Source organism: Salvia miltiorrhiza, chromosome 6 (assembly GCF_028751815.1).
Source record: "Salvia miltiorrhiza cultivar Shanhuang (shh) chromosome 6, IMPLAD_Smil_shh, whole genome shotgun sequence".
Lineage (NCBI taxonomy): Eukaryota > Viridiplantae > Streptophyta > Magnoliopsida > Lamiales > Lamiaceae > Salvia > Salvia miltiorrhiza.
Genome location: NC_080392.1, coordinates 23,519,891 through 23,591,979, shown reverse-complemented (window position 1 = coordinate 23,591,979; position 72,089 = coordinate 23,519,891). Strand labels below are relative to the sequence as shown.

At 37.6% G+C, this 72,089-nt stretch overlaps 5 protein-coding genes across 6 annotated transcripts; 1 reads left to right on the top strand and 4 right to left on the bottom strand.

Annotated features, from left to right (window-relative positions):
* Positions 1 to 31,416: 31,416 nt before the first annotated feature.
* Positions 31,417 to 34,482, bottom strand: LOC130988914 (subtilisin-like protease SBT1.7). Its single transcript, XM_057912901.1, has 2 exons — positions 34,271 to 34,482; positions 31,417 to 34,043 (listed from the first exon to the last, which is right to left on the bottom strand). Exon 2 carries the CDS (start codon positions 33,977 to 33,979, stop codon positions 31,697 to 31,699), a length of 2,283 nt encoding a protein of 760 aa, XP_057768884.1. The 5' UTR covers positions 33,980 to 34,043; positions 34,271 to 34,482; the 3' UTR covers positions 31,417 to 31,696.
* Positions 34,483 to 41,285: 6,803 nt separating this feature from the next.
* On the top strand, positions 41,286 to 46,524 carry LOC130988911 (casein kinase II subunit alpha-2-like). The gene is made up of 10 exons (XM_057912896.1): positions 41,286 to 41,583; positions 42,346 to 42,475; positions 42,951 to 43,145; positions 44,081 to 44,238; positions 44,976 to 45,066; positions 45,174 to 45,239; positions 45,749 to 45,831; positions 45,988 to 46,051; positions 46,153 to 46,221; positions 46,303 to 46,524. Exons 1-10 carry the CDS (start codon positions 41,498 to 41,500, stop codon positions 46,363 to 46,365), a joined length of 1,005 nt encoding a protein of 334 aa, XP_057768879.1. The 5' UTR covers positions 41,286 to 41,497; the 3' UTR covers positions 46,366 to 46,524.
* Positions 46,525 to 46,735: 211 nt separating this feature from the next.
* Positions 46,736 to 49,942, bottom strand: LOC130988913 (uncharacterized protein At2g23090). The gene is made up of 3 exons (XM_057912899.1): positions 49,587 to 49,942; positions 49,449 to 49,489; positions 46,736 to 47,077 (listed from the first exon to the last, which is right to left on the bottom strand). The coding sequence occupies exons 1-3, from the start codon at positions 49,657 to 49,659 to the stop codon at positions 46,958 to 46,960; spliced, it is 234 nt and encodes a 77-aa protein (XP_057768882.1). The 5' UTR covers positions 49,660 to 49,942; the 3' UTR covers positions 46,736 to 46,957.
* A 484-nt stretch (positions 49,943 to 50,426) lies between these two features.
* LOC130988912 (probable prolyl 4-hydroxylase 9) lies at positions 50,427 to 54,678 on the bottom strand. 2 transcript variants are annotated; one of them, XM_057912898.1, is made up of 8 exons: positions 54,329 to 54,677; positions 54,068 to 54,187; positions 53,227 to 53,384; positions 52,973 to 53,075; positions 51,966 to 52,061; positions 51,388 to 51,453; positions 51,161 to 51,280; positions 50,427 to 50,686 (listed from the first exon to the last, which is right to left on the bottom strand). In XM_057912898.1, the coding sequence occupies exons 1-8, from the start codon at positions 54,452 to 54,454 to the stop codon at positions 50,594 to 50,596; spliced, it is 882 nt and encodes a 293-aa protein (XP_057768881.1). In that variant the 5' UTR covers positions 54,455 to 54,677; the 3' UTR covers positions 50,427 to 50,593. The 2 variants fall into 2 exon arrangements, with proteins under 2 accessions (XP_057768881.1, XP_057768880.1); XM_057912897.1 differs by having other exon boundaries at positions 50,427 to 51,280; positions 54,329 to 54,678.
* An 11,986-nt stretch (positions 54,679 to 66,664) lies between these two features.
* Positions 66,665 to 67,478, bottom strand: LOC130990107 (oleosin H1-like). The gene has a single exon (XM_057914312.1). It carries the CDS (start codon positions 67,421 to 67,423, stop codon positions 66,878 to 66,880), a length of 546 nt encoding a protein of 181 aa, XP_057770295.1. The 5' UTR covers positions 67,424 to 67,478; the 3' UTR covers positions 66,665 to 66,877.
* Between the last annotated feature and the right edge of the window lie 4,611 nt (positions 67,479 to 72,089).

The window sequence follows — 72,089 nt, the reverse complement described above, 5'->3', positions numbered from 1 at the left end:
CAAGATTGAAGATTCAAGCTGCTACAATTGTTCTTATTCAGTTTTTATATAATTCAGTTCTTTCAATTGTGTTCTTTTTATTTATGCTTTTGATTTATTTTACGATGTCTGGCTAGTTCTTTTATCTGAACCTAGGGTTTGTACATAGCTGATTAATTATGTGTGTATGATTTATTGATATCAATTTTCCCTCCAACTTGTGATTCATGATTCCTGGTGCTTAATTTCTTGTGAATTATTTGGCCAATAATTTACATGTTTAGCTGTTCAGTTTGAGTCTTGAATGCGATAATTGTTCAGCCGATTCAGGAATGCATGTTATAGTAGTAGCCTTGACACTTGAATGGGATAGGTGAAACTATAGGGAGCTATTCTTTGTATACGCTTGGGAGTTCATTTATTCCTTGGAGTCTTGAATGTGAAGGGGGGTAAATTAATCTACTTTCATAGGTGTTCGTTAGAGAAGCTTATGAAAAGTTCTGTGTTCTCTCATCAGGGTTGGATTAAATTGGTAATTGAATCAATAGATTAAATACATGTAATTAATTAGTAAAAGTATATCCCTAGGGTCAGAGTCTTTTATTATTTGAGTTTTTATCCTATTTTATTTGCTTTGTTTTGATTTTAGTTTTATTCTTCATTCTTATTTGAGTTTGCCTGAATATTACTAGAGTTTATTTAGGATTACTTAGAGTGATTCGTTATAATAGTCCTTGTGGATACGATACTCTGCTTGTTGTTTTCGTGCTACAATTATATTGTTTAGTTGCAGTTATTGTTGTTAAGAAATTAGCGATCAACTTTTTGGCGCCGTTGCCGGGGACTATTTAGAATTTACTTTAATATTTCTGACTAGACTTAAGCATTATTTCAGGCGTTATAAGTTTTAATTTTATTTTTAGCTTTTAATTTATGTTTCTGATTTTTGTTTGAAGAATGATGATGTGTTTGAAGAACTCAACTGCAGTCATGATGACTGTTGCTCAGCCAACTGGTGCTCTTCAACTGCTGACGTGGTAGTCAAAGAAGATGAGTCTTCATCTGAAGGGGAACTTATTCTGATAAGTCAACCAGAAACAGTGGTATCGACTGACTACAATGTTGAGTCGATCAGTAAGTATCCTCAACTTACCTTGTGAAAATCAGTTAATTCAGTTATGAGTTTTTGTTTGTCTTCAAAAATCTTTCTCTAACTGATCAGTTTGTTTCAAATTCTTTAACTGATTGTTGGAAAATGAAATATCCGTGAAGGACAAGTACTTTTAAAAGGATTTAAAAATTGATTTAACTTGTCCTGCTTCTTTACTCAAAATCTTTCCAACCTTTTTGCCTCTGAAATGAAAATCTTGAGAATCTCATTGATTTGACAAAATGCAATGATCTTTCTTATCTTTTGAAGCTTCCGTCCTCTGCAGTGACGGCGGACGCAAAAATTTTCTTCAAAAAGATTTTAGGCACAATTTTCGAAAAACTTTTTCATCTTCTTTCTTGGTAATATAGTCTTTATTTGCCTCGATGTCTTCACTTGTTTTCTTCATCAACTAACAACTCTCCACAGCCTTCATTAATTGTGAGAAATTTTCAATCTTTTCAAAAGTTACAGAAGAATTGTGTTCCGACAAAGGAGAATTCGATGACAACGAAGTCATGGAGTGGGAGAATGACGCTCACACACTTGGTCTTCACAGCACCCTTCCGCTGGATCTCAACATCTCTCCGACGTCAAGCTTGTTTCTACTCTCACTTATATCCAGCAACGCGAGTGTCTTCCATCCTCATGCCTGGCGCCAAGAAGCTTCTAAGCTTCCGGAGATTATCAAGCTTATTTTACAAATCTTGCACACCTCCATGGCATGCAACAACAACGAGCTATCTCTCGTTGTCTGCCGGCATCATCAGCCGCACATGGTCCTTTCTTCAAAGACCTCGTGCCGGTAAATCGACAGTGTTAGTCCTCACGACTGTCACTGATTCAATTTTTCCTTCTCACACCCTTCACCCGTACTCTTCCTCTTTCTCTATCCATGTCTCATCTCTCTTCTTTTTAAGCCTCTCTTTCTCCCTCTAAAGCAGCCTCCTTTATCTCAAAGGCAGCCTCATTCATCTTTCCGTCTCCCTCATCCTCTCGCTCTTCTTCACTTCTCCGTCTCCCTTCTCATCTCCCTCCTCTCCCCACTGGCGTCTTCCTCTTCTACATATCTGGACTCATCCTCTTCTCAAATCCTCTCATGAGTTTATGAGAATAGGAGTTGAGTATTGTCTGATCATAGGTTTCATCATCAGCTCTCTTTTTTATGTTGCCAAAAAGGGGGATAGTAGAAGTCAGAGAAAAACCTTCTCAAAGGTAGTTCCCTGCATCTTCTCGAAAGACTGGAGATGGTAAAGCAAAAGGATCACCAGAAGTTTTAAGGATGATGTTCCAGTAAGACCTCAAGTCAATGGAAAATAAGTGTGAAAGGAACAAGCTTAGGAACATGAAGACGAAGATGAAGATCAAGAAGTTCAAGGCGCAGACAAGCAGACTGCTGGAGTCCATGGGTTTTCCATGTGTTTTTCTTTGTGTTTTTACTCCCTTGTATGCCTTGCTCTGTACCTCAACTAATTTCTCATCAGTTATTTTAAATGAAAAGAACTTCTCTTTGATCTCAACCTGAAGACAATAACTTTTTGTCCAGTCTCTGATTAATGTTTTTCAGTTTTGTCTTCGTTCAGTTTCTTTGAACTGTTGTGTTCTTCCTTCAAAGTGCAAGTTTTAGGTTCTGTTGTTAAGGGGGAATAGTATTATCCATGTTTAATAACTTGTGCTTTGAGTTCAGTCTTTTTCTTGCTTAGAACTGTTGTGTGGTTTTGGCATCATCAAAAAGGGGGAAATTGTTGGAAACTTAATGAAATATCCTAATCCTAGTTTTGATGATACCAAAATCAATAGGTCTCAATTGTAATAGACTAGAACTGTTCGAACTCAAGTGTTAGAGTTATTTTTCTAGTTTAGTTGTTGCTCTATAGACTGAAGACTGAAGAACGAAGAACTGAAGACTAAAGACTGAAGTATCAGTCGAAGGATCAATTTCGACTGATTACTTAATGCATGCCACATGGATTCACCGGACTGATACTAAAGTCAAGTATCAGTTAAACATTCTTCCTCGGACTGAACCTCCAACGTTCAAAGGAAGCCACGCACTCCAAAAGTACAGCCGTATTAAATACAGAGATATCAAGGTCGTCCTTTCTCTGCAGAGGCCATTCCTTTTGGTGATTACCTTTTCAGAGATGTCACATCTCCTACTCTTCAAAGTAGTCATTCTCACCAAACAAGGAACCTCGAAGATTGAAGCCTCAGCCCAAGTTCAAATTACTCTCTACCGGAAGAAATCTTGAAGACCATCTTCGCCAATGGATCTACTCAAGATGTCTCCAATAAATAGTGCTCGAGGATCACTTCAATCTTCACCGATTTAATAATATAAGCTGAAACACTGCCAAATTTATTACTCAGCTAAACCAAGCCTCGCCAAAGTTTGAATCGAATAAGAGAATCACAAAGCCAAAAATCAGTCACTGCTGATTACATACACTCATAGACCTTAGGCAAATATTGTATATCCAAAGCCTAGATTAAACTGACTGCAAAGAACTTGTTCTTTGTGGTTTAGTTGGCAAGTTTTCAAACCTCTCTTCAACCAACCGAATTGAGTGTTTGTGCCGAAAAGGAGTTCAGACAAGTGTTCTGTCTCCGTGAGGTCTTAGTGCCCAGTGTGCCCTAGAAGTGAGAAATCCAACAAGGTGTGTTGGTACTGAAGATAGGATCTTCAATCGTCTCGGTTGTGTGCACCCGCAAGCACACGTTCAAGTTTGTTGTGCACCCGTAAGCACGAGCATCGGTTTGCAGTGTACTCGTAAGCACTTGCCCAATGAAGTTGTTGGTCTGATCAAGCGACCGTGGATGTAGGAAGTGTTTTCCTAACCACGTAAAAATCTCTTTGTTAATTACAGCTTTCAGTTCTTACTTTCTTACTTGTGCACTTATCTCCTTGAACTGAAAACTGATTAATTGCAAAGAGAAACCTAACGACTGACAACGTGTTTAACTCACAGGCTATTACGAAACAAAAGTTTTTCGCTGCGTGTGTTATCAGTCTAACTGATCTATCCTCTGATAGTCAGTAAGATTCATAACATATCTATGTTTATCAAACTCGACTGAAGCTTTACGTGCATTAGTTAAAGTCTTTGACTTAACTGATAACTCCTTACTGAAGAGTATTCGGTATCAGTCGTCAACCCTATTTTGGTCAAAACTCTTTTCAGTAAACAGGTTAAGTCAGTTTGTGTTTGAAGTTTCGATTTGATTCATTCGACAAAAATAGCCTATAGGTGTTTCCCCCTCCCCCCCATACACCTATTCGAGACCCTCTGAACCTAACATAACCCTAATCTAATTCACTAAAGGCTATTTCTTAAATCGTTTCCACTCAAGTGTTATCAGTCCAACTGATCAGTCTAAGGACAATCAGTAGGATTTCAAACACTTCTTTGATTTCAAAAACTGATCTTACTCGCACTGATCAGTCTAAGGACAGTAAATATCAGTCTTAATCCATTCTCAAACTGATCTTACTCGCATTGATCACTTCAGTTTCTAAAAACCGATTTCAGTTTTCAATTTTGAAAATAGCCTACTGGTCCCCCCCCATACACCAGTTCAGTACCCCTCCGGGATCCAACAAAGTATTTACTAATATTCCATCTGTTTCCCAAATGAGTATTCATATGGATTTTAGGAAATTAATAGAGTATTTATGAATCGAATAAGGGTCCTATTTTTGTTGTGAGCGGTTTGTGTGAGTTACACTTACCAAGAAGAAAAATGGGTATTCATTTGAGAAACGAAGAAAAAAGGATATATGAGTACTCATTTGTGGGACTTTGATTAAAGAATCTAGGATCAACTAATGACTTTGATTAATGAATTCGTAATTCAAGATTTGAATCTCGTAAATGGTGAAAATTCTATCTTATGAATTCATGTTCTTTCATAGAGAATTCATAATATTTCACACTCCCTCCGTCCACGATATCATTTTCACTTTTGTCATTTTGGTACGTCCACAATATCATTTCCACTTCTATTTATAGTAATAAGGACCCACAAACTTCACTTACAACAACAGTGGGACCCAAACTCCACTCACCAATACACACTACTATCCATCACTTTCTTAAAACTCGTGCCGTCCAAAAAGTGTACATGATATCATGGACGGGGGAGTAGTAAATTTGTAGTGAAATCATTTTATACGACTAGTGTGGTTTGTATAGTAACCATCCACACACACACATTCACTGTCAAGTTTAGTTCAAGAGTTGATAATTCGGATGAATTTTTCTTGCGCTGGAATATTTTCTTTGGGCTTTTCGATGAGATTTGGATTGCTAGTTTCCCTTTAGGTCATGTGATGTCTCGTTGGCTCAAGTTCACTTGTTTTTTTTTTTTTTTGGATATTGTCTTGTGGCGTTGGATGTGCTGCCAGTTGGTGCTTCGCTTTAACCTTTTAGGAAATATATGAGGTGCATTATCTTTTGCTACTGCTACTTGCTTGGTTCTTGTTGAGGACTAGGTTGTTTTGGGTTGGTTTACGACTGTTTTCTTCTCTTCATGGTTTACGGTTTCCTTATTACATTTGTGGGCGTGATAATGTAGGGGACCAATTTTGGGTACAGTTAGTTCGAAGCTTAGATTCGTGCCTTTACATAGTCACAACCTTTCATGGTCTGGTGATGGCAAATGCTGGTTGATGGCTAGTCCGAAGCTCACTTTTTTGCTTTCATCTTTATCCGGTTTGAGTAGTTGGACTGTTATTGTTTTCTTCCTTTTGTTTGTTTTTTGAACTTTTGTTAGGCAAACACTTTTTTTCTCATTAAGGTTTTTCCCATTGGATTTTTATCTAAGGAGGTGATGAGGAGTAAAATATGCATATCGTTGTGCACAATTGGACCGAAATATCTCTATTATTCTTATTATTATTAATACTGCTAATATGTTTATTTTAGGTATTTGGTGCAGCTCTGAACTTGACAGAGCTGATTTGGCATTGCTCGGCCCCATATTCCAGATATGATATACACCAGCTCTGACCACTTAAGGCTCTCATCCTGGCTAAGCTCGTCTCTGCATCAGCTCTGTATTACTCTCCGTGGCTCAGCTCTGTCATAATGATCTAGGCTTAATTATATGGGCTAATGGGCCCTAGATATTAAATAAGCCAAGGCCACTTAGATGTTTACAAATAGAACTTCCATTGTTAGATTTAGGGACCTCTCTCTCTCATTCATGAACAATGTACAATGTTATCACCCACAAAGATAGTGAAATCTCGAGCAACTCCGTGGACGTAGATCATTTAGTGATCAAACCACGTATATTCGGTGTCGTTTATCGCTTTTATCTATTTTCTAGTATATGAATTATTTCTAGTTTCATCAACTGGCGCCGTCTGTGGGAAACCTAATCGAGCTAAGATGTGAGGTCCTGTTTTCGAAAAAAAAGAGGAAGATCCAATCTGAAAAGTTTTTTGGCGAGGGTTGGGAGCTCGTGAATTTTCTTCCGATCTGAATCCAATCAGCACCATCTCGAAAATCCAAAACTGAAATGTGGCATCTCAAGTTTCTAATAAAAACTTCCGTGTATGTAGGGCTGTAAACGAGCCGAGCCGAGCCGAATACAAGCAGGCTCGAGCTCGGCTCGTTTAAACATTCGAGTGTTCGAGCTCGGCTCGAGCTCGATTCGAGCTTTTATCTTGGTGATCGAGCTCGGCTCGTCATCCACTTACTAAGCTCGGGCTCGGTTCGAGTTCGGCTCGGGTGATGCTCGATAATATCGAATTCGAGCTTGAGCTCGAGCTCGAGCTCGGCTCGTTAGATGTTTGTATATATGGTGTTCAAGCTCGAATTTGTTATAAATTTGAGAAAATCTTCTTAATTAATATGTTACACGAGTTCGAGTTCGAGTCGTTTAAGGCTCGTGTACTAGCTCAATTGAAGGCTCGACTGAAAGTTCGTGAACAAGCTCGCGAACAATCGAATTCGAATATGTTCGCGAGCTCAACGAGCCGAGCACTGTCAGGCTCGAGCTCGGCTCGATAAAAATTTCGAGCTCGAAATTAGGCTCGAGCTCGGCTCGTTTATTATCGAATCAAGCTCCGAACGAGCTTTTTTCGAGCCGAATCTCGAATAGCTCGCAAGTAGCTCTGTTCATTTACAGCCCTACGTGTATGAGAACAAGACTTCTCCACGGATCTGCCTACTCACAAGCTGTCATCCCCGCTCCTTTAATGCCGAAAACACAGTTAAAATCCCCCGGAAAATTCGATCCAGAATCTAAAATCTGAGATTCGCAAATAAAACCCCTAAATCAGACAAGTATTCGAATATCCAATGCCCTAAGCCACCTCTTCATCAGACATCGTCAGGGAATCGCACGCTGCCGTCGCACACGCCGCCGGCTACTCTGCTAATGTGTCGCAGCTTCACCGGAATTGTGTTGATCTCTCCTGAATCACGCCGAGGGATTTCTCTAACTGAATAGAGAAGATTTTCATTTATTAGCAGTTTGCCTGACTCATTTCATGCTGGAATAAATTCCCCCAATTTAATTTGCTTACAATCTTTGACGATTTCGTCATGTCAATTCTAAATTACTGAGAAAACGTCGGTTACTCAAGGGGATGTCCAGGTCAAGTGGCATAGCCGAGTGTTAATGCACAATAACAGACCCTCCCATAGACAATCGATTATCCCTGTGTTGAAGCATAGATCGATGAGGAGTGTCCCACTCCCGTGGAACCACTATTGACACCGGATTTTAGAGCCGCGGCGGTGGGAATCTTGGCGAGAAAATGATGAGGTGACGCGTCGGCGTCCTCCAACCGGCGGGAAGATCAAAACAGATCAGTGTGGGGAAAAATCAAGGCACGATCCCACTCCGATTTCTTTCGATATCCATAAGAGATTCACCGATCCTCATAGGAGATGGCGATTGTTGATGGAGAATTGTTGTGATGCCGAGAATCGGCTTGTTGGCCGCGATCCAAATGTGGTGGGAGGACGACTCTTCATCATTTAAGAACTTAGAAATTTTCCAGAAGTTGGCTGTTTTTGTTTTCTAGATCTGAACTGATAGACGTATTTTAAGAATCGGTGTTTCCCCCTTTCACTGATTCGGATGATGGATTTTTGTGAGGTGACCTGAGATTTGGGAGCAGCCGCGGTTTCAGAAAATCTGAGAAATGGAGATTGTTACCAAGAATTGAGAAATAATTTAGAAATTGTTTGGATCTGTAGAGATTAGGAATCGAGGACCCACTGGGACTCCCTAAATTTCCCACAATTTTACCAAATCTCTTCAGCGAAGCTAATGTGAGGTATGAGACAACACAGCACAATTCCCCAAAAAATTGCGGATGAACCTGAAATTGGGATGAAGAATAATCCTCTCTTGCGACCGTGTGCATGGGGATGATACATGTAAAGCTCTTTCTTTTGAACCTGCGGTGGTCGCTCTGTGGGAGTCATACCAGGCGGTGAAACCCACCTTCACGTCGGAAATGTTGATGGGAGTTAAGGTGGGTGAGAAGAAATGGAGGCAACCAAGGAATGGGCTCTTCCGGGTTGATGTTGATGCTTTGTTTGACAGCGCGGCAAACAAATTCGGAGTCGGCGTTATCATTCGCGACAGAAAAGGTGAGATCAAAGTGGCTGTTTCCAAGCCGATGGTTTCTAGCTCGAATGTGATTTTTGCTGAACTTGTGGCTGTTATCCAAGGGCTGGCTGTGAGCATTGAACATGATCTTCTTCCTATCGAGATTCATACAGACTCACTCTTGGCTGCGAGAGTTTTGGCGAACCCTGATGAGGAAAAGTTTTTGGTTGAGATGCTGCAGTGCTCCAGGGAATGCATCTTGGTGGGTGTTTCCCATGTTTCTAGATCGGCTAATAGGGCCGCCCATTGTCTCGCGCAATTTTCGCGTTGTCTTAGCCAACCCAAGGTGTGGGAATGTGATTTTCCCGGGTGGTTAGATGCTATTGTAACCGATGATTTCTCTTGAATGAAATTCTGGTTACTGTCAAAAAAAAAAAAAGAACCTAGATAGGAGAATAAATTTGTTGTACTAGAAACGAAGAAAATTTTCGAATTGGTAATTGAAAAATCATCAGGAATTGGGTATTCTTTCAAGAAACTTTAATCTCCCCAATTTCCATAAAAATCACCCAATAAAATCGATAGATTCATCTTGCAAAACAAAGAAACCTCACGTCTTCAACTCGATTCTTTTCCCACAGACGGCGCAGTTGATGTGTTCAAATATAATTCTAACAATAAAAGATAAGCAGAAATGTAAAAGACACAAGATATACGTGGTTCGATCATAAATAATCTACATCCACGGACGTTACTCGAGTTTTTCACTATGTTTCATGAGAAGCTTACAATTTACAAAGTGAAGTAGTGAGAATGAATCCCCCTCTTTCCGTGTATAAGAGCTCCATTTATAGGTGACTAATTGGGCCTAACCCTAAAGCCCATGAAACAGAGAAAGAAGGCCCAAGTCGGTGATATGGCTGAACTCGACAAGGCTGGAGTCCGGCAAAGCTGAATCTGGCAAGGCTAAACTCGGCAAGGCTGGAGGCCATAGTTGGAATCCAGCAAAGCTGGAACTGGCAAAGCTGGAAGCCAAAGATGGCGTTTCCACGGGTGATCCGGCCAAAGGTGGGATTTCCATGGTGTATAGCGCTGATGCATATTTTACTCCTCATCAACTTCTTCATAGTTCTCAACCATATATACATATACATATATATATATATATATATATATATATATATATATAGGGTTGCATTCTATGACAACCACTCCTTAGATAAAGAATAAAGATCAAATCAAGGTCATTCATCTAATCTCAATCAACGAATGAGATTAAATCTGGAAATGATTTTTAAGCTAATTAAATATTGCTTAAGAATTATTACTTTATTGCCAAAGGTCAAATATGTAAAATATATATTCATCGATTTGATACTGTATATCATATCCCGCTAATTCCGCAATTCCCATTCTAGGAACGAATCCATTCTGGGAACATGTGCATAATATAGATCCTTATTTTTGCGAATAAAGAAGTCATTTTATGTTATTTTTGTAGAAATCACGTTCAATTTATATTGTGTTGAACACGGAATATGATTAATTGAACGTTTGAACCTGTCCAACGAAATTTATGCAGATACATAACATATTATATACAAAACCTCCAATTCATCATATGAACTTGTAGCTTATCATATTTCATTTAGGAGCTCAATGGTGACTCATTGTGGTTTGGTATGATATGGACTTTTTGCGCTGAACACCATAATTCATCCCGTTGAACAATGGAAAGTTTATTCCAACATTGAATATGTTTCTGTCAAACGTCGATGAACTGTTTTCACAGTGCGTCGATGAACATTATGTTGAACGTCCATGAACTGTTTTCACATTATGTTGAACATCCATGTACTCTAATTCTATTATATAGTTGAACGTCCGTGAACTTTAAGTTCAATAGTTCAAAACGACGATTAGTAAACAAAAAATAGTGTATTACTAAGTTCAATAGTTCAAAATGATTATTAAAAAAAAATAGTGTATTACTAAGTTCAATAGTTCAAAACGATTAGTAAGAAATAGGTATAAATGATAAGCATTCTGTATCGAAATTTACTTAAATGAAAATCAAAATTTGCAAAAATAAATTCTGCATCGATAACGAATGTGTGATTTACATAATTACGATGGGAAACGGAAGTAGAAAATGACAGAGAAATTCTGTGAATACGTTATAGGCGCTTGGAACGTATCTCACATAACAATTCTCATAATTAAAAGGTATGATTAGATTTAATTACTCAACTAAACGGATACGCATAAGAGAAAATGACAAACAAAACCTTTATTATTTAAAATACCCAAAAATTACAATTATATTTGGAGGACTGATCACCGTTAGATTACGCAAAATCGACAAATAGGATTTGATCTCCGTTCTTTGAAAATTTGATGGTCTCCATTGAACTCTCCCATTATAGGATAGAGTTCTATGGGGACCATCAAAAATTCGAAGAACGAAGACCAAATTTTGTGCGTCGATCTTGGTATATCCAAGGGTGATGATTCATCTGGTGAATATTTGATATTTTCGTTATTTGTCATAGATATAGGCAATCAAATATTTTATTTATGGAATATTAATTTGAAGAAGAGTCTGTTACGTGAATAATGCATCCACATATTATGTTCATTGATATGTTCGTAGAAAATACTTGTCGCAGCCCGCCGCCTAGCCATTGATAGCGTAGACCGGGTATCGATACGACTATATGAAAGAAGGAAACAAAGGTTGGAAAACTAATCTCGTCTTTGTGCGGAAGCGTAAACAACTCGTAACAACTTTAACATTCTTCTAGATTATAAACATCGGCATTTCTATAAAAGTCAAGCATCGGAGTTTTGTGTTAACATAAACAAAAGGTCGTAGTTCAAATATGTACAAGGATTCTAATATATATACAGAGTTACACAACAAAAGGTGATCGAACTATATGTATGGAGACATATAGCCGAGAGTATATTTCTTAAGTAAGCCAAGAACAACTTCAACAACATCATGCTGCCATAGAGGCGAAAAGGCATCAAAAGGTGATCACTCGAAACAACGATCCCCGCCAACACCATGCCATCCTCCGACCATGCTTAACCTGCACATTTAGAAATATATGCAGGGTGTGAGTACATAATACTCAGTGGGCAGGCGCCGAAAGACAAGAAAAGTGCTCTTAGAGCTATATGTTTGAAGCTTGCCATAACTTCAGCAATACACAGACATTAAGTTAACGTCAAATAAGCTGTATATGCAGTTTTCATAATCAAACATCATAAGGAAGTGTCTGCAGACAAATAATCAACATGCATGTACCGCATCTACAACTTATCATCATCAAGGTACTGAGAAGTAGGCCTCCTTCTCAAGCACCGTGACCGGCCGACCTGAAGACGGCTCACAGTCACCTCTGTGTACACAACCTCGCTTGTGGCAGGATCCGAATTCGTCTCATCAGTAGAGGGTAACACACAAGTTCATCATCAGAAATTTTGGCAAGTCAAACAGTTCATAAACATCATTTTAACTCAACATTTGATAAGTTCATAACATCAATAAATCATTTCAGTAAACTCGGTATAATTTCATACTCAACATATTCTCAACATACTGCCCACCTGTAGTGCTCGGTTTACTGGAGGTGGTACTCGGGAAGATCTTCACTTACGTCCTCGACTGGTCTCTGCAGTTGTAAAGTCGGAGTAGTGCATGTGACAAGTGAGGAATTAGTTAGAAACTTCCTCACAAAAAGCTTAACCTTAATCCTATAATAACACTCATCATAATCATTCTCACCTTATCTCCGTCTAATCACTCAACTCTATGATAAAAACTCTAATCTTACTCTCGTCTTAACGCTTAAAAGGCTAGATTAAGAGCAATCAAGCACATAGGCATGCATAAACACTTAAGCATACAACTCACTTATAAACACATCACAAGTAAGCAAACACAAGTTCGACTCGGAGACCAGAGCAAGAGAATGCTCGGTGGTCGGAGTGGGAAAACTCAGTAGAGCGGATCGGAATAGCTCGGCAGAACAGCGGAGAAATGCTCGCCAGGGCAGAGGAATCAACTTGCCAAGGCAGCGAAATCATGAACTCTCTGGCATAGCAGCGAAGAAATGCCAGAGGAATGGCGAACTCGCTGTCGCCAGAGAAATCAAACGTCAGAGAAATCAAACGTCAGAGGAATCGATCGTCAGAGGAATCGATTGTCAGAGGGATCGAACTCAGAGGAATCGATCTCAGAGGAATCGAATTCAGAGGAATCGATCACAGAGGAATCGAACTCAGAGGAATCGATCTCAGAGGAATCGAATTCAGAGGAATCGATCACAGAGGAATCGAACTCAGAGGAATCGATCTCAGAGGAATTGAATTCAGAGGAATCGGACTCAGAGGAATCGAACTCGCTAACAGAGCAGCGGGGAAATGAATTCTCTGTCGTGCCAGCGGGAAAACGATTTCTCTAGTATGCCAGCGGGAAAATGATTTCTCTGGTATGCCCGGGGAATGACTTCTCGGTTCCGAGAAATCAAAAGTCAGAAGAAACATAATGCCAGAGCGGAGGAATGACTTCTCGGTTGAGTAGAGCAGGACTCAAGACAGAACGATGTAGTCAAGAGCAACTCGAAAAACTCATCAACTTTTTCTTTCTCAAACATCATCAAACACTCAAAAACATCAAAATACACATCATGCAGCATCATGACTCACTCACGAACTCTACAACTCTAAAATCATCAAAAACACGTTAATCCTATCACAAGTTCTTACTCAACATCAAAACATCATGCAAGACATCACTTTACAGATTTTTCCCAAAATCTTATCTCAACTAATTTTTGTAAAAACTCATATCTCAAGACTCGGTTTTACAAATACACGTTAATCACTTCAAAACATCACATAACACCCAAAACAACACATATAACACATTTCTCTTCTCCATTTAAGAAAAGAAGGATTTTTGCAGGGTACGAACCCAAGTTTTTTTTTTCGAAAATGAAGAAGAAAGGAGAAGGGGAAGTTTCTCATGCTTAAAACATCTTATTACACACACATATCACCACATACTTCTCAGAGCAAGTCTAGACTCAAAGGATCAGAACACTTACTCAAAGAGTTTCAAGAAAAAGGGCGTCTTTTATCGATTTCTTCAGGTTATAACTCGACAAATCTTCTTGAAACAGGCGTGGAAAGTGTTTAAGGCTAGATTTAGCGGAGTATTCTATCTCAGTTATGACTGGTGAAGCTTCGAGCTTAGTCTCCAATGGAGGAGAGAGAGAATGTCTTGAGGGAGAGAGAGGAAGTTGAAGGGCCGAAAATGATGAGAAATGACGGAGAGAGAGAGATGCTTCAGTTTTAACAAGATTCTTATTCTCTAAGATAAGAAGCATTAAATGCTCAATAGTATTTTGTCTCCCCCTAATCAACAAGTCTAATCCGCCTATTTCCACATATGGGAAAAGGATTAAAATAATGGTGTGAGAGTAGGAGTGTGTGGTGGTAAAATAAAATCATCAGTGCTAATTTCGAAAATTATACTGACTCAAATAATATAAGTGCGCACGTATCATATAAATCACATAACGTCAAATAAATAACTCACAAAGTTATCACATTAAAAACAGATCATCGCTCGTCATTACTCTAATCGTCACTCTAGATTAATCCTCTCTATAGAAATTCTCAATTCTCTTAACATCTCTATTTCACTCATATTACCATCCATCGATGACTTCCTCTCGACTTTAGTATGTTAGTCCTTAACTCTCGGTAGTATTTCGATACTATTGTAAGGTAACTAAATACGGGGTGTTACAATACTAATGAACATACTAATGTTCGTTGATATGTTCGTACAAAAAATAAATGAACATACTAATTTTCGTTGATATGTTCGTAAAAAATAAATGAACATACTAATGTTCGTCTATATTTTCATAAAAAAATAAATGAACATACTAATGTTCGTCGATATTTTCGTAGGAAAATAAATGAACATAATAATGTTCACATATTATGTTCATTGACGGATCAGGTCCCAGAATAGGAAGTTTCAGAATTTTCGGGATTTATTCAACGTGATCCCATATTCAGTGGATTTAATCAACCAATATTTAATTACATCAAAAATCAAATCAGGAAATTATATGAACCGTTAGATTAAGCAAGATCAACGCACAGGATTTGGTCTTTGTTCTCTATGTAGGGGAGTGGTCTCCATAGAAGCTAACCCTATATATATATATATATATATATATATATATATATATATATATATATATATATAAAAGGTCTTTCAAAACGGATCACTTAAAATCTTTTCATCTTTCATATCTTCTTACAACTTTCTTTTCATGGATCACACTACATGATCACTTCCGATGTTTTCTATATAATATTATGATCTATGGAAGGTCAGGATGAAAAAGCATCTTCGAGCTCAACACAACAGGATGTGGGGAGTTATAGCAACAAGTCCCATTACTATTTCAACAAACTAACCCATAATTCAAGCACTGGTTCGAGATGATAAAGAGTTCAAGAGCCAAAGAAACCAAATGAATATATCTCTGAGGATATAAAGCTAGCAATCTCGACAACATTGCCCTAAACGCCATGCAAGCAACTGGTGGACATGCACTTAAAACGGCATTGTGTGAAACTACAAAGGAAATTTGGGATACTCTTGAATCATTTAGCATCGGCTCAAAACGAATCAAAGAAGAAAAGCTTTACGATAGCTTGTCAAAAGTTTGATGACTTCGAGATGCTGAAAGGAGAAAGTGTTGGAGAAATGGAAATGCAATTCAGAATGATAGCTGGAGAAATCCAGCTCTCAAGAAAGACAAATACACTCAGAGAAAACTGGACCTAAAAGTTCTCTCGGCATTGCCTCTAGGTGATTGGAAAATATATACTATTGGACATCAGTGATCTCCTAACTTCAACACACTATCAACAAACTAGCTATTTGCCGCACTCGAGAATGATGAGTATGATCTCACAAGAACCAAAGTCTGGCGAGCAAGGAAAGTTGTCTCTGAAGAGGAGATTCCATCAACATTTGTTGCTGACGCAATTTGCACTAAGAGTTGAATCAAGGACAAAATCAAAATAATCCAAGTCAACTACCCAATTAGAAAAGCCAACTAAGAAAGACAAAGAATAAATGTCCGAAGATGAATTTCTGAAGTATGTCACCCTTATGGCTTGAAGATTCTCAAAAATTTATTTGAGACTGAACAAATGCAAACGATTCTATAGAGAGAATCAAAATGATAGAAACCGCACTGACAGAAAGTACAAAGATAGAGTTGAAGACAAACCCAACACATCAGTACAAAGATGATGAATGTACAATTATGGAAAAAAATGGACACTTCAAGGAAGATTGCCCCCAACTAAGCCACAAGGAGAGAAGGTCAATAAAAGCCAAACTGAAGAAACGATATGTTGATCGTAAAGCCATGCTCGTTGAAGATGAATCTGATTCAGACAACGATAGTTTCAGCAAAGCCAACTCAACTGACACACTCAGTGGCAGTCAAACATTCATAGCCATTGAAGAAATACGTGAGTCAAATAGAAGCAACTGCTTAGTCAGCTAGGAGAATGAGCTCGATGAACCGAAGGTAACTTCTTGTCTTTTTATTTCTAATTTCTCTTACACACAAGTCTTATCCGAGCACAACTCAGAGTTAGGAGTAAATTCCACATAGCCTACAACTACCCAGGTAGTATTTTGTCTATCCCATTTAATTTTGCTACCCCATTTTTTATCTCCCCCGTAGCACTACTACCTAAAGAACATCCATAGTGGATGTACTTATAACACAATAGTTGGATCCATAATCATATCGTTCACAGACTGTTAGCACACTATTGTGTTTATGATTTGAATTTTCCATCTGCTGGATTCTTATACTCGCAAACGATTTGGTAAAAAATATTGTGTAGTTTTAAGGAGAATTTATTCAAAATATTTCGAACATTCCACTTGTATTCTAAAATGTCCTATACTACCAATATATCAGAAACGTGAGACAATTTTAGAACTATGACGCTATTGGGAGACTATTGATAAGACAATTTAAATTACAAATACATAGTTTGAATAATTTATCATTTGTCCACGCGGATTTCACTAAATCAACAAGTAAGACCATTAAATTTGGATACAAATTAAAATTATAGATAATTATTAGAATATTATTGATAGTATAATATGATTTGAAGTAAGAAGAACGTGCATACACTACTAGAAAAACGCTCATAGATAACGGATTTTTTCCGTTATCTATGAGCAAAAACACCGTTGTGTATAGTGGTGTTGTCTATGATACGTATCATAGACAACGGTTTAAAACCGTTATGTATAGTAGCATAGATAACGGTACGATGTGTCATACATAACAGTACGCATCCGTTATCTATAAAGGTTATACATAACGGTTTTTCACCGTTATGTATTAAGATTTTTCCGTTATGTATTAGAATTTTTTTTATTTTTTTTAATCATAGTTAACAGTTTTTTGCACTTTTTATAACGGTTTTAACCGTTATCTTTGATAGAATACATAACGGTTTTTTGCACTTTTTATAACGATTTTTTGCACTTTTTATAACGATTTTTGCAGTTTTTATAACGATTTTAACCGTTATCTTTGATTAGAATACATAACTATTTTTTGCACCTTTTATAATAGTTTTTTTGCACTTTTTATAATTGTAGTATATTTTTAAATTTTGCAATTTTTATAAAACGACAAAATGATAAAATCAACAATAACAATATTATATATCGTCAAAAATATTCATACATTATTATACAAATGAACCAAATATCAAGTATACATCATCATTGCATATTCCGATTCAAAATTGAAAATACTAACTACCTTATAGCTAAAACAAAAATCTATCATACAATGTTTCTAGCACCAAGTCCTCAAGAACTAGTTAATCAACCTGCTATGATTCTCTGGTTGTCTTTTGACCTCAAGCCATCCCAAGCTACCATAAATTCATTACGCATTCTTCCAGTTGCCTCATGCTCAAAAGCATCGCCACGGGCGCCAAGTATGTTGTTCCAAACTCTTCTTTACTCTTCAGCGCTGCCCGGTTCAAGATCCTACAGTTACACCAAAACACTTTTGTCACAAATGTCACAAATGGCTCACTGCTGACGGAGAAAATGATTATATATAAGTGGTCTTCAATATAATATAATTTTGAAAAAAATACAAAACATCTTGGATCAAGCTAATAGCAAGGATGCATACATTAGCACCCAATTTAGGATGAGCCACTTGCCACATTATGTGCATTGATTTTTCTGTTTGCTCTGGATCTTCACCACCAACAAAAGTAATAACAGCCAAACATTGGAGTAACTGTGAACACATCATAGCAATATCCATAATTAGATTAGGCATCCATGAAGGGTAACAACTTGCTGAACTGAACTATCACTTAACGTACAGACAAAATCTTAGATGTCTCAGGCCGAATTCTTAGAGCATCTGATATAGGGGAGAATGATTCTTCCAAGATCTCTTGAGCCTTCTCCCCAGGACCCACAGTCAGAGCTAAAAGTCCTGTAAAAGAGTACAAAATAATTAAGTTCACCAAACACTAGCTAAACAATGAAAGGCTAGATACAATATGTCAAAGGCAAGGTGGAACCTATTGCATGAGATGCCAAGGCAACCTCCTTCGCAGAACCCTTTTTAATTGAATTGAGACACTGCTGCAGCAATGTAGCAAACCCAGGTGGAGAAACAGAAGACTATTATCCAACCACAACTTTAGAGCATAACATTGAAGAAGCTATAAAGTTCAATGTGCATCCATATAAATATTAATCTTTAATATACAGCTGAAGAATCTTCCTCAGTGAAGATACTTGAAAATGGATAGATATAATAAAAGCTTAACTAGTTACTTGGTTGCAAAATATTTATAATGCCAAAACAATGCTATCACCCTCCTCCCCCCAACCCACCCATCCAATCCACCTACAAACTCGTCAATACACATGCCAACTATAAGAATTTCAATCTTTAAGAAACCAAGGCAATAGAGTTTGGAATGAAACAGAAACACACTGAATCCTTACTTTGTTTCGACAAATTCATGCTGCAAACTGCTATTGAAGGACTCAATAATAGATGCCAAAGCCTTTTCTCTAGTGGAACCCCTGTATGAAAATAATATACATAAATGGCATCAAGATAATAGGAAAGTAAATCAATATTTATTAGAAGTCTTCACATTTCCCTCTTCAAGAGAAACTCAAATGATGCCTTTCTAAAATGACCCTAACAAAAGTATTTAAATAATTATCTCCAATTTGGCATAAGTACATATCATATTAATAAAACTTGTGATGGAAAAAAAAAATCCAACAGAGTTTAATTTGAGGCATTCGTTAGCAAGAAACGACAATTTTATGGCTGTTCAGAGTTGTGAGCATAGAAAATAAAGCAGTGCTTCTAATCAAAATAGTAAAGACAGTAAAGACGCAAGTATAACGCTCTGCTACAGGTGTTTACTCCGACTGTAAACATACAGATTGTGACACGCAAAGTCAGCAACATAAGACTCCTTAAAATAAACCCATAGCATCACATGGAATAAGGCAAGAATGCCGAATGACAGCTGCCACGACAGCCCCAATCCACCAACAAACTGCAACAAATTAAGATCTATCATTAGACCTATATATATTTCAAAATACTACTCATTTTCACATTCCCCTGCACTAGTCAGTTGGAGCTTTTCTACATCTTCTACAAAAAAAGATGTATGGTTGAAAGTAATAGGAAGGAGCAGAGCAAACAAGCTTACCTTAACAATAGTTTGACTAAACCAGGAGATGAGACCGTATTTGTTCAGATACTCGGCCATGGCAATGAGTGCGGTGAACCATGTAAGTGTGTCCCAAGCAACTAATTCTGCAAGACATTCCTTCCATGTCACTACACCCGTTACCAGCAGCATAGACAATCCTATTATGGCCGCAGTAACTGAATCCACACTCAACATACTCCCGAATATCCACAGCCCTACCTGCACACACATAACCATTCTACTCAAACCATATAGATATAGCTTCAACAATATCACATTAATTAAAAGTTTATGAATTTAGCCCATTTGAAAAAAGTTGTTTAGCATGTAAACTCATGTAATGTCTCAGCTTAATTAAATTTTAGTTTGCATCATTGACACTTTAACATTTCAGTTTGCATCAAACACATCCAAACCTAGGTTTTATACTAGGGGTTGCATGTTGATACAAACAAGCAGTCGAAAACCAACTAATAACCCACAATCATAACCCCAAGTAAGCATCACAATGCCTCAGCATCCAAATAAGAAACAATCAGATTGCATCATTGACAAATTAACCAGCAATCAGTTTGCATCAAACACATCCAAACCTAGGTTTCATCCTAGGGGTTGCATGTCAATACAAACAAGCAGTCGAAAACCAACTAATAACCCACAATCATAACCCTAAGTAAGCATCACAATGCCTCAGCATCCAAATAAGAAACAATCAGATTGCATTATTGACAAATTAACCAGCAATCAGTTTGCATCAAACACATCCAAACCTAGGTTCATCCTAGGGGTTGCATGTTTATACAAACAAGCAATCGAAAACTAGCAAATAACTCACAATCATAACAGCACATAGTTAGGGTTCATCCAAACCAACAATCACAACCTCAGATTCCAAATAACCAAAAATCAAAGAGTGATACAACCAAAAATAATCTGAGCTGGATCGAGAAAAACTAGGGCTCGATCTGTGAGCAGAGGAAGGACTTTAGCGATGTTGCGATCTCCGAGCAAGGGATATCCGGCGGCGTCAAGCCAGGGCGGCGACCGGCGATTTCAGACAGAGAAGCTAGGGCTCGACTTCTTCCCTTCAATTGCGCGCTTCCAGTGAGGGATTAGAGAGGGAAACCGAGACAAAGAGAAAAAGAGGGAAAGAACGGTCAAAATTAGTCGCCAGATTTTACAGCAGCAGCGCCGGAGTTTCAGAGAAGGATACATCAGCGGCGGCGCCTCGGACCGCTGCTGTTCGCGGAAGAGAAAGGGATAGGGGGCCTCAGCGGCGAGGACGGCGGCGCGAACAGCTACACGGCGGCGACGACGGTGGAGAATGGCGGCGAGGATGGGGGCTGGCGGCGACAGTGATGCCCGGTTTGAAGGGAGTAAGGCGGTGGAAGAGAGAAAAGGAAGAGGAGAGAACGGTGGGAGAGAGAGAGAGAGAAGGGGGGGTTTGGCTAGGGTGTATTAGGAAATTAGGATTTTAATTTTTTATAATATTATTAAAATTAAAAATAAATATTATAAAAGTAATACATAACAGTATCAAGACGCTCATATATAACGGTTAAAACAACCGTTATAAAAAAAATGCTCATAGATAACGGTCGGCTTAACGGTTTTGTAATACCGTTATGTATGCAACTAATAGATAACGCAAAAACATAACGCAATTGTTCAAACCGTTATCTATGCATTTAGACAACACTAGATAACGGATTTTCGCAAAACCGTTATCTATTCCTAAAAGTGCGCTCATACATAACGGTTTTTGAAAAAACCCGTTATTTATTCACTGTTATGTATGTAAACTTTTGTAGTAGTGATAAATTTGGAATTTGAGATATACATTATAAATAGTAAAAATTAAAAATTGTCCACTAATTTAATTTCAATAAACTACGCTCCTTTCATTTCATTGATAATGATATTTTTTTGGCAGGTGAATTAAGGAAGAGGTGTTTAGGGTGAAAAGTAAAGTGGACCATTTATAACGAGGAGGTATAAATTAAGTTGGAACCACTTGTTTAGGGTGTAAAGTAAGTTGGACACAAAAATTAACGAGTGTTAGGTGCCTTAATTATTTCTATTTTTGGACTATGTCATTATTAATATGACAAACAAAAAAGGAAAATGTGTCATTACGAATGAGATAAAGGGAATAGTTAATTTTAAAAAATTCGGACAAAATTGCCCTTAAAATAAATGCAGACAAAGATGTTTTCATACTAGTATGAATAGGAAGATTTGCACTAGTCATTCCAAGTAGTAGTACCGGCCAATAGTACATGAATCATGATACACCTGGTATGATTTGTATCATTTGTAGCGCGCAGCGACTTGGTATGACTCGTTGAAATAGTCTCAATTCGTACCAAGTGTACTAGGATGCTGCACACCATGAATCGTACGAATTCATACAAAGTGTACGATATATTTATATTTAATAGAAAATTATTCAAAGTTAATTATATATAGTAGATAATTATACAAAGTTCAAGTAATGACATTTAAGTCTCTTTATGTCAAAATTTGCTAAAAGTTATTAAAATTAAGTTGATGACAAATATTTAATTTTCACTATCCAAATTGCATATTTCACACCGTTAACATATGTGCATATGTATATGTACTTGATTTATGCAAGTTGTTAAGTTTAATGTTTCTTGATACAGAGCTTAACTCATCGATCTAAAAAAAGTAATGAGTCCAACTAAATTATGTCGTAATCAAACACTAATTTACTATGCAAAAATAAGGCATGGCGCACTATTTACTATATAAAGATTATTAGTGCATGATCATCCAAGTGAATTTTGTTGGTATTACGCATGTTGAGGCTTCATTTCCTCAGCAAGAAAAGGGGCACCATTCGAAACAGAATAAAACCCAACAAAAATGAACACCAAATAAAAACTAATTCACAACCAATTACACAAATTTTGGGGGGAAAAAAAGGGAATTTTAAGATGGAAAAGAGGCAGGATGAGAATCAAGGGAAAGGAACTTTAGAAGAGGTGGTGGTAGAGTCAAGTCCGTACACTCAATATAAAGACTTAGAAGACTACAAGCAACAGGGCTACGGTGCTCAGGGCCACCAGCAGCCGCAGCCCCGTCGTGGCGCTGCCAGCTCCACCGATGCTCCCACTCTTGCTGGCGCTGCCGCCACCGACCCTCAAACTCAACTCTCTACCAACCCCACTGATCGAAAAGCCACTCAATAGTGTAAATTTTACACCGTGTGCATCTATTTTACTTTCATCACATAGTTATTTACAATATTGTTACCAACTTTCTATTTATTAATTTGTTTTGAACACACAAACTTTCAAAGAGTGTATTTGTCATTTTGTGTAAAAATGGCTAGTTTTGTTATGTTTTTGTAAGTGTGACTGTATAAGTTTTATAAATTATTTTTATGACTATTTTTTAATTTTCCCCAAAGATTTATGCACTACGTATTCCAAAGAATTTGGTCTACCTTGAAGGGGATAATATATGGCCAAAAACATCAATGGCCAATTTTAATTAAAAAAAAAACTTAAACAAAATATAATCTGACGTTAATAAAATACTTCATTCGTCTATGAAACATCTTCCTAATTTTTTATTATCGTTCGTTCACGAAGCATCTTCCTAGACAATTTTTAGAAATAACTCCAACAACTACCACTCTTACCACTCTTACCATTCTCATATATTTACATCCATTGTTACTAATGGACTCGCCACTTTTGAAAATAAACTCACTAAGTATTATCATTTTTTCTAATTTGTGACACTTTTCTTCACTCACCAAACACAGAACTAATTTCTTTTAAAAGTTGTATCCCTTCTCCTTAAAAAATATTTGGTGGATGAAAACACTATAAAATTAATAAATTAAAATAAATAAATTAGTTAAAATGGCCGAGTTGGCCTGAAGCAACAAATTTAGGTTCCTGAACAAACTTCCAATACTTTGTGTTTTTACATACCATCAATCTACTCAATATCTTTTCAATTTTCTATTTCCGATCGTCCACGAGACATCTTCTTGGTCTATTTTTAGAAATAACTCAACTAACTAACTATCACTCTTACAATTTTCACATATTTACACACATTGCCACTAATGGATATACCAATTTTTATTTTAATTGAGTCATTAGTCATAATCATCACTTTTTCTACTATTATTTTTTCTAATTTGTGGGAGCCTTTTCCAGTCACCAAATATATAACTGTTTTTTTCTAAAACCCCGTGTCCACCCCTTGTGAGAAGTTGTTTCGTGAACGAATGGAGTAATTCGATCTTATTCCTTTATTATCTCTTTTTTCTACATATTGTATTAAAAAATTATTATTGAAAATCAAAATTGCAATTCTTTTTTGGGCAAATAGCGTTAAAATCCCCATACTTTCCCCGTTTTCGCATATTTCCCCTGACTTTAAAAATTCGCGATAGAATCCTTGACTTTTAATCCCGTTCGCGTTTCTCCCCAAAAAATGACCGGCGATATATAGAAATGATGACATGGAGTCCGGAAATCCACGTAGGCTTAAATTCCGGCGTATTAAGCGACGTAGTTTTAGTTAGTAATGTAAAACGTCGTCGTTTTACCTATTTTTGGGTTTTAAATGTCAATCCCACATAGAAATTTAGGGGAAAATTTATTTGGTACAATAATTAGGGTTCTTGTTCATGAGTTCTTCTTCTTCAGCCAAATCCATGTCTTTCTCGTCATCTTCCCGGCGGAACGTCAGCAACGAGGGCCGAGTTATGTGCGGCCATGGACTCCCAGCTTCAATGTACGTCTCCCACACTGAAAAGAATCCGGAGCGCCGATTTTGTACATGCCCTATGGCTCCGGTAAGTTCTCGATGTTCAATTCTTGTTTTGGTGTCAAAATAACATCTACAAGGAAGCACACTTACGGATTAGCCATCGCCGATGATGATGCAATCAGTTGGAACACTTGAAAATGGAGATATCGGACTTTCCTTCTTCCTCAGAAGCCGATGAAGATGACACAGTGTGAGTGACTCTTCGTTTTTTTTACCTTCTTAGTTTTACTTTTTACAAATTGATTTGGTAGGGTTAAATAATTCTGTAGCCAAACGACGACGTTTTTGCTATATTACGTGACTAAGCAATTTTAGTTTAATGACTCAGCAAAATTATGCCACATAAGTGACACATCATTGGAGTTAGTCGCCGGAAAATGAATTAAGGGAAAATTGCGAACTTAATCACCGGTCAAGGATTCTATCGCGAATTTTTAAAGTCAGGGGAAAAATGCGAAAACGGGGAAAGTATGGGGATTTTAACGCTATTTGCCCTTCTTTTTTTAGCCAACACAATTGTAATTTTTATTCCTTTATTCTCTCTCTCTCTTTTTTTTTTCTTTTTTTTTCTAAGTACAAAGTTCTAATGATAATTTAATATATGTCGAATATTTATCGGAAAACAAAATTATAATTCTTATTCCCTAGCTTGTTCCAGTTCAAATCCCTCTCTCATTATTCTGTAGCTTTAAAGTTATTATTAGAAAAAAAAAAAAAAAACTTATAATTCTTATTCCTTCATCATCTTTTTTTTTTCTTTTTTCTTTTTCAACTACGTACAAAGTTTTAATGATAATTTAATAGTTGTCGAATTATTATTTATTTGAAAACAAAATTATAATTCTTATTTCGTTGTTCTCTTCTTTTATTTTTCAAATACAAAGTTCTAATGACAGTTTATAGAAAAACAAAAATATGGAGTAATTTGTATTCCCTTCTTTTTCTTTCTTTGATTTTCAACTACAAAGTTCTCATTATAGTTTTCGAATTATTTTTGTTACCAGCCACTCTGTCAGTTTTGGATCGGATGAAATTTTAATGGTTTATTTCAATATCTTATTTTATATCTTTTCTACAAACATAATTCCGGTGATGATTCTCCTTTTCACGAAAACAAATTGATTACTATTAACAATGTAGTTGAAATCCATAAATCTACATACATCGTAACACTTGTTATATATATCACTCCTTTTTTTATTGAGAGGAATAAGGTATTCGTATTATTAATCCAGATGGGAGTGGAGAATAAAATTCCAATTTTTATAGCATTATATATGAAGGCAGCAAAGTTAATTAGAGTGAAATACTGGATTAGCATGTGGAATGGAGAATGAGAGATCTTTTACATATATGCTTCTTAGCGCAGCCATACCTGAAGCCCAGTAGTCAAAGATAAGTCGGTTGAGGTCCTCATTCCTTAGCAGCACATAAGCCCATTATATTTGTAGGGATATGGTGCTGTCTCATATTCATATGCTCAGTAGAAACAAGATTAAGAGGAGGGTGTTAATTTGATTAAGTTTATTTTAAAGAGTTTATATATTTTTTACCCTCAAAAAAATAAAAAATAAAAGAGCTTATAAGTTTTGGGATCTTATAAGATGTAGTTTCATAAGAGCTTATAAGTTGTCAAAGTTTTTGGATAATTAAGCTTATAAATTAGAGAGAGAATTTTAGTTAGAGAGATGAAATTAGAATGATATGTACGTTGAATTATTTTTGTAAAATGAGTGTTACTTATAAGACAATGAGAAAATAAATTGGGATAGAGGAAATTATTTTTGGGGAGCTTATAAGCTCCTAGAATTTAATTCTACAGCTTATAAGCTTTTTAGGATATTATTTTACCAAACACTTTAAAAGAGTTGTGAAGTTGTAATCTTCATAAACGCGCTTTTAGTTATGTGTTTAAGTGAAAGGCTGTTTTATACCAGGGACTTATCTGCAAATATGCGGATTGTTTCAGTTAAGCCGAGTCATGCATGAATCTTGCATGGGATCTCTGATCAAGATCTTAGGTGCTTCAATGGTGGTGATTTGGTTCTAGCTTATTCATATAAGGCTTCCAGATTGCGCGTGAATGAGTAGTTGCGGTTTTTCTTATTCATTCATTGTATGAGAGAAAATCATAGAGAGAGCAAAATAGAGAGAAAAATGAGTTGAGAGCTTTTCTTGTTTGAGAGAGTGTTCTTGCCTAAATCTGTATTGCTTGATTCTTCACTTTGATTCAATAAAGATTTTTAGTTGAACCGCGTGGATGTAAGTTCATTCGTGAACTGAACCACGTAAAGATCTCGCGTCTTTTACTTGTTATTGTTCGATTCTTGCTTACTTTGAATTGTTCAATCTTGAGCTAGAATTTACATTTGGCGCCGTCTGTGGGAACCGAGGAAAAGGCGAATCTTGGCGGATTAGATCGATGGCGATGTACGAAATTGAGAAGTTCAATGGGAAAAATGATTTTGGTTTGTGACAAATCAAAATGAAGGCGATTATGACATCGCAGGATTTAGCGGCCGCATTGAAGGTGAAGATACCTGAGACCAGCGGCGATGATGCGAAGAAGGCTGATAAAATGGATATATTCGAGAAGGCGCATTTAGCTATCATCTTGTGTCTTGGGGATAAGAAGTTGCAAGAGAAAGTGTTGCAAGTGTAGGAAAAAACTCGAAGATTTGTATCTTCAGAAGAGTCTTGCGAGTTATTATCTTAAATGAGAGAGTTGAGAAGTGAAAATTTTAATGAGCAAGAGAGAAATTAATCTTTGTTGAAGAGAAAATCTTATATTCTGGAACAAAATGAAAAGTTTATAACATCTTATATTATGGAAATGAGGAAGTATAATTTAGAATGAGATCTCGAAAAATTATTATTCCCTTCGTCCATGAAAGAACTTCCTAGGAGGGAGTGGCACGAGTGTTAAGAAAAAAATGTTGTTGAGTGTAAGAGTGGATAAAAAGTAGTTGAGTGTATTGGGAGTGGTGAAAAGATGTTATAATTAATATTGAGAGTTGTGAAAAGTGAAAAAGTAAGAGTAATTATAAGTGGTGGGGTATAGTTCAAAAACCAGGGGGTTTAGCCCACTGGCCACCGGGTCCTCACTTAAGTGAAGTGACCCGGGTTCGATCCCTCTTGGGAGCGAATTGGAGATTGGAGATATAAGGTGGATTTGGTGAATGGAGAGATAAGGTGGTTCTTGGAGTGGATGGGGGAACTAACTACTAACATCTAACATGACTTTGCCCGATCAAAAAAAAAAGTTCAAAAATAGGTAGGAAGTTCTTTTGTGGACATCCCTAAAAGGAAATATAAGAAGTTCTTTCGTGGATGGAGGAAGTATTTCTTAATTTATATTAATAATATGCATATACGATTTTATTATATACAGTTTTGATTTATCACCATGAAGATTATTGATAATCCAATATCTAGATATCTTGGGTAGTGGTAATTTAATCTTGAGACGTGCAGTTATATAATTATATAAAATTGTGTCTCGGTGTGTCAAGTTGATTATATCCCCTTGAAGTGCTCATAAGGTTTATAATACTAGAAACCCGACGGGTTAAGCTAATTCCAGGTATGACGAGCCAATTTTTCGTGCTTTTTTTTTTGTGTGTCGTTTAGGCCTAGATCGAGTCTTGTTTTCATTTGTTTTGTGTCTTTTTGTGTTTGGGAGGACACATGTTGGGCAAGAGGACAAGTGGATGGATCTTGGGCAACAAATCTCAACAATCTTTATTGTGCCCAGAAACTAGTTTGCATAAACGTGGCCCAAGGCCCACTAAAACTTCTATATAAAGATGCACACTCATGTGGCCAGAGGAGAGCTAGAACACCATACACGAATTCCAGTCATTCCTCACACTTTTACCACTTAGCTTTGTATTTCTATTTTTGATGAGAGTCTAGCCAAGGAAGAAACAAGCTCTTTGGATACCATTTTATTTTTATATTATGTTTTTATTTTCTTTTAGCAGCATTAGTGTTGTCCAAAGATTGATTTTATTTTGAACATCTATTTCAATTCAACTATATTTTTTTATTTTATTTCTTTTGTGTTATTTTATTTAATTGTGTTTAGGTAATTATTTAATTTGGTTTGAACTAAAATCGGGTTAAGTATGAGCATGTAAAATAGTGAGGTCTAGTCTGGGTAAAGTAGTTGTGCGTGTTTTCCCGAAGCAATAGGTCTGAATTCAATATAACTTGATCAAACTTAGAATATTAAGTGGTCGATAATGTTCTGGGAAAGATCGGGTTACAAACATTAAGCGGGTAAAAGTGTGGAGATCTCTCACTATGTATAGTGTGACTGGTGTGGGCGGTGGTAGTATGCTTTTGGGTATGCTTGTGACCATTTGGGTCTACTGGGAGTTAATGCATTCTAGGCATACCCACGCAACTCAAGTTTTGACGTGGAAAAACTACGAGGGCAGACGGGAGAAACAAACCAATTCAACCCAAAATGTAGGGCACGAATGAGGGGTGGATGAGTATGTGTTCATGACACCGTGACAATGGGGGAACATCTCATTTATCAAACGACCTATAACCAATGATACATGGGCATATCGAATACATTATGCACAAACCATGTTATTTTTCAATTTTATTTTTATTTTATTTTATTTCAACTTTTTGTTCCTAACGCTCTGACCAAAGCGTGCTCACCGCTCTGATCAGAGCGCAACTCAAGTGATTGACAATGACATTGTGACAAGAGAGTAGAATACACCAACTCCTTGTTGGATCGATCATGCCATTAGAGAAACCTAGCTGTGGGCATAGGAAACTATAAATTTATTTCCACAGAGTCTACAACGACAAGTTCCGTCAAATTGGTGTCGTTCTTGGGGAGTTGTATTTCTAGTATTTCTTCTTATTTTTTTCTTTCTTTGTTTTTGTTTAAGCCTAACTTGGCAAGTGAAGGCGTGAGGAAGGTACCCAAGTTCCGACACGGCTCCGTCAAATCGACGTTGTTGTTGGGGAATTGGGTTTTTCAGTATTCGTCTCTCGCTTTGACCAAGACAAACGAATCAGGGCAAGATGATGAGCTATTAGCCTATGGATCAAAGGTTGAAATCCAAAATTGATGAACTATGTAACACCATAAATTTGATTAATATCATGATGATAGAATCATTCAAATAAAAAGAAAGTATCATAAGGTTGTGATGTGATAATAATTTTTCATTTAAAACATGGAGAGAAAATATGAAATAAAAAATATGGGAATTGAACCATTCAAATATTATAAAATTTTCCCTATCTTCAATTATGATATGTTTGCAATAAAGAGGACGCAGGTGAAATAATCATCAACCATAACATGTTTTTTGTTTTTCAAAAATAGCAGTTAGGTGATAATAAGTCTTGGACAGGAAAGAAGAAATCACCACCTCCACAATGTTCGCATATTCTGGCAATCAACAACAAAAGTGTTAGTATTAAATACTCCATGTTACAATACATATATATACATATATATATTTTTCTTTTTTTGTTTAATGTTTGGTTTCAGAATCATGGGTGTCCTGTGAGAGGCAGGCAAAACCATGCATTAACCCATGTGCTCCATCCATATATCTATCTCCACTAAAATCATTTATTTCCCTTTTCCCCTCAACCACTCAAATATTTATATCATCACTATAATTTCAATGTGAGAATCATGAGACTCCATTTGCAAATTAAATGAGCATAGCACACACATAATTGAATAGTTGAATCTTGTCCTTTGCTCACATTTCCCGACAAATTTGTCACAGATCGATCATGTCCCCTCTCCCTCACCAATTATTGATATATATTCGCTTTATTATGCATTGTGGATTCCTTAATTTGGACCTCCACAGTTTGAATTTTGAGATCATCCATCATTAAACGCACTAACACATAAGTCAAACAAGTAGTAGTTGTTTTTTCTTTAATTAGACAATCTGGTGTTTATTTGAACCATAAATCTATGCAGCCACATTGTGGCCACCCACACACTAGTATAATAAAGAAAATCTTTATTTATTTAATTTATTTTTTAAAATAAAAATAGGATTTAGTTATTTTACTATATTCTCTATATTATACTTATTTTTTTTAAAATTTTTTTGCATTTATTATTTTTAATTTATTTTTTAATAAAAATAAAAAGTTACCAAAAAATTACAAAAAAATAATTACAATGTAGAGAATATGATAAAATAACAAAATCTTATTTTTATTTTAAAAAATAACTTAAATAAATTAAATTATTTTTTATTTAGATAAATTGTGGGTGGCCACAATGTGGCTGTTTAGCATTACTCTTATTTGAATTGCCGCTACATGGGCATCATTATATTCAATTCACGTAACATAATTGTCAAACTATTTTCTTGCTCGCTCTAACAGGTCCAAGTGATGTTCGGTTTTTTGAATTTTTTTATTTATTTATAAAATTTATAAATAAAAATAAAAATTATGACTTAAAGTCTTAGCCTATCTTTTATGAAATAAATGATTTTAAATAATTTCAAGCTAATTCAATCTCGAATAATTTCAAAACAATTCAATCGTGAGAAATCAAACTTGCCCAAAATATTACTATTTTATTTATTAGCATTCATTACCAAATATTGGTCCAACAAGTATACCAAGAAGATGTTGAACACTGCTAATAAAATTTTGACTATGATTTGAGGATGTGTTTGTTAGAAGAGTATTTGACAATATAGAAATGATGCTATTTTTAAAAGGCTCCTACTAAAGGTCGACAATATTGTAAAATAAATCAAAATTCAATCGTGGAAATAGTTTGGAACTTTCATTTGATTACTCAATTCATAATTGATGTTATTTCTCATTTGCGCGTATCATGTATATTCTGAAATAATGTAACTTTGTATTTAGATCCTAATGTAAGGATTTCAAATACCCATTATGCATGTTTTTATGAGTAATTTTCTTAGTTTTCAAAATAAAATTTGTAAAATTAATAATAGAGAAAGGAAGAAAAAGAGAAGCAACAACGCACTAATGTTTTCCACTTAGTGATATTGGAAGAAACAAGGTTGTCCATTTCTGAGATAATATACTAGTATGTTACATTAAGGCATTGTGTGACATCCAAGAACTGTACAGTTACCAAGAAATCAAAACACCTTCGTCTCCCCAATATTTCCAATTTCGCATGCCCCCTGCCCCCATTTCAAAATACTAAAATATTAATCAAAACCCAAACAAGGTTTAATTTTAAACAACATACCATAATTTTAATTAAGCCAACAAAAACCCACACGCTTAGTGCGAGTTAATTACTTTCCTTTTCCCCCAAATTTACACCCAAGTAATCGCGACGGGACTCCCCACCACGCGCTTCCCGTCCGACCACTCAATCCGGCCAAATCCATTCGCACTGGACGGCCTCGCCGCCGCGCTGAACGTCACGGTGTACGATTTCTTCTCCTTGCTTTGACCGAAAGTCAAACTCTCCGGATCCACCGCGATCTTCACCGAATCGTCTGACGTCACGGACACCTTGTACGTCCCAGGGGGGCCCACGTTGGTCAACGTTCTCGTGTGCCTGACCACACTGGATCCCCCCTGCGCCGGGAGGGTTAGGGCAAACGAAGGGTAATTTAGGTCATTCACGCTGTACGATTTTCCCGCCACGCAGCTGTAGTTCCTCCTGGCGAGGCTGTTGATTTGCGCGGCGGTGTAATTCAAGGCGCACAGGAAATTCAAGTAATCCTCCGCGTCCAGATCGTAGACCAACCCGGGATTAAGGGCGGATACGGGGTCCACGTGTCCGGCGCCTTGATCGTACGCTGTGGCCGGCTTCCCCGTGGACACGTCCTGGATCACCTTCCCGTTCTTGTAGGCCGTGTAAGCCGTCGTCATCAGCGCCGACCGGATCGCTGCTGGGCTCCACTCCGGGTGCGCCGCCTTCAGCAGAGCCGCCAGCCCGCTCACGTGCGGGCACGACATCGACGTGCCGGAGATGATGTTGAAGCCCACGCGCCGCCCGTCCTCGGCTAAGCCCGTGGGGCCCACCGCCCCCGACCACCCGGCTAGGATGTTCACCCCCGGCGCGATCAGGTCCGGCTTCAGAATCTCCGGCGTGATCGAATTCGGCCCGCGCGAGCTGAACGCCGCCACCACGGGCGACGGCTCGATCCCCAATTTCGTCCCCTCGAACAGAACCGTCGCCGTTGGATTGGAGTCGGAGAACAAGTATTCCTTAATCGCGTTCCCCGTCGTCTCGCCGACGCCGGTGGCGGGGAGTAGGTGCGCGTCCGCCACCAGCTCGTCGCCGTTGGCGGCGGTGTTGGCTAAAACCATGCCGAGCCCTCCCGCCTCTTTCACCACCGACCCCTTCTGAACCCGAGGGTTCACGCCGCGGTCGCACAGCACGATTTTCCCGCGCACCGTTTCCGGATTTAGAGATCCCGTCATGCATAGATTACCGTTGGTAGCATTGCTCACGTTTCCGGCGTAGACAAACGGGAGCAATTTTCCCGGCAGAGCGCCGCCTTTGAACAGCGAGACGCCGGAGAAGTTCTTCCCGTTCCCGAGGCTGACGAAGGCCGGGAAGTCGCGGTCGAGCGTCCCGGCGCCGACCGTGGTGATCCACGGCGCCACGTTGGACAGGCTGTAGGAGCTCGGACCCGCGTTGCCGGCGGAGCAGGACACGAAAATCCCCTTCTCCATGGCGGCGAAGGCTCCGACCGCGACGCTGTCCCTGTAAAAATCGGACATTCCACCGCCGAGCGACAACGAGAGCACGTTCACGTTGTCGTCGATTGCTTTATCCAGCGCAGCGAGAATATCGGAGCTGAAGCATCCACCGATCCAGCAGACTTTGTAAACCGCAACCCTAGCCCTCGGCGCCATCCCGCGCGCCGTGCCGGAGGCGTAACCGAACAAGCTTGCGCCCGAGACGACGGATCCGGCGGCGGTGGTGGAAGTGTGCGTGCCGTGGCCGTCGTCGTCGCGCGGCGATCTCGATTCCTTGGATTCATCAATCGGTCCGAGAGTGGCTTCGTATCCTCTAGCAAAGTACCTCGCTCCGATCAATTTCTTATTGCAATTGGATTTGGTGAAATTCGTTCCGATCTCGCATTCACCTCTCCACGAACTAGGCACCGAGCCGAAGCCGGTGTCGTCGAAGCTGGGGCTCTCGGGCCAGACGCCGGTGTCGAGGACCCCAACGACGATGTCGCTGGCAGAATCAGATTCCAGGAACATGGCGGCGTTCTGGTCGAGACCGAGGAAGGAAGGGGTGCGGGTTGTGTGGAGTTGGTATCTCAATTCGGGTAGGACCGAGAGGATACCGGGTCGGGCCTCCATGGCCCGGGCTTCCTCGGGGGTGAGGCGCGTGGAGAAGCCGTGGACCGCGTTGGTGTAGGTGTAGAGGATCGCCGCCGACGCGGACACCGATTTCAGCGACGCGTCGTACCAGTGCGTATGGTCAAGGAACTCGGCCGGCATCTCCGACTTGGCCATGTGAACAATGTAGGTCTCCTTCTTCTCCTCCGCCGCCGCCGCCACGTGGAGAATGAGTGGCAGAAGCAGCGCAGCCACCGAAAATGGCGGAATTCTGATGTTTCTGATCGCCATTTTTAGTGTTGGGAAGAAATGTGTGCGGAGAATTGGTGCTAAATAGTGGGGGAAACTACTACAGCTGGAGCAACAAATGTGAAACCATGCAGGATCGGTTAGTGGGGCCGCTTTCTCATTGTCTTATTTATATGCATGATTGAATTGCCCAAAAAAAAAAAGAAAGATTGGCAAGTAGAGAGAGAGTTCCATGTTTATCCTTGAAATAAATATATTACTCCATAAAACAAGATACACATAAAGTGTGTACATGTGAGTGGAATTTGGAAACATATGCATGTAAATTTTTACCTTTGTTCACGTGTGCACAGGCTTTAATCCCTCTTGAAGAAATTATTCTACTACAAACACACTCTTTTTTCCCACTCTTCTTTTTATGTAGAGAATAAAAGAGGAGAAAAGTTGATGATTCATTGTTTTTTGCCAACTCACACAATCATTTTCATATTCGAAATTTTGATGGCTCGATGTTTCTTCCTCTGGTTAATGGAATGCTGCTTAATTTAATGGGGGAAGATGGGAAAAAAATGAAATCTTGATTATCAAGTTTGGATTAGTTTGGTGACGGGTCGCTGTAAATTGTGGAGATTTATTCAGCGGAGTGGGTGGGTTGACAGACGTGGAACCGCTTTCCAATTCTAACTTCCAACCTAAATAAATATTTCCCTTTTATTTCCTTTTTTCTTTTTATCCAATTACGTATTACTATACGTTTTTGGTTTCTTGTGTGTGTACATGCAAATTGACGTCTCATATTGTGGAATATGCTTATATATTTTCTTGTATTAGTGAATGATGATTTGAAGTATACGATAAGTACATGCCCTTTTACTGGGAATTCGATCAGGATGTTGGACGTCAATTCGGCCGGCGTGTGTTACTCGTTATATTATATGATTAATACACTTGGTAATTTTTAGTAGAACAATATTACGGTTTTTTTTTTTTTTGCGTAGTTATGGGTTTCTTTTATGGCATTAGACTTGATAAATACGTAAATGGATAACGATGTAATGCGAAATATTGATAAAATTGTAAAAGATGATATTTTTTTATTTTATTTTTTAATTCATGAAAATCCACAATGGCCACTTTCAATTTATATTAAGCAAACCCATGTTTTTGTGTAATTGACTTATTACAAATCATGATGTTCCTTTCTTTTTATTTCCTTAGGGGTGCCTTCTCTTACCTTACAAATATCTATAACCTCACCGTATGATTTACGTCGAGGAGTCTAGCGCAACAAGTCGGATCTTTATCGTGCTAAGGTTTTGCATGAATTGAAACTAATTAAGAACTTTTTAAAGCAAAATATAGTAGATTTTTAAATTCCCTTCACAAGTTGCAATAATTTTTAGATATTTTGGAAGATGTATGTCAGGTGTGGGGGGACTAACACAAGTGGGCCTTGTGCGAATTATTGAAGTTAGGCCTTTTATTATTGATTTTTAAAAATAATTTTATTAATTAAATTATATTTTCTGGTTAAGTTGCATGGTAAAGATATAAAATATGTTGTGCTTTTTTTTCTTTTCAATCCTGATGTTTTGGGCTCTTGAATTTGATCTTTCCACAATCACAAAATTATAATCCACAACTTCAATCACCTTGTTAATTTGAAGGTAAAAAGATCAAAATAACCATATCTATATGAATCTTATCTTTCGAGGCAGAACCTCAAACTACGCCTGAAAGATGTTACACAATATTGCAATAATGATCCAACTTATTGTTTTATTTTAATAATTAGTATAGAGTCTAGAGATGTAGATAAGTACTGCACTAGGGGTTTGAGTTGCCACAATTAAAGTAAGCATAACTCGTACACACTAAAGATTAAAATTCATTTACTTTCAATACATAGTTATTAATATGAGATATATTCGTGACGAGTATTGATGAATCCGTACTGTAATAAATTAATATCGCTCATAGGGAGTGATTTTTGGACACAAGGTGTCTTAGACACCTTAATTAAATTCGGTTTTTGTTTGATGTTTAATTTGGTTGATTTTTTGTTATTTAGTAATTTGTCTAAAATATCATTTCCAAAAATATATTCAATCGATTTTGTTATTATTTTCAATTTTATTATATTTTTATATTAAAAATTAGTGAACTTGAAAAAAAATATAAAAATAAAAAGTAATAACAAAATCGGTTGAATATATTTTTGAAAATAATATTATAGACGACAAATCACTAGATAGCAAAAAATCGGTCAAATTAAACATCAAGAAAAAATTGATTTTTTATGAAGGTGTATAAGACACCTGGTGTCCAAAAATCTTTTCCCAACCCATCACTAAAAAACAAAAATATTGCTCGTACCTAACTATATCCACAATCCACATAATTGGATTATGATATTTTGTTTCTTGGACAAGTGCAGAAGCCCTTACAACTTATTCATGTAGCAAATCAGAATCTTTCAAAAAATATTTACTGCTAAAAGTTGCAAACTTTTAATTAGATAGTCATTTCTTCGATAAAGTTATCCTCAACATTGGAACCAATGAAGTTGAATATTTATTGCAAAAACACAATTTAATAATCACACGGAAACAATTTCTTAGAACAGATGAATGTAAAAATATTCAATATTTTCCGTTATTAAAAGAGAAAGAAAGATGTGACCATGTCCTATATAATAATATTTCACGGGAAAAGGCGAAGAGGAAAGGTTCACGTGAAGCACTTTAGAGTAGGGATAAAATAGGTCTGTTGATGAATATTGATATAATCTTCGAAACTTTAACTCTAATTTTTGTCAATATTAATAGTACTTGGAATTAGGGGCGGCTGTGATGTTGAAATATGTGGCCTTTAAAAATAAGAATGGTCCCTATCAATATCATCCACCGTCACTCTTTTCTTACCACCTTATCAATTTTTTTTTCTTAAGTTAATGCACTTCTAATTCCTACGGACTAGAAACCTTTTTTCATCATTTCTATAATTTACTTTAGTTTAATGGCGTAAAATATCCATTGAAGGTAATGCAATTTAAATATTTTCATTCCTTTTTATTTTGGATCATCAGCAAAATATCTTTTCAATTTATTTTTGAAAATAATTACATTTACTATTATTCTTATAATCTTCATTTTATGTTATACTCATTTTTCATTCATCAAATACATAATTAACTATTATTAAAATTCGTGTCACCCTCCCTTAAGAAGATGTTTGGGGACGGTGGGAATAACTAATTTTTAAATTAAATTGATTAAATTGTTTTTACTAATTCTTGTACAAATTGCTGCAAACTCTCTCTCTCTCTCTCTCTCTCTCTCTGTTTTCAATTATTTCTCTCTTTGTTCTCTAAGCTCCCTGAATCTCACTTATTTCGATCTCTCGTTTATTTGTCCGGCAGCGGTGGAACTGGAGGCAACAATATTATCAGCTATTTCTCTCTCTTGTTTTGCTATTTATCTCTTGTTGCTCTGTTGATTATCCTCTCTCTTCTATCTCGGTAGTGTGGTGACGGCTTTAATTTTATCTGGCGACGTGGTTTGGTGCAGAGGCATCCTTAATTATATTCAGCGATTGTAACGCCCCATTTTTCTTCAATGAAAATCTTAGCAAAAATTTTAAAGTTAGATCATTAACTAGCTATGCCCGGAGGAAATTTTTTTTTTTTTTTTTAAATACTAACAAAGTTATTTCAAAACTTTACTGATTGAATTTACTTAATATTGTACGCATTGCATATGAACTATGATGCACAGATTCTCCAAAAAATAGCACATTGCAGTATCAGATACGCGCAGGAGGCGGGTGCGGGTGCGGGTGCGATTAGTGTGGGATTGGATTCGCCACGTGGAGAATCACCAAAAAAAATTGGATTCGCGAATTGGGTGCGCCAACCTCGCGAATCCGATGGTTGGCTTCGCTAGCCGCTGCGGTCGTCGGATTTCAGAGGGCGGCGGCGACCTCCTGCCGTTGCTCAATCAGACTGAGACAGAGATGAGGGGGGTGAGTAAGAGGCGAGTGTGTCCGAAGAGGCAGCGCTTCAAACGACGGCGGCGGTGACGGTTCCTCGCCGTGATTCCGCAGGGAAAGAAGCATGAGGGAGGTGGCGCGACCTTGGCTATGTCCTCGTGTGTGTGGGTGTGCGATTGAGGGAAAGAGAGAGAGAGGGGGGTCAGAGAGAAGAGAGAGGCCGAGGGGGAGAGGGTTGACGCCGACCTCGCCGCCACCGGAGGATGAGAGCAGCCGTGAAAGAGGGAGAGTGTGTGTGTGTGAGAATGTGTGTGGCTGACTGTGTGTGAGTGAATGTGTTTTAGTGTGTGTGTATTAGGTTAAAAGAGAGGGTTTGGTCTTGGGCCCTTTGATTTATTATAATGGACTTGGGTTTCTACTTAATTGCTTGGGCCCTTAGTTTTATTAAAAAGGAATTTGATGGTCTACGAAATTTTGGCCTTTAACAAATTTTAGTTCTTTGAATGGTCATATATATATATATATATATATATATATATATATATATATATATAGGGGAGGGCTAGAATAAAAACACTCTTAAGTGTATAAAATATAAATGATTTTCAGCCCTTAGATCATCAAGATCTACGGTTGATTCGTAACCCTGTTGGATGAATTCGTGGTCCTGAGTTCGAATCCCAAAGGTAACAAAAATTTATTTTTCGCAATTCGTAACTCTGTTGGATAAATTCATACGTGTTCTACATAAAATTCGTACATTAAGAAACGTTTATATTTTATACACTTAAGAGTGTTTTTATTCTAGCCCACCGCTATATATTATATAACACAAACATATCCTTCACGAATCACACCCTATAATTTTTAAAAATTAGTATCCCCGCACCCGAATCGTATCGCTCTCGCACCCACCCCCTCGCACCTATGCAACATAGCATATGAATCTAGAAATATTAAGTGACTGTGTTATTAAATTTTTTTATGAGAAAGAACTGATGCTAGACTATTTTTATTAATACCAAATTATAATTAATTTGATTAAGAAAACGACGTGGTTTTATAAGGAAATAACATCTGAGCATCTTCAAATAAAAAATTAAGGGATTCATTTGTCATTTTCAACAATTTAGGGCTCCCAATAAAGATAGTCATGTCCATGGACAGCAACTCACGCTCATCCTCGAATTCTCGAATGGCACACGAAATCCAGCAACAAATTTGCAAGTATGAGAGAGGAATTTTGACTTAGATTATTTCATAGTAAAAGAGGAATTTTAAATATATAGGAAACAAAGTCGTTTCGTTTAAAGCCTATACAACATCGTTTCATTTGTGATCCACAGTGACGACACAATGGCACTATTATGCTTGTTTAGTCCTATTTTGTGATGTTTATATGGGTGTTTAGGTGTGTTATGAGTTTATATTTTTGGTCTCGTTCACTCCAATAATTGATTGATTTGAGCTGATGTGCTTATTTTGTTGTCTCAGGATTGAATGCTCTAATTGATTAATTAGTGAAAAAATATGAAGTTCGAATTTGGGTGGTTAGTCTTCACAAGAATTGTAGCTCGTCTCGATAGGAGTCCGTAGACGAAAACGGATTCAAATTCCGACTTGTAATAAGGGAGAACGGACCAACACAAAAACATCGCGCAGTGCAGTCCGGGCGTGGGTACCCTGCGGGCGATGGGTGCTCCCCGCGGCCGAGTGGCGCTATCTACTCGCCCGAGCAGCCTATTTCCTCGCCCGAGCAGCCCATCCCCGTGCCCGAGGCCTTCTCCCCTCGCCCGCTGGCCATTTTACTCGCCCGAGCACTTTTCCCCTCACCCGTGCATCATTTCCATCGCCCGAGAGCCTTACTCCCGCGCCCGAGCTTCAAGGCCAGCGCCCGAGGGCTCCTCCACGCCTGAGATTCCCATCGCCCGAGGCCCAGCTAGCGGGCGAGCTCATCCAGCGACTGAATGCAAGGCCCAGCGGCCGAGCTTCTCTCTCCAATGCTCACTTCTTTTGTTCCAATTAGAGAATGCCACGTGTCCAAATTCAGTAATTAAAGGAGAAAAGACATATTTTACATTTGGGGAGTATAAAAGGAGCGGAATTCTCATTCCCTAGGTTACCAACTCTCATACTTACACTTTTTCCCAGATGTAGTTCTAGCCATCATTCCAGACACCAGTTTCTTAGTTAGGGTTTACTGCTTTCATTCTTAATTTCTACGCCTAGAGTAATTCAGTAGTTAGAGATTCTTTTTCAGTTATCATCAATTACTGTAAGTTTCTATTTATTGCCTAGATAAACTTTGGATTTATGATTTCAATACAATAGTTGTTATTTCTTTCCGGATGCTCTTTAGATTTATTCTGCTTAATAATTTCGTTCTTTGTCTAGATAATTGTTATTTATATTGCGCAATTAGTTTAATGAATTATTGCTTTTTCCTCAAGAACCCTAGAGTAGATTTCCATGCTTTTTATTCTTGCGTATTATTTTAGTTCTTGCCTAAATAGTTTTACTTGCTTTATTTATTGCCTAGATAATTTACATGCTTTATTTCAATTACGCGCTAGATAAGAGAGAGAGTCAGCCCCTAAAATCTTGATTAGAGTGTTTAGGTTTATTTTCTGTTATCTGTGTGCAACACGAGAGAACACCCTGTTTAGTCTTCCTTGAAAGACGACTTGGGTTAGCTTATTCCACTACAATTTACCTCGTACGATTGCGAGTCAATTCAATAGGTGTTTTGAGTTGAGTCAAATTTTGGCGCCGTTGCCGGGGAAGGCTTTAGGCGTTTAATTGTGTTGCTTTGTTTTCAGTGTTTATAATTAATACTCCCTCCGTGCCAACGAAAGTGGTGCGCTTCTTTTCGGCACAACATTTAAGGATAATAAGATTGTAATGTAAAGGTGTGTGGGGCCACATTGTTTGTAGTGCAAAATAAGAAATGCATCACTTTCGTTGGGACGACGCAAAAAGAAATATGCACCGTTTTTGTTGGAACGAAGGGAGTATATTTTAATTTTTATGGTTATCATTAACCTTTGCTTAAGCAAAATGGTTATTTTAATATTTGTCTCATAATTTTATGTTGTGATATTTATTCATGAGACACTCTCCCGTGCAACTGGTTGTACCGTGTAACTGGTTTCTGAATAACACTACTTCATCATACAAATGACACTTCTTCAAGTAGAAGTGTCATTTGAGTGTCATTTGTATGTTGAAGTAGTGTCATTCGAAAATATTCAAGTGTCAATTTTCGAATGAAGTAGTATTATTCTGGAAATCAGTTGCACTGTCTAACTAATTGCACAGGAGTATTTGTGTTTATTCATAGATTTCCACATTTGGAAATTACAATTTAGAATAAAAATGAAAATGAAAAGGCCAATAGTTGGAGTGCTCCACAAATTTAAAGCTGGGCTAATACTAAACTAAGCTCAGTAGGCCGCTGGCGCACTACTCCGGAATTTCGCTCGTGTCGCTTGCGCCGGCTGCTCGTTTATCCGCCGTCGCCTCATCCTTATATATCTCACATAGATCTACGGATTCCTACCGCCGGAGATCATGTCGAAAGCGCGGGTCTATACCGACGTGAATGTGCTGCGCCCCAGGGAATACTGGGATTACGAAAACCTAGCTGTGCAGTGGGGGTAAGCAGTTAATGATTGCGATTTCGATTTCTCCCTTTGCTGCCTCTAATCCCTCATTAACCACGTTTAGCTGTGATAAATTGCCTATTGGAACTGGAGCTATGAACTGTGTTAGTTGATAATATGATTCGTCAGTGAAAACATGGGGAGCTGATGTCTCGGACTGCATATTAGTTGAAGAGATTTAATGAATCTGAATTGGTAAACGAATTTGTGATTTCTGAATATGATTATATCTTTCTAATTAGATTGGCGTACATCTTATTCGTGGCGGATTCTTTTTGTTCCAATCCATATTTGAAGCCGAATGCACCTAAATTCAATTGTTTCGTTAATTAAATTTCTTGGAGTAGGAAAGGGAAGATCCGGAAAATAAATTTTAAAACGGGAAGAGTGTTGATAATATTTATTTAAGCAAAAGAGAATAATGCAATCAGAGTGTGTCTGTGGCATATTGTTCATTCTCTACAATATGACCTCTGCAGGTGACAAATCTCCCCAGTTAGTTATTAACATAATACATTATCTATTTCGTCCAACTCTTTGGTTTGCTACAATATCGCGAGGTTGCTGAATTATGCTTATGCTGTTAGAAAGTAACAAAAAAGGTTGTCCTTTGTCATCTGTGTTTTTATAGTGAAGTATAAGTATGACATCAAGCCATTAGTGTATTGTTCTCTACTTCTGCAACATTTTGTTAATGCTGTAACTTGGAGTTGATGCTCGACGTCTCTAAATTAATTTCTTTGCTATACTTTTCAGCGACCAGGATGATTATGAGGTTGTGCGCAAAGTTGGACGGGGGAAATACAGTGAAGTTTTTGAAGGTATAAATGTCAACAACAACGAGCGATGCATAATCAAGATTCTGAAACCTGTTAAGAAGAAAAAGGTAATTATATTCGGAGGTCTTTACCCATTTTGGAGCCTGCCATTTATGAAAAATACAAACAGAAACATGATTTGAAAATCTTGTTGCAAAGCCTTTTGTTTCTGATGTTCTGCTAATGCCAACCACTTCTCAAGGTTGGATATACTGTAAAAGGCCTTTTTCTTGAAGTGACAAGAATATTTTGATCAAATGGAATTCAGAAAATTAGCATATTTGAATTTTCGTATGATGTCTTTCATGAATGCAAGCAGATCTTATCAGATATGGTAGTCCTTTTCCACGTATATATGTTCTGTACCACTTTGGTTTTGTGTTTTTCTGCCCGTTGGAGGTATATTATAGTTAAATGGAACAGTGAAAATACTTTGACCTATTGAATCTCCTCATGTATTGACTGTTATGTGCTTAAGATGCACATGAGCATAGTATTGAAAAGGATATTTTGTAATCTTTATCTTTTGCGGTCTATGTGCAGATCAAGAGAGAGATCAAAATACTACAGAACCTGCGTGGGGGACCAAATGTTGTCAAGCTGTTAGACATTGTTAGAGATCAACACTCGAAAACTCCTAGCTTGATATTTGAATTTGTGAATAGTACAGATTTTAAAGTTTTGTACCCTACATTGACGGATTACGACATACGTTACTACATATATGAGCTCCTCAAGGTGAGAGGAAAAATCTTATTATGCTCTTAGTTATGGTTAGGGTTGTGTCTCCTGCTTGATATCTATCTATTTTCGCCCCCATAAACCTGATACCCAAATCAATCTTGTTCTTGGATGGAGCAATTGTTGATTCTTAGATTGTATTCACTGTAGCTAGCTGCTTTTCTTCTGTTTAAGCCTTTCCAGGGATCAGAGAAAATTAAATTTCTTAAGCTGATCCTATTCAACAGCGAGACAGAAGGAAAATGATGGAGCCTGCCACTTTGATACATTGCCATACGAGTACACAAGTTAGTAGGTAGAAATAGTTGAATAAATGGACTCATATAAATGAAACCAAGAGAGCCTAGTTCACCCTTCTATGGTAAATAGGTACTTTGATAGCTCAAAAAATGAAATGGTCTAAAGCAGAAGCATATCCAAACTTGTTTGTTAAAATAAATGGAAAAAGAAACTATTGGTTCCATGTTCACAAAAGAGAGGGGGATCACAAGGGCAGTAGGTTTAGTAATACATATAATTCAGATTTATATCTGAGAGAAACTATTTTACAATGAAGGTTTCAGAAACTTGTTCAAGGGAATGGAGACAGAAGGGAAAATTGACATAAACTTGTAGTTTGTATTAAGTCTTTGTTGTTTGACTCTGCTGGAAAGATCAATTTTCTATAGAGAAGATCTTGGGCTAAAAATTTATATGAACTTTTTTTGTTATGAATCCGCCACAAAGCAGTTTCCTCTGGGATTATGTTGAAAAGGTCAAGCATTCTAAGAGAAGATATTGATTTAAGTGATTTACTAATGCAATTATTGAAGATTATTTGTCATCAATTTGAAAGTTTTAGATGTTATATATTCATTTCATTATATATATTATTAATATGTCATGGAACTTTCTCAGTAGTTCAAAGAGTAAATATCTGTATTTTCCTGCAGGCACTAGATTATTGTCACTCACAGGGAATAATGCACAGAGATGTAAAGCCGCATAATGTAATGATAGACCATGAGTTGCGTAAACTTCGCCTGATTGATTGGGGCCTTGCTGAATTCTATCACCCTGGGAAGGAATATAATGTCCGTGTTGCTTCAAGGTAATATAGCTAATTTTTTTGGATAAGGAATGCTTTGTTCATAAACATGTAATAGATAGTTGTCATTACTTATGCTCACTTGGAAATTGTCTTATGCTCTAGTATGTTATCTTTGGACCTCTCATTTTGTGGTTATTCTGATCTACGGTTTACTCTGTCTGATACTGAGTTAGACAAAGTTGTGGATCTCAGATGCAGATATTCTCGCAAAAACTACAGCAGTTCTTGAGACATATGTTTGGCTGTTTGCTTTATATATTGACAGTTTGACACCAGAATTTAGATGTCAAGATAAACTTGTTGAAATTGCATAATTCTATACATTGATGTTACCTCCGGATTTCATTTTAGGTTTAAGCTCAAAATAATGTGTGCGCACTTGTGTGCACTCAGCAAACTCATACATTTGCATTTGTGTTATCATGTTAGATATCATCCTTTTCCTCTGGGTTTACAGATACCTTTTTAAGTCCTTTTTTTATGCACATGTAGCTTTGTAAAGAAAAAAACTCTATGAAGCTCTAGGTTGATTTCAAATCACTTTGACCTGTCATGAATCATCCTTTATTTGGTGAACATACTTGAGATTGGACATATGTTGTATATGTTTTCATCATAAAGTGGATCAATGAATATGTTCTCCTCTCCTTCCCTTCAAGCAGGCTGCCCTTTTATGTTAGGTTTAATGTATTTAATTCCATAAACTTATGCTTGTAATAAAATTTCTCACATATCAGATACTTCAAGGGTCCAGAACTTCTTGTTGATTTGCAAGATTATGACTATTCTTTGGATATGTGGAGCCTGGGTTGCATGTTTGCAGGAATGGTGAGAAACCTGATGGTGTCACAATTCTTGTACTCCCATGGATTTATCTTCAATAATTTAACCTTATTCTTTTATTTTCTTACTTGCTTCCTGTGTGCATAACATAGATTTTCCGCAAGGAACCTTTCTTTTATGGACATGATAACCAGGATCAACTCGTGAAAATTGCTAAGGTAATAAAATCCTGACCAACTATGAGTTGATGAATTTTCTAATATGCAATGGGCCTCAAATCACAAAGGTTTTAAGGCCTTTTATTGTGTTGGATTTTGCTACGGATTGCAATTGTATTTGTAGTTAGGATTATTCACTTTTTGGGATTTCTCATCCCTCTGTAATGCATTATCGTTTTGCAAAAAAGCTGTTTCTTATGAAGAAAAAAAATCTTGTTCTGCTAAAGAAAAAAAAGATGTAGATAACATTTGCATCCAGTGGTAATTATAGTGACAAATGGGTGTAGACATGCAAATACGCACCCTACAAGCATATTAATTTAGCTATCTGAGACATTTGCATCCAGTGAAAATTATAGTGACAAACGGGTGTTCCCATTCATGTCTAGAATTTCAAAGAAAAGCAAATTTATAAATGTAGGTTGTCTACATGGTATTCTGTCATTAAAGAACTTAATGGACTTGATGCTCATCTTCATAATGTACTTGATATTAGATTATTCTTTCAGGTGCTTGGAACTGATGAGTTGAACGCCTATTTGCATAAATACCATTTGGAGCTTGATCCTCAACTTGAAGCTCTTGTTGGAAGGTATGCTACCTATAAACAATGATAAAACACTTTTAACATAGATGCAAGCTTGCTGGAATGACTCCCGAATAATTATGAACTTAGTTAGAAAACACTTTTGGATGGTTCGTCTTGGTGTGCATCTATCATAGTTGTTGGCTCCTTTTCATTTGACAGACACAGCAGGAAACCTTGGTCGAAATTCATCAACTCTGATAATCAGCATCTTGTGTCACCCGAGGTCATGAGCACATACTTCATTTTCAATGGTTCTCCTATAGATTCTGTACTAGCCTAGCCAACTTATGTTGTAGTGTTTTAAAATTCATCTTTTTGTAGCAGGCTATAGATTTCCTCGACAAACTCCTGCGCTACGACCATCAAGATAGGCTCACAGCCAGAGAGGCCATGGTAGTCTATTCTTTCTCTGAGCAATTTAGGATATTCTTGTCAACTTGAATGCTAATTAGTTTGCTCGTTGTGTGTTGGTAGGCCCACCCTTATTTCTCTCAAGTAAGAGCAGCAGAGAATAGCCGCACGCGCACCCAGTCATGAATTCTCTTGTATACAGATTTAATGTACCAATTGGGTTAGACTTCGTCTAGTCTATCTGGACCTGTTTTTCAATCTCAAGCATGCATTAATATAATATCATTATAGTATGCTTCTCTTTCTGTGAACTATAATTTATACAATTGTGCTATCTTTAAAGCTTGCCATTTTCTTTAAATAACTGGTTGTCTGCCCAAGTTCCTCTTCATTTCATTCTACATACCTCTTTATTTTCTGAAACTCTGTTTTATGGGTAAGAATTCGCAATTCCTAATCATTTATTACTTCCTAATCAGCCCCTTTGCGGCTTATTATAATTAGTTATTTGGCTAAATACGGTATATAGTAATCAATTAGACCTACCATGCACGACTTGAAATCTGAATAACCATAGGAAAAACTAAAACCACAGCCAAGTTTGCCACAATAGATTTCCCAGGAGAGGGCTTGAGATAGAAATTCAACAAACATCACAATCGACATATGTCTGCAAGAGAAGCACATTCCAATGACTCATCTAAACATTTAAGAAGAAGGGCAGAAACATGAAATGCTCAAAATACACACTTCCTTACGCAGGAGCTTATAAGTAAAGTCACTTGTTGAGATGAGGGAAGCAGGCGCTCACATCGGCTTTGGGATGCTTTGCTTCGGCATGTTCCCTGCACTTCACCTCTGAAGTAGTGCACATGAATGTCTGCATGCACACCTTGCACTGCACCCATCATCCAACAAAACGTTAAAATAACCAGCCATGTCATCATGTAAAATGGTTCAATGGGAATTCAATCAATTCAGAAATGCCAAAAAATAAAAAAAATACAACACCCTTGGGATTGCCTTTTAGTTCCAAATGGACAAACTACAATTTTCATCAATATTTAAGTAGATGGAACAAATAAGTATTAACCTTGGCAACTGAATCCTACTTTAAGAATATGCCTTCACCACTCCAAAAGTAGATCCTCTCATCAATAACAGTTTTTATCACGGAATCAAACTTGCAATAATAATCCGTAAAGACTTTTGAAACCACAAGTCTAAAACCAGCCAAAAGGGGCAACTCTTTGGATGTAGTAAAACATGATGTATCCTGGTATATAACAGATGAAGTTGTGCGCAAAAGAACCTTCCTAAGGCCCATTCATTATTTTTAAGGTTCGGCCATAACCATCTTTAGAAGGTCATTTTCTCAAGTGTTTCACTTTCGGCCACAAGTTCCTCCACTTACACCAATCCAGTGCTTCTCTATAAAAATACAGGACTTGCTAATTGCTATGACCAAAACCAGAAAGCTGGAGACGCAAAGAAAAGCTACAACAAGCCATGCGGCGTCCAACTTAAGCTAAAATAAACACAAAAATTCATAGTAGAAATTAGAACACAAACAAAATAAACATAGCTCTAATATGGGGACTAATTAGAAGTAGTATTTACTCTCCCTCCAGCATGAGATAGAGAAATGTCCTTCAGATTAGATGGAAAACAAAAGAAGACAAAAAGAAAGAGACAAAAAAGACCTGGTAAGGACAAATAAAGCAACACAGGTAGGAGACTGAATGGAGAAGTAGAGCGCCAATAGGATATGATGATGTGAATGAATTACAGAGCTCAATGCAAACAATCTAGAAGAAATTAGATGCTTGAGAGATGAAAATAAATATCAATTAGAATTAATGATGCACAAATAAAAAGATATATGTGTGTTTGTGGATGCACCCCGTCAATGAATCGTATAGGTACATGAGATTCCTCATAGTAGAGCTTAATAATAAATTTGCGAGAAGGTGAAGCAAAGAGCAAATTACACTGTTCAATGTTCTCAAAACATTCACTGTTCAAAGTCTAATCCTTAGATACACAGAAGACCAAATGCTTTTTTTTGAAACTACAGAAGACCAAATGCTAGAGATGCACATACGAGATTTAGTATAACAAAAACCGCAAAAAGACGACTAAGCAAGATTAAGAAGCCAGTAAAAGTAACAGCTTGCTATGGAAGTAATACCCGCAAGGCACAATGATCCAGCATCGAGACCTTCCACAGGAAAATAAATCCTTTCTAGATAATCTACGACCCACAATATTATCAAAGCCACTCTTTAAAATTACAACACAATAAAATATATAAAATGAACTTTTTTAAATGCTGATACTTGGAATTGTTGCTATGACTCTCACAACACATAACCTCCACAATACTTCCAAATAACATTCTTACAAGTTAACCAAGAAGCACCAAGATGTTTCCAGACAGAGCCAAGGCTGAAATGGGGATGCTTAAGGAATTGCCAGCAATAAAGACTCGCATTGTCTCTTATAACAAGTAGTCAACAAAATAAATAGGCAATGATCATTTCTTAGGGTTATCGTACTACCATTAGATAGTAAAGGCAGATGACCTTGAAATTCAGCAGTCAAAAACCACAAGCTAATCTTCTATCATGTCATACATCATGATGGAAACATAAAGGGGTAATTGCATCTAAATACACAAACTTTCATCCAATTCCGATTTTGCACATGAAAAAATTATGCCTCCAAATACATGAACTTTCAACTGTTCTGATCTTTCACTTAGTTGTCAATTTCCGGCGAATTAATGCCATAGTGGCTAGCTGAAGTGACGTAGACATCCAACTACATCGTTCAGTACATTAGATGTTTAAGCCGTGTAGACATTCAGGCCTCCATCTCAATGTTAATTTGGGGGCAATTCATGTGCAAAACCATAATTTGGTGAAAGTTCGTGTATTCAGGCGCAATGACATCAAACATAGAAGAAAGAAGTTATAAAAAGATATGCAAAGACAATCAAATAATAGGTCACCAGCACTAGTTAGCTCTATCCAAGACCAAACATAGGTGATTACTAAATACAGTAATAATTATTCGTCTGATCCACCTCATTTCAAACAGCTTCCTTCAAACTCACAATGTCACTTCACGCCCAAAAAACATCACACTCAACAACAAATCGTTCTAGATCAAAACTGAAGTTAAAATTTAACGACTTCAATCCATCAACTCCAGAAAGCAACCTAGTCCATATTTAAACTCAACCGTAATTCTAACCAAAGGAATACCTGAATGTTCATTGCCTTTTTGTTGGCATCAAGCTGGCTCCCTGCAAAGATCGAATTATTCACAAACTCGGCAACAACAAGGAATTATTTGAAAACGAGAATTCAGGCAAAAAAAATTTAGGAAAAACGGATGATGACCTTTTGAGCCTTTGGCTTTCTCTAAGTTCTTCTCACGAGCCATTTTGGCCTTCTGAGCATTACCGCCACCCATTTTCTCCGTAAAAAAGCTTTTCCTGTTCGATTTTTGAATATGAAACCCTAATTGATTGACTCTTCTTTTCCCTTGGGTGGTTGAGAGCGGAGGAGGGCGCCGAAGAACAGCAGCGAATCACTCCGTGACAAAATTTGGGGGTTATATACATCTACAAAACCATGGCTTCCTTGTTATTCTCTTTTTCGTTTTTCACCCTCTTTTCTTTCAGCTAATACCGTTTTGTCCCCACAATTTTTGGCGGATTTCGGACTTGGTCCTTTTCATTAGACGAAAAGTATGTTATACAAATTAGGTAGTTGTTTCACTAAATTTATTTTAGAGAGTGTATAAGTTTCAATAATTTATAAATATTTATAAAATATGATATTTTAGAAGTTTATAAATAATCAAATTATTTGGATAATTGAATTAATAATAGAGTGAATTATGAGTTAGAGAGAGAAGTTAAGAGAAGTGAAATTGGAAGAATATATGATAAAATAATAAATTATAATAAGATTGTTTATTTTTAAATGATTGTTATTAATTAAAGTTATGGAAAAATAAATTAAGATTGATGAACTTATGTTTTAAAAATCTTTAAGTTATTAAAGCTTACATTTGCACTGAAAAAAAAAAATCAGTAATATATAATGTGAATTACCTAAGCACACTTAGATCAACTATTGCCTAGTTGTCATGTATTAAGTTGTAAGAAAAAGGCATCCTTTTAGTAGAGTATTAATATAAGACGCACACACACACATAAGCTGAAAAATAGGGAATGGTGCAAATTGCTCTTAAATACTAATGCCAGTCTCATACATTGTAGTTAGAATAATGCATAATGCTAGTATGTAGTGATTAAAAAGGTAAGTGCTTCTATACAACACAAAAATTGTGGTGAAGTTGAAGTCTTGGCAAAAAATGGATGCCAATTGAGTTTCCAATTTCAAAGCTCTTCGTCCTGCTCTTGATCCCTAATCCATTTTGTAGCTACCCATTTCTCACCTTTGATCACTGGACAGCTCCCGTGGAGTGATGCCTGCCATCAACAGTCACATATCTCGTCGTAAGCAACAAGTAAAGCATTCTGTAAGTGTGCGAACTCAACTACCAAAGATGCACGATCCTCCTGCACTTCCCCGTCTCCTCTCCCTTCTACTGTCTTTCTACTATTTTTTTTTTCCTATCTCTTCCACTCTAAATCAACCGTGCATCTCTTGTCAACCCATATCGACAATGGAACTCATTTCTAGCATCAACTTCAGTCACTATAGTGTGCTAATATAGGTTTCTGGGTTAACTGAAAACAACTCACTAGAATGATGACAACCTATGAACTCTGACAGATACCATATCAAGTTTTACCTAGTTGCTTATGTTCCTTCAAGTTTCAACATTTGCCTTAGTGCTATCAAATGAAACAAATGTCAAAATTTGAATTATATAGAAAGAAAGAAGCAAACAAGAAAACTTGAGACGTTATAAGGATGACAACTTGTAGCAAGCCACTCACAGGATCAATTGTGCCATTTGGAAACAGGGAGTAGAATAGAAGCCCATCTCCTCTTTGTGGCTTCACTTTTAGACCAAGACATTTCCCAAAATCGTAATTGCTATCAATGTTTTTCCCATTCTGTATATCAAACCATCAAGAAACTGTAAACTACGGCACTTGAGGAAGTCTTATTTGGTTCAACGAGAATAAAAAGGTAGGGAACTAGCAAAAAGAGCGAAGATAACCTCTAAAGGGAACATGGTTTCACCGCCTTCTTCAACATCAGATAAATACAACAGAAAAGAAGCCACCTGAAAATTTTCAAAATTAAAGTGAGTTTGTCATTCAACAATATTTCACACGTACATAAGCTGGAGACATGTCTCAACAAAAAGCTTCGGAAAGAACTTTGAAATCTTTGCTTCACTGAAGGGCCAGATGCTATTTTAGACTCAACAAGATCACTAGATATATGTGTGGTAATAGGGCGCAATGGCTCAGTGTTCAGTTTCCTTGCCCTCGTGAAACTAAATGATAAAATGAAAGAAAACAAAAGAAAGTGAAAGAACGAGAGTTTGTGATTCTCCAGTGCGCCTAAATATATACAATCATTTTCTAATAATTTGATTAATAATCCAGGTTGATTAGCATGATGATGATAATGAAAGCAGAACAAATAAGATATCATGTATTCAGATGTTGCCACAAAAATTCATAGATAGGGTAACTTCATTGATTATTTTACATAATTACAGCTATGTCACTATAACATAACAGCTAGTATAAATGCTTCAAGAACTGTCTGAAATAAAATTTATATTACCCGCTGGCTCTTTTGAGGGCCATATTCAGCTGGATTGAACGCATCATAATGTGACTGGTATCTCTGCCCAATCTCATAACGCAAGACATTGAAGGACTGAAACATGGGCATACACATTATTGACAAGATTGTTGTAAGAAGATGAACCAGTGAGCAAGTGAGAAAGCTTAAACGATCGTCTTTTGAATCATTTTGAATGCTTGTTGCTCAAATAAAACGAAAAGATGGGATAGGAAGACCTCTAAACAGTTGATTGGTTACTTTGTTGACAAAAACTGATACCAGATGAAACTTAGGTATCAAAGTGCCATATTATGAATCGTTTTCGCACTGATGAAAAACACAAAATTGTACGTAGTGTCATCATCAAGATTATTGTGTGATGACTTTTCAGTGTTTGCACTTTAGGGCATTGCATGAGTAGAGTAGTACAGCATTAGAATGACTAGGAACTGATATATTTCTATATCATGAAACTTGCCCATACGGCATCCCAAATTGATCTTTCAAGTAACCATCTTTAAAAAATGAAGTAATATCATATTTGTCATCTTATCATCCCAAACAGGTAACCTTTGATGGTATTGTTTGAAAGATCATTATTAGTTAATGAACTTTTCCAGCACCATCCTGTTTGAAGGAATCATAGAAGTGGCATAGATGGTGCCACTATTTGTCTGCAGATGATAAATTGAGCTACTTCAACACATAACTTGTCCTCAGGGTCTAATTATATCATAGGAAGTCTGATCACAAGAAATGATGTTGCAAGCAATCATCCTGAAATCCAGGTTTGTTGACAGGTACGAAATGATTTCACAGGCCGACATCTCATAGTAAATTGTTCTTTATTTCAAATTCAAAGCAAGTGTGCACATTTGAGCACATCCAACATTTCTTTTAAGTTCAAAAGAGAGTTTCATGTATTTTGTCATACTTTAACAGTACTAACAAGATAAGATAGAGCCAATAGAACAAAAAAAGACCAAGTTACTAAAGTGCAATACCTCTCCATGTTTCCTGGGGATCATTGTTGCTCTAGCAATTTTTTCCTCAATTTGATCCAGGGTTCCAGTTTTGTCTTCATAAGCACTAATAAACATCCCAGAACTAATTGGAAAAGAATCCAGCATTACAAATCACATGTTAATAGCCATGTTAAGAAAGGAGTCAATCACCAGAACAAAAGAACCAAAATAGGATAAGAGTACGTCCATGCTTATAAATCCAGCATTTAACTCTAGATGCAATCAGCAATTACCTTGTCCTGATTCCTTTCGTATTATCTGCTGTTTCTCCCTGGCGTAAAGCTAAAGTTGATGGTCTGAGATTTACTTTCGCCATTTTGACAATGCTTTGGCATTGTTCTGCAGTAGCAAAGTTCGGAAAGTATAATGCCCGAGGCTTCCAGCTCAGAATCTACAAAATAAATCAAGGGACAAAGACAACTGAAATAAAACGAATAAAATATTACCCTAAAATGAAGAATGAATTAAACATTTGAACTACATCAATCATATTCCACTTAATGATCTAGCTATAACATGCTAAGATCTCTGCCAAAAAATTAACAATAACATGCTAAGATCTGAGGTTCACGCCTATCTACCAAAAACAATGTTTAAGATCTCAGGTTTATTATTTAAATTCAACAAAGAAAATTTGAAATGAACAGAAATAGATTAATTAGTATCGTGTCAGGAATCTGAAGTAGCCTAGGATCTACAATCTATGTGTTGCTGCTGTTGCCATGGGATCAAAAATCACTCTGTTAAGAATCTTAAGATCCATTCGAAAGAATGATTGGTGGTTTAATATCATTTCTCCTTACTGTTTAAGTACAAAAAGGTGACGTACTTATCTTCTAACAACATGTCGTGAACACAAACACCTTGTATACAAACAGGTAACCAAGGAAAAGAAAAAGACCCTAAGCTAGGAGATCAATCACGAACAAACCGATAAATTTTTGGGGTCAGCTTTCTTGTATCGTGTCACACAGTGTTTTTCTACTCAAATACTATATTCCACGGTATATCGAATTATTCAGTTGTTAGACGATCCATGGAATTAGGATCCAGAACTCCCGCAGAAATACATACCTGAAAGGGGATCGTCTCCACAGACTCCCTGCCGGAATCTCCATGTGGCAACCCCTTCAGTTCTATCATCTCCTCCACCAATTCCCTCGTCCGCGGCCGCAAATTACCAGTAGGACTCTCCTGCCGTACACATTCACCAAATGATTATCAACACTACTCACTCACTCACATACACACACCCGCCGACCATAATTGTAAAGCAGAAGTACGAATAATCCAAAATTGACAAAAAAAAGAAAATAAAAGAAAAAGTTGACGAACCTGCTGGGAGAAAAGAGATGCGCCGAAGAAACCGGCGAGGAAGAAGAAGAGGCACAACAGGAAAATTAAGGGCAGGCCTAGGGTAGTCCAGCTTCCTCCGGCGACTTTACTTCCTTTGATCTTCATTCTCCGCCACCGCCGATTCTAAAGCGCGATCGGAGGGAAACGATAGCTCTTGAAGCTCAATTGAGCAGATTTTGCAGCGGAATTGCGGTGTGTTGGTGGCAAAACTGGCCGGGAGATTACGGTTTGAGAGTGTGGTGGCGCGGCGGGAATTGTTTTTATCTGCCGTTGAAGGCGTCTCCTTCCTTGCTAGTAATAATCAAAACTTCATACTAGTACTTCATGTTTAGACATAATTGTAAAATGAAGATGTAGTCAAAAAGATATTGGACCCACCGCGATTGACTTGGGTGGAATGAGTCCAGTCCACCACCAATAAGAGTTTTTCGTAAAATGGCTTGAATTTAAAAATTACAAAAAAATAACCTAAATTTCGGAGTTATTTGTAAATATTGCACGAATTTTAAATTTTTTATGAAATTGGCTCGAACTTTAAAATTATTTATAAAAATTATCCAAACTTTGAAATTATTTGCAAAATAGATTGACTTTATAAAAATAGTTTGAATTTTAAAGTTATTTGTAAAAATGGCATGAAAGTTTAAAAAATTTAAAATGGCCTAATTTTCACTTCCCATATGCAAACAGAATATAAAATTTATCTTTTCCATGAATAACATCGTATAAATAATTTTATTTTTTATCGTAATTTTTTGTTTGTATATTGTGCCCAATAGCATTATTAATAATCTGACGTATCATATTTTGCCCAGGATGACCCAATTGTTCATGCCATAATATAAAAGATTTTGGGTCTTTAAATTTTATGCTTAACGCGACATGATTGTTAGGTTTAATGTGAGTATAATACAACCCAGTGGAGAAAGAAGAGAATTTCTCAAGAATTTATTTTCTACATCCAACATTCCGAGTGATGATTTCAGGTGGGGAGTGGCCGAGACCGGAGGTGGACAGCCGGAAGCCGCTCAATCAGTGCCGAAGACTCCGATTTGGAGAGTGGAGAGGAGCGGCGCTGGGGGTGGGCCGAGAAGTAGGAATTCTCAATTTGAATTGTGAAGTTAGGCTTTTAGGTTTAGATTAAGGTTGGATAAAAAATAAAAATATTATATATTTAAATATAACCGGGTCCAGATTCGGATCTGGACCGGATCTGGGTTTTCTATCAACTACTCCAGATCCGGATCCGATATTTTAGAGAGTGGTCCAGATCCGGTCCAGATCCGCCGGGTCCAAATTTTGCAAGGTCCAAATCCGGAAAAAAGGGTCTGGATCCGCGGATCTGGACCGGGTCTCGGATCCATTGCCATCCCTAGTGATGATCAGAAATTCATTGTTGTTATCAATTTTAGTTTCAATGTGAAAATCGTTTAGTCGGATGTCTTTAAAACTAAGAAGGTATGTTTTGATTGTGGATACAAAAGTGCATCATTGATAATTAATTTTGTACCCATAGGGAGTATCATAGAAGCTCTTCTGAAACCGACAATCAGGATATTGTCATTTGCAATTGTAGTGACGCTCCCCTTTTTTTCAGTTAGAGTGTGAAAATATTTTCTATCAGTAAGTATAGTATGTGTTGTGGCACTATCCACTAGACACAATGTACTTTCATTCTCCATGAGTTGCAAATTTAAGTTTGACATACTAAAAGCATGGAAATAGAATATACATCAAGAAAATTGCAGATAAAGATAGCAAATAGTTCACAATAATAATAAAAAAATTAAGTATTGCAAACACACATTAATAAACTAAGTACTAACAGTTTGCAAATAAAACATGAAACCATAAATAAAATCCTAAAAATGTCTGAAGGAGGCAAAGACACTATAGCACCCCAATAATCACAAAGCGAATTGGGAGCCGGCGATGAACTTATTGATTAGACAAGAAAAAGAGCAGAGAGGGCTCAAAACTACTGGGTGAGGAACTGGTCAAAGGAGCACCTACGGTAGGCCATTATAGTACCGCAGGGAGATTGATGAAGAGATATTCCCAACTACCCCAAGGAGAGGAGAGGAAGTCATTGTCATGCTTTTAGCGGAAGAACTCCAAATTCAGTAAACCAAGAATAAACGAAGATTACCATATGCTCCTGATAACACTCATGTTTCCATGGTTTTAGTGTTCATATGATGTCAATTTGATAGGAAATTGAGTGTTGGATGATTGTTTTGTGCTTAATTTGCTTTATCTTTTGAAATATGATTCTTACTCGAACTTTGAAGGAAATTTCAGGTTTATTGAGTTCGAATTTGGAAAACTGTGATGAAATACAAGTTGTAGATCATCTCGATACGAGTTCGTGAGCGCAAACGGATTGCAAATCCAAGTTCGGACGAGGAAGATATGGCCAAAACAAGAAAGTCGCGCGCAGCAGTCAGAATCCGGCGGTCAAACACCGTTGACCACCGCCCGAAGAAGGATTTCCGGCGACCTGACCGGCGACCGCCGCCTGGGTCGCCGGATCTTCTGGAACGTTGGAAAAGACGCGGCGATCGCCGCCAGATGAAGGATATTTGTGCTTGAGCCAATGATCGCCGGATGGGTCGCCGGGCAGGTCGCCGGCTACCCGGATTTTTCAGTTTTGCGCGTTTTTGGAGTTCTTCTGGGTTTCAAACTCTGTATTTTACCCTGGTACTATAAATAGATCTTCTTTTGACCTATCTAGGGTTCCCAGCTTTAGTTTTTCAGTTCTCAACATTCATATTTCAGTTTTATAGCTTTAGAACTTTTTAGCTTTCCAGTTTTCAAGGCTTGGATCAAGATTGAAGATTCAAGCCGCTACAATCGTTTTAATTCGGTTTTATACAATTTGTTTTTACAATTGCTTTCAATTTAATTATGTTTATGTTTGATTTTATTATGTCTGGCTAGTCTTTTAATCTGAACCTAGGGTTTGTATATAGCTAATTAATTATGTGTTTTTGATTTATTGATATTAATTTTTCTTCCAACTTGTGATTCATGATTCCTGGTGCTTAATCTCTTGTGAATTATCTGATCAATGATTTACATGTTTAGCTGTTCAGTTTGAGTCTTGAATGTGATAATTGTTCAGCCGATTCAGGAATGCATGATATAGTGTTAGCCTTGAGTCTTGAATGCGATAGGTGAAGCTATAGGAAGCTATTCTTTATGTGCTATTGGGAGTTAATTTATTCCTTGGAGTCTTGAATGTGAAAAGGGATTAATTAATCTACGTTCATAGGTGGTCGTTAGAGACGCTTGTGGATAGTATAGTGATCTTTCATCAGGGTTGGATTAAAATTGGTAATTGAATCAATAGGTTGAATGCATGTAGTTGATTGGTGAAAATACATCCCTAGGGTCAGAGCTTTTCTTATATTTGAGTTAATTATCATAGTTTTTATGCTCTTTAGTTTTATTTAGTTAATCTTAGTTTAATATTCACCTTCATAATCATTTTACTTGCATATTGTGAGAGTCTGTGTAGGAGATAGATAGAGTGATTTCGTCTTACAGTCCCTGTGGATACGATATCCGATTGCTGTTTATACTACGATTACACCGTGTTAGTTGCGGTATTTTTGTTGCTAATAAAATAGTGATCAACTTTTTGGCGCCGTTGCCGGGGACTGTTTAGATTTTGCTTTAATATTTCCAATAGGACTTTATAGTACTGCAAGTTTTTTTGTTTTTATTTTTCTTTTCTGATCTTTTTACTGTTTCTGTAGGTTGCATATGAACACACGATCTCACGGAAATCCTCTCTTTGAGTTTGACCCTGAAATCAATAAAACCTTGCGCAACCTAAAGAAGCAGAACGATCAAGTTGAGACAGAAACGATGGCTACTCCAGAGCAAATCCAAATTCGAGCTTTGCAAGAGCAGTTGAAGAAGCTGCTTGATGCACAGGAGACAAGAGAGGCTCAGAAACAACCAGCCATCAATGAAGCGTTCATACCACAGTATGTGTACCAGGAGCCCCCACGAGTGAACGTTAACAACTTTGAGCTGAAAACGGGTTTGATCACGATGGTCCAACAGAGCCAATATGGTGGACAAGCGATTGAAGACCCTAATGCGCACCTGGCGCATTTCCTGGAGCTGTGTAGCACGGTGAAGATGAATGGTGTCCCTGATGACATTATCCGTCTTCGTCTTTTTCCCTTCTCACTGCGGGATAAGGCGAAGTCGTGGTATCATACGCTGCAGTTGGGAGAGAATATCGTATGGGAGGATTTGGCTCATGCATTCCTACGCAAGTTTCATCTGCCTGGCCTTACGTTGAAGTTGAAGATGGACATCGTACAGTTTCAACAGTACGATGGAGAAAAGCTAGCGGAGACTTGGGAGCGGTATCAGGAGAAGCTCAGAAAGTGCCCAAGCCATGGATTTGATGAAGGCACGCTCGTGATCATGTTCTACAATGCATGCGGGGAGCGTACAAGGATGCACATGGATACAGCTGCAGGTGGCTCTCTATTGCAGAAAAGCAGTTCTGAAGCATGGAGCATTATTGATAGCATGGCTTCTACAAGCTACCAATGGCCATCTGAGCGAGTACAATTGAAGAAGGTTGCAGCTGCGTCAAGTTCTGATCCTATGGCAGCAATGGTTACTCAACAGGCAGCGATGGCTACACAGCTGGCAGAGCTGACTCAAAAAATTGGTGAGTTGAATGTTGGACGTCATGAGCAAGCTGTGATAGACCCGTCAGGCATGGAAGATGTCAATAATGTGAATGGTAGAAATTATGGGAATTTCCAGCGAGGACAGCCAGAAATGTATGGCAGAGGTCAGCAATTTCAGCAGGGTCAGCAGCAGTTCCAGCCAGGAGCACGCCCACATCCTAACCTTTCTTACGGCAATCCGAACAATGCTTTGCAGCCTCCACCTGGATTTTCTGTGTCTAGTGGAGGAGTTATCAATGAGCCAAAGAAGGATTCGATGGAAGACATGATGAAGCAGGTGTTGGGAAAGATAGGTGGTTTGGAAACGAATGTAGGTGCGTGGAAGACCAACATGGAGACCCAAGTGAGTCAAATATGAAATCATGTTTCATCACTGTCCAAACAAGTGCAGATGTTGGAGACTCAAGTTGGTCAGATGGCCAACCAAGCAGCTGCGCAGCACACACCAGGAAAGTTTCCTAGCAACACTCAGTTCAATCCGAAGAGCCAACATCAACAGCCTCAGCAAAATCAGCAATGTCATTCCATACGGGTGGTTGATAATTCAGTTGAGGATGAAGAGCAGCGGGATCATACAGAGCAGCGGGACGGCAAGAATGGAAAGGAAAAAAATGTGGAGATTATGGAGGAGGATGACCTGGAGACGATTGTGTGCGATTCGCCGCCTACTTCTAAGGTATCGTCGAATACCTCTGCTGTTAAGAAGCCTATTCCTACTCCTACGTTTCCCAGGCCAGAGTACAAGCCTGTAGCACCCTTCCCGAATAGCCTGGCAAAGCCGAAGATGGATGAGAAGTTTTTGGAGACATTTAAGAAGTTTGCTGTGAATATTCCTTCCGTGGAGATCTTGAGAAACAAGCCAAATGAGGTGCAAATTGTGAAGGCTGTGATGGAAAAGAAAAGAGCATTCAATGAATTTGAGGAGGTGCTCGCAGTGAAGGAGTATCAGTTGGCTCCAAAGAGAGAAGATCCAGGCAGCTTCAATATTCCCGTGAAGATTGGAAAGTCACTGTTTGAGAAAGTGATGTGTGACACCGGAGCAAGCATAAATGTCATGCCTCTCAAAGTGTATAGGAAGTTGCAACTGGGGGATTTGAAGCCAACTAACAAGACAATTCAGCTTATTGATAAGTCTTGCTCTAAACCTCTAGGAGTAGCGGAAGATGTGCTTGTGAAAGTGAGTGATTTTTTCTTCCCAGTCGACTTTGTAGTGTTGGATATTCCGGAGGATCCAAAGATGCCTTTGTTGTTAGGAAGACCTTTCCTTGCCACATGTGGAGCAAAGCTAGATATGCAAAGGGGGACGATGACATTGGGAGCCTATGGGGAAACTGTGATTTTCAAGAAACCTCCACCAAAGGAAGTTCCCCAGAATGAAGTGATTAATTTGGCTGACAGTTTTCTAGCAAATTCGGAGGATGAAGAGGTTGAGAAGAATGAGCTGCCCAAGTATGAAGCCAAGAAAAAAACTCCAAAACCAAAAGAAGTTCTAACTTTTGAGATGTGTTTGTTTTTGGAGCATGATGGGGGGTCTTTGAAAACCCATACCCCCAAGAAGAAGAAAGTGAAATTCCGGATTTTTCGGAATAAGAATGAAAAAGGGGCAATGCTTGTGGAGGATGTCCGAGCCAAGAGAAGTGTTTTGGTTGAGAGGGCACCCAAGAGTAGAAAAACCTTCCAATGGTTAGAATGTTGTTTCCGATCTCCATGAGTTTTTGAGGTATCGTCGAGCTCTAGACGTTAAATTAAGCACTTGTTGGGAGGTAACCCAACCGTTTTTGTTTTGTTTTTCTTTCTTTTAGTTTCGTTTTGTTTCTTTTTGTTTTGTTGTTTTGTTTGGGGTTTTAGTGCAGCGTTGAGCTTGGAAGATGCGGGAACTTGCGCCTTGTCCATACTACCACCATGGAGCATGTTTTTCTGTGAGTAGTGACACACATATCATCATCCCTCCAAACTTATTTTCGAACTTATGTTCAGTAATAAGTTTGGGGGAGGGGGTGAGAGTAGATATGTGTATCACTTTTATCTTTTTGTTAGCTTTATTGTTTTATCCTGCTTGGTTGGTGGTGTGTGATTGTTTTTAAGATGATTAATGCTCCATTAGATTTCTGGTGAGATGCCAATGATGATTTATGTGAAAAAAATTGGAATTTGATTTTCTTTGATGATTTGAGCATAATTGGAACTAATTTGCATAATTCTAGAGTGATTTTAACCTTGACTTTTAGACGTTGAATAAACCTGTGAGATTTTGAGCCGTAACTGTTTATCATGCACAGTTTATTCTTTGTTGTGAGTTTTGTCATGCATGTGGTGATCTTCTAGAACTTGCCATGGTTTCTGTGTTGAGGTTGCTGTTGTGCCCAGGATTAGGAGATGATTTTAGGCCATCTTTTGTTAGCCACAATTTTTCCCAAACACTATCCTTGGAAAAAATTTTATCCTTTGTTATCCACTTTGAGCCTATTTAGCTTTTATTCTTTAGCCGGATGATAGGGGGTGATGTAGTATATGGGAATATTTGTGTGGTGAATATCATAGTGGGTTGTGAAAAAAAGAAGGGATGCATTTGTGTTACTATTTACTCTTATAAGCTCTAGAAAAGTTGTGGAAAAAAAAAAGTTGTTGAGAAAAAAAAAGAAAAAGGAAAAAAAAAAAGTGAAGTCGAGTGTTTATTGATAAATTTGTAGAAAATCGACATTGTGTGTTGGAAATAAATGGAGAGCATAAAAGAGTGTTTAGTTCTGTTTTGTGATGATTAAATCCCTTGAGTTGTGTTGATTATGGTGATATAGTTGGGTGGAAGATGGAATTTATTCCATGCTTGATTAGTGAAGCTATAAGGTTGGTGTTCTTGATCTATTTGAGTCATTTCGCCTATATTTCCCTACCTTAACCAATGTCCCTACATTATAACCTGAAAATAAAGACCTATTTGATCTTAATTCTAGCACACTTTTAGCGATGGAGATTGTAGACGATTGGCAAGCCTATGGTAAGAGATCTGCATTGCATTGAATTCGATGAGAGCATACACGTCCTATATATATTCCATCAAATTGAGAGTTGAGTAATACACATACCTTGTGAGATTCAATTGTTTGGAATGTCAAGGTTGATTTTGCTATAGGTTGTGTTTATTGGTGAATTTTGTGCTTGATTATTGAAGATTTGAGAATTCCATTATTCTTTATTTTTCGGAGGCATCGATGAGCTAGATTTCTTACCCATTCGTGTTATTGATTGTGTTCTTCTCATTATTCGAGGACGAACAATGGATTAAGTTTGGGGGAGTTGATAACACTCATGTTTCCATGGTTTTAGTGTTCATATGATGTCAATTTGATAGGAAATTGAGTGTTGGATGATTGTTTTGTGCTTAATTTGCTTTATCTTTTGAAACATGATTCTTACTCGAACTTTGAAGGAAATTTCAGGTTTATTGAGTTCGAATTTGGAAAACTGTGATGAAATACAAGTTGTAGATCATCTCGATACGAGTTCGTGAGTGCAAACGGATCGCAAATCCAAGTTCGGACGAGGAAGATATAGCCAAAACAAGAAAGTCACGCGCAGCAGTCAGAATCCGGCGGTCAAACACCGTTGACCACCGCCCGAAGAAGGATTTCCGGCGACCTGACCGGCGACCGCCGCCTGGGTCGCCGGATCTTCTGGAACGTTGGAAAAGACGCGGCGATCGCCGCCAGATGAAGGATATTTGTGCTTGAGCCAATGATCGCCGGATGGGTCGCCGGCTACCCGGATTTTTCAGTTTTGCGCGTTTTTGGAGTTCTTCTGGGTTTCAAACTCTGTATTTTACCCTGGTACTATAAATAGGTCTTCTTTTGACCTATCTAGGGTTCCCAGCTTTAGTTTTTCAGTTCTCAACATTCATATTTCAGTTTTATAGCTTTAGAACTTTTTAGCTTTCCAGTTTTCAAGGCTTGGATCAAGATTGAAGATTCAAGCCGCTACAATCGTTTTAATTCGATTTTATACAATTTGTTTTTACAATTGCTTTCAATTTAATTATGTTTATGTTTGATTTTATTATGTCTGGCTAGTCTTTTAATCTGAACCTAGGGTTTGTATATAGCTAATTAATTATGTGTTTTTGATTTATTGATATTAATTTACCTTCCAACTTGTGATTCATGATTCATGGTGCTTAATCTCTTGTGAATTATCTGATCAATGATTTACATGTTTAGCTGTTCAGTTTGAGTCTTGAATGCGATAATTGTTCAGCCGATTCAGGAATGCATGATATAGTGTTAGCCTTGAGTCTTGAATGCGATAGGTGAAGCTATAGGAAGCTATTCTTTATGTGCTATTGGGAGTTAATTTATTCCTTGGAGTCTTGAATGTGAAAAGGGATTAATTAATCTACGTTCGTAGGTGGTCGTTAGAGACGCTTGTGGATAGTATAGTGATCTTTCATCAGGGTTGGATTAAAATTGGTAATTGAATCAATAGGTTAAATGCATGTAGTTGATTGGTGAAAGTACATCCCTAGGGTCAGAGTCTTTTATTTTTTGAATTTCCTAAGTGTTTTTATTTGTCATTTGCGTTTTAGTAAATCAATCTTTATTTTCGTTTGCCTGTCTACTATTTTAGTTTGTTTAGGAGATAGCTAGAGTGATTTCGATTTTTCAGTCCCTGTGGATACGATACTCGGTTACTTTTTACTTGCTACAATTGCCTGTGTTAGTTGCAGTATTTGTTGCTAAGAAATTAGTGATCAATTGAGTTAATTATCATAGTTTTTATGCTCTTTAGTTTTATTTAGTTAATCTTAGTTTAATATTCACCTTCATAATCATTTTACTTGCATATTGTGAGAGTCTGTGTAGGAGATAGATAGAGTGATTTCGTCTTACAGTCCCTGTGGATACGATATCCGATTGCTGTTTATACTACGATTACACCGTGTTAGTTGCGGTATTTTTGTTGCTAATAAAATAGTGATCAGCTCCTAGTAAGGCGAAAGACAATACGGACATCTTAGGCATCACACGCGGTATACCGGTTTCTTTTTCTAAACTAATATGACCGGACTTGTAGATTATTAGGGTGAATCTTCTTTCACTCCTATTAACTAGAAAGGTTAAAAAAAACTAGGTTCTATAGGAGAGTTAGCCATTCAAGAACGGATAAGGTGAAAACACGGGCAAAGGCAAGACAGTGTCTCTCCTAACCTTGAAGTCTCTCATAAGCGAAAAAAGTAACATAGATAAAGAGTCTATTTTTAGCCAGGTTTCAGTCGATTCAATTGAGAACATCACAACGGATACGACAAGACCGGTTATTCACTCAGCAACAACAACGCTTTCAATAGCTACCAAAGAGAGCTGTAGAAAGAAAGGGTGCTAATATGAGAAAAAAAAAAAAATCTTCTTTTGGTCAGAATATTTATCATTTTAATTATTGCTTTTCATATTCTATTTTACTTTTCCTTTGATTGGAATTGATTTTCATCTCTTCAATTCCAAGTGTCTTCTCGCCAAATCTCTCCACTTACTATTTAGGATGCGTTCTCTTTGGTTGTAAATTTATCATGAGAAAAGAAGGAATAATCAAAATTTCACCCTTTAAATTCTTCATTTCTTTTCCCTCATTTCCTACTTGACCCTTACTCATTCATCATTTTCACTACAAAGGAGGGATAATATTATCACACAAAAAATAGAGGGATAATATTATCACTCATTTGAAGTGAAAAAGAGGAATGAGTAAGGGTCAAGTAGGAAATGAGGGAAAAGAGATAAAGAATTTAAAGAATGAAATTTTGTTTATCCTTCCTTTTCCTATGATAAATTTACAACCAAAGAGAACGCACCCTTAATAGACTCGGGTGGGGGGGGGGGTTTCTTTCTTGTCTTCTACTGGCATGAGAAGACCTTCCCTACCTGTGATGTACTTGACTTCGAGAAGCTTGGCCTGTACGGGTTGGAGGAAGAATAACAACAGTCTTCTTTTGCTCTGTTGCTCCTGGGTCGGAGATTGTAGCTCATGAACTGCCGTGCTCGAAGTATCGTAGCCCTAGTCTTTCTTTGCTCTTCTAAGACCTAATCTTAATCTTCTTCACAGGAATTCCATACTTAGGAGTTACTAGTATAGGAAAGAAGGAAGAACAAAGAGAGAACAACCCAAGGAAAATTTGATCTCAGTCTTCCACAACTATTGACATAAGAAAGACAACTACTGAACTCAATCTTGCCAAGACCGAAGATGACAAGGTCCCAATCTTTATTTTTGATTTCGTTCTCGAAGGAGTTATGGCGAATTAGGTATAACCTCCTTCATTCTCTTTTGATGTAACCAGTGTGAAATTAGCCGGTACTGGAGTGTGCTGCTGGTACTACTATTGAGAAGGACACTCCGCTAATAAATTCTTATGCGTTGTTAGCTTCTTCTTTACTCTTTTAATAAGATTTTTCTTGTGCCAGTTTATTGAAACCTCTAGAGACTACTTTGAAAGGACTTTTTACCCTCTTTCTACCAAAAAGACCACAGAAAGAAGGATTTCATCTCAAAAAAACATGACCATTTGTAAGTCACACGAATTTTAAAAAATATCAGATAAAAATGTATCACGAGTAGATAAGAAATTTTACTTTATAAAAAATAGAGATAAAAAGTAAAGGAACTGTGATAAAGTGGTGTACAAAGATAAAAATATTCATATTTTTATGAGACAGTCTAAAATAATAAAATATTCATATTTTTGTGAAGTGAAAAGTATATAAATTTTGATGGTAAAATTGAAAGATTATAAAAATATACTCCCTCCGTCCACGAAAGAACTTCCTATCTTTCCTTTTTAGGACGTCCACAAAAGAACTTCCTGTCTATTTTTGGACTATACCCCACCACTTATAATCTTCTTACTTTTCACTTTTCACAACTCCCAATATTAATTATAACACATTTTCACCACTCCCAATACACTCAACTACCTTTTATCCACTCTCAATACACTCAACAATATTTTTTCTTAAAACCCGTGACACTCCCTCCTAAGAAGTTCTTTTATGGACGGAGAGAGTATAATATAGAAAAATATTATCACACATATGTACAGGAAAAAATTTCCCTCCGGTCCAAAGAACCCTGATGGGATTAAATTTTCACATATTTTTCCACCAGTGCAAAGTAAAATGTAAAACTAATAAAAATTCGCATTCGATTTGTAACTTCTTTTCGTTCTCGTTCCAAAATAACCGCACCCTAAAAGAGTTCTAAAGTATGTAAAACTCAAATGCGTTCTTTTTATTTTTGAGCGGTGCATACTTTTTTTTTTTTTTAACTTGGGGAAATTGAGGAGGAAGAGCAGTGGGGTTTAAACCCGGGACCTCACTGTTCACACAGTGGAGATCGCACCGTTTGGTGTCCCCTTGGGGACTAAGTACTGTTGATTAGCCTTCAATATCTCTTTTTTTATCCTTCAATATCTCTTTTTTTATCGGAGCAACAATTAGCCTTCAAGATTAAGGAATAAGGATTACCTATCTTAGCTCGTCTTCAGGGATTTGATCTCACACACACACAAGAGTATGAAGCGCAAGCAAATTAAAGATAGCACAGCTTCTATAAATCCGCATTAATTCCACCCAGTCATACAAAATGTATCATGCACAAACAAAACACCACTATCTACATCAAACAAATAAAATTTAACTGCAAACTCAAACATCAAAACTCAACACATACAACACACACAAAACACAAGCAAATTTAACTGAAGACTGCATTTCTGCACATTATTATTCAATCCCCTCTCATTGCCCAAATTTTCCACCTTCCTTCAAGTCCGGCCACCGGCGCCAGCGCCAGTGGTGGCATGCACGCCGGCACCGCCCTCGCCCTCCTGCGCCTTGCTCTTGATCGTCTCGCCCACCTGCTTGGTCTTCTCGCCAACGTACATTGTCCCCTCCTGCACACGTCGCTTCGCGTAGTCGAACGGCTCCTGCCCAGTGGCCTGCCGGAACGAGTTGAACACCCACGACAGCGACGAGAGGCCGGTGAGCCCGAAGGCGCCAGACGTGAGGAACGCCGCGACGGCGCCGGCTATCAGGATGGCAGCGGGGACGAGGATGGGGCTGAAGATAACGAAGAGTGGGGTGGCGACAGCCAGCCCGATGAGGCTCCCGACAAGCGTGATCCCGGCAAGGCCAAGGAGGCTGCCGCCAATGGGGAGGAGGGTGATGATGGCGAGCACCTGGCCCGTCGAGGGGCCATTCCGCGGGAGGAGGGCCTTGGCGCCGCCGTCATAGCGGTGGGGCTGCTGGTGGGGGTGGACTTGGATTTGGTGAGGGTGGAGGCGGTCACGGTCTCGGTCGCGGTCAGCCATGGGAGCGGCGGCGCGTGAAGATAAGGCTGTGGTGGGCGGTGGTTTTTCGAAATGGGGGCGGTGTAATAGATCGGTTGGAAGGGGTTAGGGGGTGGGGTATATGAAGAGAGGGGGTGGAGTGCTACGTGTTGAAGGTGAAGGAGAGAGGGCTTGCATGAGATACAAGTTTCACTTCGCTCTTGCCACATTTTATTCTTGAGGAAATTTAAAATATAATAATTTATAGTGAAACGAAGGCTTATTCATTTCTTAGCTACATAAAGAAGCAGTTAATTCCCCCTCAAAAAAAGAAAAGAAAAAAAGAAGCAGTTAATTACATTGATGTCTTTAGGGCGTTGTATTTGGTACAATGTTTATTTGGAGATTATGGTTTAGGGGTGAAATAAACACTACACATGAAAAGTTACGAAATTGGTTCACAATCTAAAATATACTATAACACGTAAATTTGGGCACAATCGGTATATATACGCTGTACAATTGAGTTGCACTTTGATTCGGATTCTAACTCGCATTCTGATTTGAACCGTGTAATTAATATATATTATTCGATACAAATGACATTATTTATAATTGACATTATTTAATTATACAATGACACTGTGATATTTTTTTTAATGTTATAGTGTCATTTGTATAGGTTAAAAGTAGTGTCAATTATAGACAGTATCATTTGTATAACCGAATAATGTCATTTATGCTGTTAGTGTCATTTATATAATCGAATAGTGTCAATTATACACAGTGTTATTTACAATATCATAGTGATATTTATACCATTTGTATAATCTAATTAATAGTGTCAATTACAGGCAATTTCATTTGTATAACCAAATAGTGTCATTTATACAGTTCGGATCATGGTGTAACTCGGTTACACGGTACACTTAATTGTACCCAAGACCAACTCAATATATAATCTGATATCGTATTAAAAACGAGAAGGTCTCACTTAGTAAACGTTCGTAAGTCGCATATTATTCACATATTTTAAGTAGAATATTTATAACTATTTTATTAAAATATTTAATTAGTATGTAAATCGTGGAATTTCGACGAAAAATTATTACATGATGATTATTACGGAAGAGATATGCTAGCTACAAGTTACTGTGAGCATCGTTCATATATTTTTTTTATTTTATAAATTTATTTTAATTATAATATTTTATAGACTGTTATAAATCATTAATTCTATATCTTACTTACAAATCAAAGTTTGATTTACTCTTATTTTCTTAACTTCAAGTAAATTAATATATTGAACGAATTGTCATTGATTTTTATGTAATTTGTAAAACTAATGACATGCATCAATATACTATATAACAAATATCAAGAGCTGTTCGAATCAAAATAAATTTATAAAATATAAAAAAAATTATGTTAATATGGATTATGGACAACATGCAAGCACCCTAAAAAGTGATCATGTCACTCCTCATATTATCCAAATAAACACAGTCATTTTAGGGTCCAATTTTAGTCTTAATACTTCTATATATTAATTGCCTCTTCCATAATTAAATATGTATACAATTAATAAATAATGTAAATAAAAAGTAATTGAACATATATAAATTAATTAAAAGTACATCTATTGCAATAGCATTCAATTATAGTATACCTTTTTTTTTTAATTATCTTGAATTGTGTACTACTATAACTTATCCTACAAAATGTACATCGGAGAAATTACAATAACATAATCTTGGACATGATTTTTATTTTATTTTCTCATTTTATTTATTTATTTATTGAGGTAATTTGAATGATTTTATTGTGTTAATACATGATATATCAACGTATTTTGCGGGTAATATTTCCTTACTGGAATTTCGTGTTGTGCTGAATTTTTATATATAGTGAAAATAAATCTTACATTTCACGATACAATTTGTAAGTTAATATATTATTATCAAGTTAATTATACAAGATATTATGGACATCACTGTCACGACCGGTCCTAATTAAGGATAATTAAGCCGGGGAAACCGTGACTAATGGAGGGAGATTAGAAGCGGGGTAGAACGGGGAATAATCAAACAAGAAAGGATCGTATTTCATCAATGTTAACACCATGTATATTTATAATATAACGGAGTTTTAGTCGTATAGACTCAAATAACTAGTAAATTCGGATAACTCCGACTTATCCAAAATAACATAAAACTTCTGAGTACGCAGCGGAATAAGGTTCTGATTACATGTATGAAGACATGTAACCCTAGAGTTCATTTACACATAATAAGACAAAAGAGTTCCGCTCGTCACTTCATCACCATCGGCAGCTGCTCAACCTGCACATTTAGAAATATATGCAGGGCTGAGTACAAAAGTACTCAGTGGGCACATATGCCTACTATGAAATATAACATGCTTCGTAAAGTTGTAAATTGTCATGCCATCATAAACAGTACAGCAAGGGAGTTTTTCGCTAAAAAGGCCCAAGCTTACTAAATTCATTTGTGATACTTAAAGTTCGTCTGCAGACTAAGTTCTCTTGTAATCTATCATATCTGGAACTGTGTGCCGGAGAGGTGGCCACCTCTCACGGACACTTGACCGGCCAACCCGCTAGATGACTCACGGTCACTGGTGTACACTAGCCCTGGCAGGATAGCTATCAACTGCTCAGGACCCGAATTCGATTTCATAATAACTGGCAAAGCCACATCAGATAGATATCATACCAAACATTGAAACATTTATGGCAAGACAACAGTTGAAATAATTTTCAGTTCAAAGATTTTGCAATGAAATAACTGTTCAAACATAACATTAAACTCATTTGATATATATGAAAGTAACCCACCTGATAGCAAAGCTTTGCTACAGATTAGTGACTCCTTGACGAGCTCTTATTCTTGCGCTCGACCTTTAATCCGAGAAAATAACGTAAGACTTTAAATCGAGGGAAAATTCTCAATTAAATGAGAATGCGTAATTAAACTATGCATGAATCTCGTATGCATGAACTATTATTCTGAGATAATAATCAGGGAATTTCTATTGTTAATCCAGGCTATCGGATTTAAACAAAAGCTAAGTCTCGTCTCATGAAGCCGGATAATTAACAAAAATTAATACGTTCTCTTAGGGTGTTCTAATCCGTCAATTAAATAAACCCCATCCCTCGTAGTCAATAGAAAATAAATAAATACTTCAACTTATTCGCTTTATAACCTCATAATTAATCGGGCTTAATAAATAGGAACAAGTAATATTATAAGATTAAATAATTAAAAGGCTCAACATAAGGCAGCCTAATAATTAATTAAGTAGAAGTGGCTTGAATAATTAACATGAGAGGCCCAATTGAAATAACTCATCGGCTCAAGTAATTAAATAAATCTTGGCCCAATAAATAAATAATTTGATTAGCTGGGCTCAATTAAATAAATCAAACGAGGCCCAACGAAGATAATATAACAGCCCAATTAAAATAAAATAGATGGGCTTCAATTTAAATAAATTCGGCCCAATGAAATAATGTAATAAAAGCCCATCTGAGTAAAATAAATAAATTCAGAGGCCCAATCAGTAAATAAAATCGGCCCATATAAATAAAATCAGAGGCCCAATTAAATAAATAAATAATGAAGCCCAAAGAAAATAAAATAAAGGCCCAAATTTTCGGCCCAACTCAATTAAAATAGGAGAAGCCCAAATTAAATAAGAATAAGGAGAAGCCCAATTGAATCTCTCTCTATTCCCTTCTCAAATCAGTCGAAGACTTCCCCTTTCTCATATTCTCAAGCGCCGCTCGCTCCTTTTCTCAAATTCTGCGTTCGATCGGTCTTCTTCTCCTTCGGCTAAAATCTGGCCGGCTTCGCTTCTCCGGCTGTTCACCCGTCGTCTGCCGACGCGTCGAACCCCGTCGACGTCCCCTTTCTCTCTCCACGCAGAACCTAGTTGAGCCCTAGCTCTGGAAATCATCGCCGCGGTCGCACCTTTGTCTGGAATCCGGCGGCTTGATCGGCGCCGGTCGTCGTCTGGGAGCGGCGCAGTCCAACTTCCGTCCTCTGGTATCCCTCTCCGACGTCAAGCCCTAAGTTTCAGAAAAGGGCAGAACACCGTTGCCGAGCGTCCGCTGCTGCTGCGCTCGAGCCCCTGCTCGGCCATGGTTCAGGTCGGCTGCTGCTGTGCGATTTCCGGCGAGCAGGGGTTCCGCCGTTCTGCTATCTCCGGAGTCGAAGGTTCGAGCCACGCCACCAACTACCGCTGCTGTTTCGCCGGGTCGCGGTCTGGAGTTCTATCGCCGGACGTCGCCGCTGCTGAGGTAACGCCGCCGCCTGGGAGCGCCGCCGCCAGCCGCTGCTGTTAACAGCAAGGGCCCGGCAGCCTCCTTTCCCGGAGCCGCCGTCGCCGTGAGTCGCAGAGCTCCGACAGTCCACTACCACTCAACCTAAAGCTAAGTTCTCTAGTCTCGTTTGTTTTCGTTGCGTGGTTGGATTTCGATGGGTAAGCATGTTGATTTTCTCGAGCAAGTAAATTGTCCGTTAGTAATATTCTACCTCTTTAAAGCAATCCATGATTTGTTCCATCCTGATGTAGAGTATAATGTTGCTAAGCTTAGCCAATAGCATATATAAAGGTCCTCTGTTATTCTAACTTGCTATATTTCTATACAACTGAAACGTGATTGATGGGTGATGCTTATGTA

Coding starts and splice junctions, on each gene's coding strand:
- LOC130988914 (XM_057912901.1), bottom strand. CDS start 33,979: ATGGCGATCAGAAACATCAGAATTCCGCCATTTTCGGTGGCTGCGCTG.
- LOC130988911 (XM_057912896.1), top strand. CDS start 41,498: ATGTCGAAAGCGCGGGTCTATACCGACGTGAATGTGCTGCGCCCCAGG. Junction 45,832..45,987: donor CTTGAAGCTCTTGTTGGAAG/GTATGCTACCTA, acceptor TTCATTTGACAG/ACACAGCAGGAAACCTTGGT. Junction 46,052..46,152: donor AGCATCTTGTGTCACCCGAG/GTCATGAGCACA, acceptor TTTTTGTAGCAG/GCTATAGATTTCCTCGACAA.
- LOC130988913 (XM_057912899.1), bottom strand. CDS start 49,659: ATGGGTGGCGGTAATGCTCAGAAGGCCAAAATGGCTCGTGAGAAGAAC. Junction 49,490..49,586: donor GAAAGCCAAAGGCTCAAAAG/GTCATCATCCGT, acceptor CGATCTTTGCAG/GGAGCCAGCTTGATGCCAAC. Junction 47,078..49,448: donor AAAAGGCAATGAACATTCAG/GTATTCCTTTGG, acceptor TGATGGGTGCAG/TGCAAGGTGTGCATGCAGAC.
- LOC130988912 (XM_057912897.1), bottom strand. CDS start 54,454: ATGAAGATCAAAGGAAGTAAAGTCGCCGGAGGAAGCTGGACTACCCTA. Junction 53,385..54,067: donor TGGAGACGATCCCCTTTCAG/GTATGTATTTCT, acceptor TTTATTTTGTAG/ATTCTGAGCTGGAAGCCTCG. Junction 51,454..51,965: donor GCCCTCAAAAGAGCCAGCGG/GTAATATAAATT, acceptor GAAAATTTTCAG/GTGGCTTCTTTTCTGTTGTA.
- LOC130990107 (XM_057914312.1), bottom strand. CDS start 67,423: ATGGCTGACCGCGACCGAGACCGTGACCGCCTCCACCCTCACCAAATC.